General features: G+C 43.5%; 3 protein-coding genes across 3 annotated transcripts in view; 1 reads left to right on the forward strand and 2 right to left on the reverse strand.

The window, feature by feature from the left end:
- Window positions 1–13,571: 13,571 nt before the first annotated feature.
- LOC130194829 (paired box protein Pax-6-like) lies at window positions 13,572–41,924 on the reverse strand. Its single transcript, XM_056416018.1, has 11 exons — window positions 41,880–41,924; window positions 37,308–37,361; window positions 31,508–31,638; window positions 29,351–29,566; window positions 27,199–27,361; window positions 20,494–20,646; window positions 19,083–19,165; window positions 18,752–18,902; window positions 17,635–17,744; window positions 17,266–17,407; window positions 13,572–14,540 (listed from the first exon to the last, which is right to left on the reverse strand). Exons 1-11 carry the CDS (start codon window positions 41,890–41,892, stop codon window positions 14,455–14,457), a joined length of 1,302 nt encoding a protein of 433 aa, XP_056271993.1. The 5' UTR covers window positions 41,893–41,924; the 3' UTR covers window positions 13,572–14,454.
- Window positions 41,925–63,625: 21,701 nt separating this feature from the next.
- LOC130194774 (zinc finger and SCAN domain-containing protein 22-like) lies at window positions 63,626–66,467 on the forward strand. The gene is made up of 2 exons (XM_056415938.1): window positions 63,626–64,131; window positions 65,026–66,467. Exons 1-2 carry the CDS (start codon window positions 63,936–63,938, stop codon window positions 66,207–66,209), a joined length of 1,380 nt encoding a protein of 459 aa, XP_056271913.1. The 5' UTR covers window positions 63,626–63,935; the 3' UTR covers window positions 66,210–66,467.
- Window positions 66,468–67,356: 889 nt separating this feature from the next.
- LOC130194761 (zinc finger protein GLI4-like) overlaps window positions 67,357–72,089 on the reverse strand; it is a 5,474-nt gene continuing 741 nt past the window's right edge. The window contains exons 2-3 of the mRNA XM_056415924.1: window positions 70,404–70,856; window positions 67,357–69,298 (exon numbers count right to left, since the gene is read on the reverse strand). Of these exons, the coding sequence (XP_056271899.1) occupies window positions 68,226–69,298; window positions 70,404–70,856 (1,526 nt within the window). The 3' untranslated portion in view covers window positions 67,357–68,225. The remainder of the gene's footprint in view (window positions 69,299–70,403; window positions 70,857–72,089) is intronic.

Raw genomic sequence — 72,089 nt, forward strand, 5'->3', positions numbered from 1 at the left:
AAACCTATGGCAAGTTAATGTAGAATTACAATAATACAATATATAAAAATATATAACACTTTTGAGGTAATTCTGTCTACATTAACTATACCTTTACTTTGATTTACTTTTAAAATCCTTTCACTGCCGTTTCTTTCTATTAACAAAAATGTATTATTATTATTATTATTATTATTATTAATATTATTCTTATGTTATTTCTACATCATGGCACTAGTACTCTTTTTTCTGAAGTAAAGAAAGTATCTATATCCAATTCCATTCACCTTACTTTTGGAAAGGAGACAAATTAAACAAACACTTTATCTAAAAATAAGAGTTTTTTTTAGTTTGGGCTCAAATAAAAGTTCAAATGTTAAATGTATGAATTACAATAATAAAATATTTATAAAAATACATAATATTTCGTAGCTTATTCTGTTTACGTTGACTATACATTTACTTTGATTTACCTAAAATTAAACAAACACTATGTACCTTTTAATATGTTATAAAAATTAAATGAATACTCTCTAAAAAATAAGTGTTTTTTTGTAGTTTGGGGATCAAATAAATGTTTAAATATTAAATGTATGAATCACAATAATACAATATTTAAAAATATATATACTTTTGAGCTAATTCTGTCTACATTAACTACACATTTACTTTGATTTTCTTAAAATCAAACAAATACTATCTATCTTTTCATACGTTATAGAATTAAACGATTACTATCTAAACATTTTTTTTTGTTGGTAGTTTGGGGTTCAAATAAATGTTTAAATATTATATGTATGAATCACAATAATACAATATATAAAAATATATAACACTGTTGAGGTAATTCTGTCTACATTAACTTTACATTTACTTTGATTTACCTAAAAAATCCTTTCGCTGATGATGCTGCCGTTTCTCTCTATTAGTACAATTGTTTTATTATTATTCTTTTATTCCTACAGCATCGCACTATTACTCTTTTTCTGATATAAATAAAAGTATAACAATTTCCATGGAGTGGTCAAATTCCAATCAACTCAGTTTTTGAAAGGAGGCAGAAATCTCAGAGACAAATTAAACAAACACTACATCTAAAAACAAGTGTTATTTTTGTAGTTTTGGTGACTTATACCTTCTAATATGTTCCACTATTATTCCACTCCATAATATTCCCACTTGCTACCTGTGGTCCAATGTGTGCCTCACAGACCCCTCTGATTCCCGGGGCTGGCGAGACCAGGAACCGGCCTCAGTAATTATCAACCAATCACTGGAGGTCACCGGGTGACACCGGCCCTGTGTGTGACGGCTTCATTGAGACACTTGCTCCAAGCCTTTTGTCGTAGGTCAGTCTTTTAAGTATCCAGGGTGGGCTGGACGTCTTCATCACCTCTCTGTATCTAGCCGTCTATTGTCCCGGGGTCTTGTATTTAGTGAAAGCCTCTTACAGGACCCCCCCCCCTCACTTCAGCCGGTTCAGGTTGGTCACAATCGGCCCGGCGGTTGCGTCGGGCTCTCCGGGCTCTCTCCGGTTGTTTATTGTGTGGCCTCCATACAGCCAAAGCCTCTTACGCTGCCAAAGAGCGCCAGCACCTCTGGGTGAGCCGCCTCTCTTCATCAGTAAAGCCTCTTATTGGAGCTCCTCTTCAGCGGCTACTCAAGACTAGCCGGTAATTGATGCTTCGACTCTCGACGAGCTGCTCATTTGACGACGAGGTTGTTCCTCCTTCTCCGCCTGGTTGTGACGGTATGGCCGGCCTTCGCTTCTGAAGCCGAACAAGAGATTTAACGTGGTGTGTTTCCTTCACGGAAAGTTACAATTATTACTCCGTTTATTTCATTCATCGTTGCATTTTAATGGAGAAGCCAACTGACTCACGACACTGGTGAGGAAGGCCGGATCCACAGGACCGGGCCGCGCTATGCCCCGCCTACTGCCGCGGAGCAGGAGAACATTCCAGACACAGGAGAACATTCAAGAAACAGGAGAACATTCCAGATACAGGAGAACATTCCAGACACAGGAGAACATTCCTGACACAGGAGAACATTCCAGAAACAGGAGAGCATTCCAGACACAGGAGAACATTCCTGACACAGGAGAACATTCCAGACACAGGAGAACATTCCAGATACAGGAGAACATTCCAGATACAGGAGAACATTCCTGAAGAACGTTCCAGATACAGGAGAACATTCCAGATACAGGAGAACATTCCAGAAACAGGAGAACATTCCAGAAACAGGAGAACATTCCAGATACAGGAGAACATTCCTGAAGAATGTTCCAGAAACAGAAGAACATTCCAGACACAGGAGAACATTCTTGATACAGGAGAACATTCCAGACACAGGAGAACATTCCAGATACAGGAGAACATTCCAGAAACAGGAGAACATTCCTGATATAGGAGAACATTCCAGAAACAGGAGAACATTCCAGACACAGGAGAACATTCCAGATACAGGAGAACATTCCAGAAACAGGAGAACATTCCAGATACAGGAGAACATTCCAGACACAGGAGAACATTCAAGAAACAGGAGAACATTCAAGAAACAGGAGAACATTCCTGATACAGGAGATCATTCCAGACACAGGAGAACATTCCTGATACAGGAGAACATTCCAGACACAGGAGAACATTCCTGATGTCCCCCTTAGGATGAATAAAGTGTATTTATTATTAAGTTTTTAATATAAACTCAAGCAGAAGGACTATCATTCTACTCTTCATCCGCCTGGATGTCCACAGTCTTCAGGTATGATTCAGTGCTTGTGTTATTGTTTGGGAAGGATGAGGTCCATGAATTCATAATAAAGCATACGCAGTGTCTTATGACATGGGACGTGAATCTGGGCTTATGTAACTCCACCTCTGAGCCTTCAGCACACCCGCATATCAGAATAGAGTTTCCTCGTGTTCGTCACATTCCTGACTTAACGTCTGTATTATGCAACACTTTCAACAGGGTGACATGTCATTTGTCCAATAAATCAAAACAAACATGAATCAAAGGGTTTGTGAAAGCATTGTCCAAACAAGCAAACAAACAAAAGAACAAAGGCCCTCCTAATGCTGGCCTACCCAGGTGCATGCTGGTCCAGTACCTGCCTACTCCTACTTATAACCACAGGTGCCCACAGCGTTAACCAATTAGCGAACAAATGAATTATCAAAAGACTAAATATATCCAAACAACAACAACAACAATGAATTAAACTAAACAAAAAACGATCACAATAAAAAGCTATTCTAAAATATAAAAACAACCTAAATAGCAAACAACCTGAATGATTAAATAATACTATTTGTCAAAAAATAACTAAATACTAATAACAAATAAATAGCTCCAACTGTTTTTTTTTGTCTAAGATGAAGTAATTTTAATGGAACGGATATAAAATGGTTTTTTTTAAAATGTATTACGAATGTTCATATAGAGCTAAATGATGCCCGGCCTGGAGATTCATGAGGAAAGTTTATCACATTATATCAAATATCTAACACGTCGTCCCAAAACCGGGATTTGGTGTTTTCTATTCTTTATTGCACCTCCTCTCCCTCTAAATAAATCCCCTCCATTTTGTTTATGAAGTCCCCATCACAGTAATGACACCTTTAGTGTAATTGTGACACATCTGTATGTGTGTGTGTGTGTGTGTGTGTGAGTGTGTGCGTGTCTTGTTCTTGCTACATCACGAGGACCAACACTGTTGGATGGTCCTCACTTCTTTAACGGGGAGTCTGAGACGTTCAATAGGATGGCCTTAAGGTTCAGATATGAAGGAGGTTTAGGTTTGGGTAAGGGTCTAGCATTTAGTCAAGAGGTTACGGTCAATGTAAGGGGCTCGGGAACGCATTATAGAGTCCTCACAAAAGTGTGTGTGTGTGTGTGTGTGTCTATCTGGGTGAGATAGTGAATTGTCGCATTAAAGTCGCTGCGTCCTTGTTTCCCTCTTTCTGTACTTCATTTAACCCAGGAAGTGTTGACCTTTACATGTGAGTAAGTAAGTTAGAAATTAAGTTAGTTGGTAAGTCAGTAAGTAAGTAAGTAAGCATGTAAGTAAGTAATTAAGTTAGTTAGTAAGTAAGTTAGTTAGTAAGTAAGTTATTAAGTAAGTAAGTCAGTTATTAAGTAAGTAAGTTAGGAAGTAAGTACGTAAGTAAGTCAGTTATTAAGTAAGTCAGTTATTAAGTAAGTTATTAAGTAAGTAAGTCAGTTAGTAAGAATGTAAGTCAGTTAGGAAGTAAGTAAGTTATGAAGTAAGTATGTTAGTATTTAATTAATTAAGTAACTAAGTAAGTAAGTATGTAAGTAAGTAAGTAAGTCGGTTATTAAGTAAATAAGTTATTTAGTAAGTACTGTATGTAAATTGGTAATTAATTAAGGATGTAAGAAAGTAAGTAAGTATGTAAGTAAGGTGTATTTATTTTGCACTTATCACAGACAAAGTGTCGTACACTTGTCAACTAAAACAATTTGTCAATAACAGAGTCCAAAACATCTCAACAGTTAAAACAGCAAAGTACAATACACTGTAAAAGATGGTGCAGTAAAATAAAGAGAAAGAGAAGATAAAAGGCCACAGAGTATTTAAATCAACCAAATGATGGCGATGGGGTTTAAATGATACGAAGGATCTGACTGTCCTCAGAGTCTCAGGCTGAGAGGTCATCTGGGCCCTGAGACCCGAGGGCGGAGAAAGTGCTGCTCTTGCATTTATGTCGACATTCATTCCATCAAACGTTGAGCGCCGGCCGTTGGCGATGCAACTGCCGTATGTTAAGAATATAAAAATACATACATAGTACCCCATGTCCCATCTATATTATCCAATCACGCTTGCTCTTAAAGATTATAAAGAGTCACGTTCTCCTTGAGAACTTTAGTCTGTTATCGAACGATGCTTTTAGCTGACCTCATCCAGGCCCGTGCTGCACGTTAAATATTGTGTTGTCTTCGGACTTTTTGTTGAACCACACTTGAATAAATCCACTTTGCTTTGATTTTTACTTTGCCGTCCCGTTCATCTTTTCCCAACCTTCGACACGTACGCCATTCCATTCACTGGTTTTTCAGATAAAAACATTGAAAATCTTCTGTAAACACACCACTCTGAGCAGGGTGTGCTGTGGGAGATCATTTAGTTCAGAGTGTTGACTCAGATGGTTAAAAAGCAAGCCACTCGTCCTTTAAGTGAGTCCCACCTGATCGTGACGAGCTTACTCAAAAGTGTTTATTCTTCCATTCAGAGCTCAGGAGAGGACAGTAAACACTGGCACCACATTATTTGGGGTAAATGTTGATCCAAGGCGACGTTAGCCATTCTTACGAGGTCCAACATATTCCAGTTAGCGGTGCTGACACCCATTCAGTTTGTTAAGTCGGCGTTAAGCTCCCGTCGTTATGAGTCAAGCTGAACTCTTGACTGAGCGTCCCCGACTGGAATTCTCTCCATTCTGTCACTCATTCATTCCACGGCGGAAAACAAACGGAGGCCGGTGCCCGGCGAGGGGCTCCAGGTAGAGAATCCGAGCTCCTGAATGGCCTTCAGAGACCGGCTCTGAGGACGCATTTAGATGTGCTGAGGCGTGCTAAGACGCCCGGGACGGAGTATTGAAGCGGCATTGAGAAGCACTGAGGTTGAATTGAGATGTTTTGAGCCATATTTAAATTCCCTGCCGAAGCCGAATTGGAGCTGTATTGAGATGTATCAGAGCACAGCTAATTGAAGCTGAGCAGCAGAGAATGTTGTGCTTTGTAGCCGGACGGGATTGTCCATGCTGCGGCAGCACGGCATTGTGGTCTAAAGGGATCCTCCATGCTATTGTGGCGTAAGGAGATTGTCCACAGTGGAAGGTAAGAAAAGGAGAGGGAAAAAGCCGTGAAGGGAAGGAGCACTCGAGCTGCCAGAGGTGATGTAAGTCCGCCGGGCCGTGCGTTGTCCGTCTGAGCTCCTCCGTCCCAATGGGAGAGCTCAGGGTCTCAGATTAAATGTGTCCAGTGTGTGGCCTCGCCGTGTGATGTGTGGCCCGAGCCAGCCCCTCCATTTAATACGTGGATCAGTTTGACCTCCGCATTTGATGTGCAGAGCAGCCTTACCCTTCTTTTGTTGCCGAAGAAAAAAGCCCCTAATACCGAGAGCAAAGAGCTTTACAAGGCCTCCGCTCAGGAGTTAGTGTGACACAGCAGAAACTCTGGCCGACGCTCACGCCGAATGGCCATTTGGTGATCACTCCATTAGGCGGTCGGACATTTCAATCAGTCCGGCCTTTGAAACCGTTGACGGCAGCACAACACACTGTCGACAACAACTCACCAGAACCTCTTTCTGGAGTTTAGGGATAGTCGTTTCACGACACAAGGCGCCAACAAGCTTTTTTCAGAGCTGTCTTCATTCCACTACCGTTGGGATCACGAGGCCTTTGAGCATCCACTCCTACGTGACTACAAAATAAACGAGGCAGAACACTGGTATAGTGCTAGGACGGAGGGCAGCTGTGGATCCAATCAGATCGACCAATAATCTGCTTCCTGGTGTACATCTGAATGGCATAGATGAGCTGTCTTTTTCCCACGATGTAAAAAAGTCTGCAGTCAAGTGAGCGAGAATTCTCAGTCGAGCCATTGGCAGACGGACAGACATACGCATCATGCATCATAACCTCCTGGTGAAGGTAAAAGAAGATAAGACGACGCCCTCTTACAGATGTTAAAATCAGAATGACTGTTAGTTGGGAAAGTACCTCAGAGTCAACGAGAACTCCAGAAAAAGGTTTAAGGAATAGCAGTTTAACGATACAATGAGTGAACAAGCTTTTTTCAGAGCTGTCTTCATCCGTCCTTAAAGCACTACTGATGGAATACATTCACTCATACGTGACTACAAAATACATGAGGCAGAAAGCAAGATTATCCGTGGACAGACACACACACATCACGCACACGCGCATCGATGCATAATATCCTGGCGAAGGTAAAAGAAGATGAGACGACACGCTGCTTACAGATGTTAATTTATATATATATATATACATATAATAATTCACTTTACTCACTTTACTATTCATTGGAGGGAATTATAACTACACGTGCGTTATTGTAAGGTTGTCCAATGTGTCTAAATACAGTCTCCTGAAATTGGGAATCTCGAGGCGCCTCACGATGTGATTATTAAACCTTTATCGATTCTTCTTGATGCATCATCAGTTTTCTGATAGATGATACATTTTTTTGTGCTATTTTTTTTAAATACTGCATATTTGTAATGATTTATAATAATGAAAAGACAGATGAATGTACTTTTATTAATTTAATATTAGATACAAAAAGAAGGAGTGTTATATTCCCAAAAAGAACCAACAGAAAAAATGTATAAATTGGACACATAGCAGCATCCTCGTAATAAAATCCCAGAATCCAGTATGTTCTGAATCATGTGACATAACAAGCAAGAATAAATAATATAGACTTCTCTTCATTGACACTGAGCATGTAGCTGGTGTACAAAAATACTGCTTTCTGAAAAATGCAGTGAAACCATACAGAGAGTGATGAAGTGCACGGTTACTCCACAGAATTATTACAGGCGTTTAAAATGTCTGAATATATAATCCATCTCGAGAAAATGTTTTTTTTAACTTTCTGGCTATGACTTGTTGACACGTCGTCATCATTGCTCATCTAAATAACCAATGCTGTTATGATTTTTGGAGCCTCTTAAAAAATAACCCTCAAATTGCAACTTTTAAATGTACAATTTGTGTTATGATTTTCTAGCAGTGTGGCATTTAATTTTTGCTTCTACAGCAAGCAAAATAAAGGTCATTCTTTATTCACTTAATTTGGCCACCGAGGAGGAAAAACATATTCGATTAACAAACGGAATAATTTAACACCAAGTCATCTTCTTTTCCTAAATGTTGCACTTTTTGTTGCCTTCGTATAATTTCAGTAAAAAAAATTTTTTTGGGACTTTAATTTTGAAAAGACACAACGACCTTCAGCTGAACCTGCCGCCCCCGAAGGTCGGGTAATTGAGGAGGCTGGCATTAGAGCGTATTGTTTTTACACGTGCATAAATATGGTGATGTGGAAGAAAGAAAATCATTGAAATCATGAGAATACTCCGCCTTGAATGGCATCAGCTCAGTGGAATGATTTTTATTTATTTCACGGTGAAGGGAGATTGAATGAGTGAATAATTGCTTTGATAGGATTCCTCCATTGAGGACATAATTCTCCATTGACAGGTGACAAGCAGCCATTGTGCTCTTGTATTTGGTTATCAGAGAGCTGCAGGACAGCCGCTCTCATCACAACAAGAGTTGTATTTATTACAGGCCTGTGTGTACAGTGGTCTCTGAGGAGATACCCCCCCCCCCCTCTGATTGAAATAAAGATGTCAAAGTGAACCAGACAATGAGCCGATGCCCATCTGCCTCCATCTCTGGCTGTCTGTCCGTCTGTCTGTGGACGGGCAGCAAGCCTCCGTGTCACAACACGCTGTCATTACCATGCTAATGTCTTTCATCGTTTTAATTAGAATGTAAATGATGATGATTTGTGTGAAGATATCAGCAGCTGAGTGGAGAGAACTGTGACAGCCAGCTGTTGGCTCTGACTGACTGACTGACTGGATTACTGACTGACTGACTGGATGACGACTGACTGACTGGTTGGCTGGCTGACGACTGACTGACTGACTGTCTCAGCTAGTCGGACTCACTAATGTCTCTGCGTCTGCGGTGTCTGAATGTAACATGACAGTAAGTCACTGGATAACAAGTGCCAATGGCGCACGTCGCTCCCATTCAGCGTCGCCCCACAGTCACACTCTGCCAGTCAGGTGGTTTCTGGTGGAAGCTACCTTAGCCTCCTCTCCTTAGCGTGGAGCTGGAGCAGTTTGTGATGAACAGGGTAGGTCAGGGCATCTGGACGGTCATCGGCGCCATAGCCCGCTGCCGTGTCTCCGCGGCGAAGCTGACCATCTGCGCCTCGTGCTGCTGGATCCTCGATCCTCTCAGACTGCTGCAGGAGGGGGTACTGGGTCCATGACTGGACAGATCGTGATGTCACGGGGCAATAACCAGGGCCTAACGACTCACGAGACAGAGGTAACACATAAGAATCCTTTACTGGAGTACCGGCAGAACTTGTCTTGCGTCGGAAAAATCTGACAGAGGACAAGTGCAAGTGAGGGTTCCAGAGTACTTGTCATGGTGGGGTTAGGGTGGACCCAAATCCACGACTCAGGAGACAGACAATTCAAATAAAGAGTCTTTACTGAGCGTCTTCAGGAACGGAACAGACAGAATAATCAAACTGTAGAACGCTCGAGGGCTCGGTCAGAAAACACAAGACAACCTGGCAGAGGACAAGTGAGGGAACCTAAGTAGATGGGGACTAATTAGGGAATGGGCAACAGGTGAGACGGGCATGAAGACCAGGTGAAGGTAATGAGGGACTAACGAGGGGGTGACCAGAGGCAGCTGAAGGGAGCTGGACTGACGAGATGGGAAGCAGGATCTGGAATGACGTGATAGTTAGTGAGACAGGATGAAAACAACTAATACAAGAAGGAAGGTGTGGAGATAAACTGTTACAGTACTGATGGACTAATGAGGGAACGGGCTGCCGATGAGACGGGCATGAGGACCAGGTGAATGAGGCACGAGATTTAGTAAAACAGGCAGGATGAAAACAACTAGTGAGAGAAGGAGGTCTGGAGCTGAACTGTGACACATTTAGTCGGGTGGAATTTTTTCCTTGAATACCAATTTATGTTGAGTTCAAATCCTACTCTGTCTCGCTCAAATATGAAGAAGAAGAAAGAAATGTACACTTTCATTGATCTCCATGTGTAAATTCCTCTCTGCATTGTGACCCATCCTTAGGTATTAAGGAGCAGTGGGCTGCAGTGAAGCACCTGGGGAGCAACTGGGGGTTCAGTGCCTTGCTCAAGGGCACTTTAACGTGAACGATGGGGAGAGTGGGGATCGAACCGGGTACCTTGTGGATACGGGACGACCGCTCTCCCCCATGAGCTACAACCGAACCCATCAATGCAGAAGTGAGCTGATAGAGAAGCTTTGGAACCCTTTCTCTCTGCATGGTGTGGTGCATCACCTTGCACACACACACACACACACACACACACGCACAATCATATTCCCGTTATGACCAGAGTAACCCGATGATCTCGCCACCAGTCTGGTGTCGGCGGTGGAAGGGAGGAAGCCATCATTGATCACTCTCCGAATGCTCCTTGATGATTAGACTTCCTATTATGCCGTTTCCTGCGGACAGTAATTGATAGGTGCCGACATGACGTGGATTGTGTGAGATGTAACGGAATGAAACTTTGCAGAGCGGAGCTGCAGGTCATCTGTCTTGGATGCCCTCTCTCTTTCTCTCCCTGACAGCCGTCAGCTCCTCTTTCTCTCTCTTCTCCTCCAGCCCTTTGTTAGGTAAATGAGGAGAGGTTGACCCCATTCTCATTTTGCAGCCACCCGCTGGCCGACGGAAGACAGGAAGAAATGACGGGCTGGATGAATGAAACAGAGGGATGGAGCCAGTGAATAGTCTTTTTCTTTCTTTCTATTCAACAGCGCCTCACTTCTGAATTTGCAGTGTATGAAATGTGTGTGTGTGTGTGTTTTAATAATATTGCTGTACTCTGAATCCCATTTGCCAATTGATCACAAGCCCACTGCAGACCGACCAGAACCTCACACAATGCCTGTCATTTTTAGGCATGATGGACTATGACTGAAAGTTGGCGCTAAATAAACTGAAAGAGCCAAATTCAAATATGTATTTGCATTTACATGTTGAACTTTAATCTCCTTTGTATGTTACGAGGACACGGTTGTTGTGTGTTGCTGTCAGAAACACACGAAGTGACGGACTGCCGTCACTCTGATGACACTTTGGAACAATTGATTTCCCAATGTCGCCGACTGGATTATGTTCAGAGGCAATATTCGTTTGAGTAAATAAGTCACGTTATTCGTCAAATGCATTTTATCAACCTCATTGGATTGTACATGAAAAATAACGTAAAGAAAGTTCAATCGAATAACGCCTCGCCGATATTTATTGTCGGTTTTCAAATTTAACTCGATGAATTATAAATGATAAATATATTGAAAAATGTTTCTCTTAAAATAATAATTAACTTATTTGTCTTGAAGCTTTAAATTCAGTTCATTCAGGTGTTGAGGTGATGTCACACAAAAAGGCCCACGATATATCATTCTCATTGTGGCAGCTAGGGGGCGGGGTCTCTAATTGGCCTCGGCTGCTGGCTGATTGGTAATCAGCCAGCTGCTCTGGCAGGTAGAGAGGAGGAGTGGGCGGGGCATCAGCAGCGCCATGGCATAGTTGGGCCCACACGCTACCTCGCATCCAGACCTCCATCATCCATCAGATGGAGGTAGAGAGGAGGAGTGGGCGGGGCATCAGCAGGGCCATGACATCAGACCCAGCCAGGTCCAATGGACCCTATGAGACGTGAAGTCACAAGGACTCTGGAGAGAAAGCAGTCAGTAATGTGCAAAAGAGAGATACATATTCATCCATAAGGAGAGAGGAGAGGAGAGAGGTGCTCAGTGTATCCTAAGCGTCCATAAGGAGAGAGGAGAGGAGAGAGGAGCTCAGTGTATCCTAAGCGTCCATAAGGAGAGAGGAGAGAGGAGCTCAGTGTATCCTAAGCGTCCATAAGGAGAGAGGAGAGGAGAGGAGCTCAGTGTATCCTAAACGTCCATAAGGAGAGAGGAGAGGAGAGAGGAGCTCAGTGTATCCTAAGCATCCATAAGGAGAGGAGAGGAGAGAGGAGCTCAGTGTATCCTAAGCGTCCATAAGGAGAGAGGAGAGGAGAGGAGCTCAGTGTATCCTAAACGTCCATAAGGAGAGAGGAGAGGAGAGAGGAGCTCAGTGTATCCTAAGCGTCCATAAGGAGAGAGGAGAGGAGAGAGGTGCTCAGTGTATCCTAAGTCCATAAGGAGAGAGGAGAGAGGTGCTCAGTGTATCCTAAGTGTCCATAAGGAGAGAGGAAAGGAGAGAGGAGCTCAGTGTATCCTAAACGTCCATAAGGAGAGAGGAGAGAGAGGTGCTCAGTGTATCCTAAGCGTCCATAAGGAGAGAGGAGAGGAGAGAGGAGCTCAGTGTATCCTAAGCGTCCATAAGGAGAGAGGAGAGGAGAGAGGAGCTCAGTGTATCCTAAACGTCCATAAGGAGAGAGGAGAGGAGAGGAGCTCAGTGTATCCTAAGTGTCCATAAGGAGAGAGGAGAGAGGAGCTCAGTGTATCCTAAGCGTCCATAAGGAGAGAGGAGAGGAGAGAGGAGCTCAGTGTATCCTAAGCGTCCATAAGGAGAGAGAGAGGAGAGGAGCTCAGTGTATCCTAAGCGTCCATAAGGAGAGAGGAGAGGAGAGAGTAGCTCAGTGTATCCTAGGCGTCCATAAGGAGAGAGGAGAGGAGAGAGGAGCTCAGTGTATCCTAAGCGTCCATAAGGAGAGAGGAGAGAGGAGCTCAGTGTATCCTCTCGTCCCCCTCAGCCTCTCAGCCTCTAGCAGCATCTCTAGGTCTGGACCAGGTGAAGCTGGTTCAGGTCTCACTATCAGACCATCAAGAGGAAAGTCTTCAGTCTCCATGAGGGGGCGGAGTCTGTCTCCAGGACTGAAGGTAAAGCTGGTTCCATAAAGAGGAGGAGCTTGATAACTAAAGGCTCTGGCTCCATCCTACTTTTTAAGACTCTAGCAACCACAAGCAGCCCCGCATTCAGTGAGCGCAGCTCTCTAGTGGGGCAATATGGTACTACAAGCTCCTTAAGATATGATGGAGCATCAACAATCAAGGCTTTGTAGTAGAGGAGAAGAATTTTAAATGTGATTCTTGATTTTACGAGAAGCCAGTGCAGAGCAGCTAATACAGGAGTCATGTGATCAGTGGCTTTACATTTCAAACGCCGATGCTCTAGGTACCTGGCTAGTGTCCAGCATGTCAGCTGGTTACATTTATAGTATATTTTTCACTTATTTTTCATGTTTACTGCAGAAAAGAAGGACTTGAATATGATTTAAGCAACACAACTAGGTGTTAAGGCTTCTGAAAAGCTTGTGGTTTGGGTTAAACTAAGTATGTTTGTCACATAACTGACATTATTACTGAAGTATGTATGTTTTGTAACAAAACTATCGTAAAATAAGTCATCTTGGTATTAGACGGAACACTTAGAGCGTTGTCCTTGGTTTAAGTCCAGTGTTAGGGTATTTGACATTCACCCATACACACACACTTTCACACTCCTCATACCTCGTGGGGTTCAATAGCTTGCTCAAGGGTACGTCTGGCCTGGAGGAGACTGGGAATCGAACCGCAGTTCTTCCATTGAGTGGGTCTCCTGACCCGTTCTGTGATCGTGTGTGTTCATTCGTAAGGTGTTCCCTCGCGAGCCTCCAGACAGCTTCGGTGCGTCTTGTCACAGATTCACAAGGAAGGTTCAACAAATTAAAAAATAACAATGCTATGAATAAATCCGTCACGATTACATTCACTGTAATAAGTCATATAATTGAAATAACTTTATTGTGGAAACCCTCCCAGATCACTGGAGAAGACAAATACTTTACACTTTAAAATCTGAAACAGATTTACATCCCAGGCACGTTCTAATTTTCACTTGTTATGAATTAGCAGAGTGTTCGCTCCGCCTCCAGCCTTGAATAGTTTCTGTAGAGTGTATGGATATAAGAGCTTTGGAATTAAAACAAACTGAGATCATTTTATAAATTCAAAATCAGAGTCCATGCCTGTTTACCAGATTACATCCAGATCTTTTTTTTTTTACAATACCAAACACATATCACCAGAATGCACATTCTGAAATTCTATACACATTCCAGGCCGGAGCTCCTCCCTTCAGTCAACGTCTTTTTGTTTTAGTTTTTTTGTGTTGCTACAAATACACCAATGTGATATAAATTAGGAACATAAAGCGGAGGTAATATGTCTTCCCACAGAATTTTCCAAATGGACACGGAGCAGTTTATTCCTGTTTGGAGTTTAGCGTGAACGAAGGATGGGCGCCTTCCTGAGCGCCCTGAGTGCAGCTCGGGCTGGAGCTCTTCGTCCTGTGTCCTCAACAACCGAACTGTGAATGGCAGCTGGGGAATACGTGGCGACCGATCTCCCCGAGAAACGTGGATCCGGTCGTACAGTCGCTTGAACTTGCACCGGCTTTGTAGGTTTTTTTTAATTCCTTCATTTGGAAGAGTACTTCTGTCCTGCTTGTCTCCAGAATTTGGTTTGAAAATGTTCTCGCAAACATCAATGAGAGTAATTCCTTCATGTTCTGCTTGAGGTCCTTCTTCACATTCGAGCTGTAGAGTCGGGTAGGTCATGCTCTGATGTCCAGACAGTCTTGTTGCAGCAGTCACCCAACCATTGCCGAGGGGAAATGACATCACTGCAGGCGTGGCCAGTACTGTGACATGTCCGCTTCATTTCCTGGAACTTGGACCGGAACTGAGACACCAGGGGAAATCAGACCTGGTGAAAGGAGAACAAAGAAGAGCTTTAGAGTTGAGAGCCGTGACACAACACAGTTTAAAGGTTTGTTTTCTCCCAATGCAAAGCAAGTTGCACGGTTGGAAATTAAGTGCAGATGTAAGTCTTTCTAAACCTATTTCTGAATCTGACTTTGGTCAGAAATATCTGGAGGACAGCTCGGCAATGTCCAAGCCCACATGAATGTGTTGAAGATATGAGATCCTGAAGACCCCAAACATGCTGAAGATGATGGATGAAGGTTTGGGAAACGTGTTTCAAAGATTTGTATTTCAAGATCCATTTACTTATATATACTTCCCCCACATGACCATGTGTATTTATATCAGCTACTCTCCACATGTTACATCCTGTGTCTTATCCTCTTGATGGTCTGATAGTGAGACCTGAACCAGGTTCACCTGGTCCAGACCTAGAGATGCTGCTAGAGGCTGAGAGGCTGAGGGGGACGTTAGGATACACTGAGCTCCTCTCTCCTCTCCTCTCTCCTTATGGACGTTTAGGATACACTGAGCTCCTCTCTCCTCTCTCCTTATGGACGCTTAGGATACACTGAGCTCCTCTCTCCTCTCCTCTCTCCTTATGGACGCTTAGGATACACTGAGCACCTCTCTCCTCTCCTCTCTCCTTATGGACGCTTAGGATACACTGAGCTCCTCTCTCCTCTCCTCTCTCCTTATGGACGCTTAGGATACACTGAGCTCCTCTCTCTCTCCTCTCTCCTTATGGACGCTTAGGATACACTGAGCTCCTCTCTCCTCTCCTCTCTCCTTATGGACGCTTAGGATACACTGAGCTCCCCTCTCCTCTCCTCTCTCCTTATGGACGATTAGGATACACTGAGCTCCTCTCCTCTCCTCTCTACTTATGGATGCTTAGGATACACTGAGCCCCTCTCTCCTTATGGATGCTTAGGATACACTGAGCTCCTCTCTCTCTCTCCTTATGGACGCTTAGGATACACTGAGCTCCTCTCTCCTCTCTCCTTATGGACGCTTAGGATACACTGAGCTCCTCTCTCCTCTCTCCTTATGGATGCTTAGGAGACACTGAGCTCCTCTCTCCTCTCTCCTTATGGACGCTTAGGATACACTGAGCTCCTCTCTCCTCTCTCCTTATGGACGCTTAGGATACACTGAGCTCCTCTCTCCTCTCCTCTCTCCTTATGGACGCTTAGGATACACTGAGCTCCTCTCTCCTCTCCTCTCTCCTTATGGACGCTTAGGATACACTGAGCTCCTCTCTCCTCTCCTCTCTCCTTATGGACGCTTAGGATACACTGAGCTCCTCTCTCCTCCTCTCTCCTTATGGACGCTTAGGATACACTGAGCTCCTCTCTCCTCTCCTCTCTCCTTATGGACGCTTAGGATACACTGAGCTCCTCTCTCCTCTCCTCTCTCCTTATGGATGCTTAGGATACACTGAGCTCCTCTCTCCTCTCTCCTTATGGACGCTTAGGATACACTGAGCACCTCTCTCCTCTCCTCTCCTTATGGACGCTTAGGATACACCCCTCTCCTCTCCTCTCTCCTTAAGGACGCTTAGGATACACTGAGCTCCTCTCTCCTCTCCTCTCTCCTTATGGATGCTTAGGATACACTGAGCTCCTCTCTCCTCTCCTCTCTCCTTATGGACGCTTAGGATACACTGAGCTCCTCTCTCCTCCTCTCTCCTTATGGACGCTTAGGATACACTGAGCACCTCTCTCCTCTCCTCTCTCCTAATGGACGCTTAGGATACACTGAGCACCTCTCTCCTCCTCTCTCCTCTCCTCTCTCCTCTCCTCTATCCTTATGGACGCTTAGGATACACTGAGCACCTCTCTCCTCTCCTCTCTCCTTATGGACGCTTAGGATACACTGAGCACCTCTCTCCTCCTCTCTCCTTATGGACGCTTAGGATACACTGAGCTCCTCTCTCCTCTCCTCTCTCTCCTTATGGATGAGTTTACATCTCTCCATCACACATTATTAACTCTGCTTCCTCTCTGGAGTCCTTGTGACTTCACGTCTCATAGGGTCCATTGGACCTGGCTGGGTCTCCTGCCATGGCCCTGCTGATGCGCCCCTCCCCCACCTTTCTGGATCATGGTCCATGCCTTCTACAAACTATTGATACACTGTGGCATGTGTTTGTATAACTCTTTAACTCTGTTCATCTGGTCACATGACATCTATTCTTCTGTCCATCCTGGAGAGGGATCCTCCTCTGTTGCTCTCCTTAAGGTTTCTTCCGTTTTTTCCCCATGAACGTGTTTTTCTCTATTTCTTGGCAGTTTTTCCTGATCTGATGTGAGGTCAAAGGTCAGAGATGTCGTATGTGTACAGATTGTAAAGCCTTCTGAGGCAAATTCCTAATTTGTAATATGGGGCTATATAAAATAAACTGACTTGAATTGAATCCTAGAATTCAAGGTAACAGGGTGGAGTCACTGAGTCACTGTACAGTAGGTGAATGTTCAGAATCATCAACTGTTCAGAGTTTAACCTTTAATAACCTTTACTGTTCTTAATGATTCTCCGCATTTTTAAATAGTTTCAAGCTGGATAGCTTTTAAGATTTGTTACAATTCCAAACATTATTCATCAGATCATCATTCTTTCATTCTGAAGTAATCAAACCCAACATGTTTTAATGCGTATATCATTGATCATCATCAGTATTCATGTCTCAATCCTACAACAGCTGTCAGTTTGTGTTTTCCTACCTGTTGACGACGTTGCAGAGGACGTCATCGATTGGCTGTTGATGTGTGGCTGCATGTGTGGAGGAGTGTATGTTTCATAACTTCTTCCATTTACAGCGGGGCTGGTGGGCAGCATGCAGGAATAAGAGGCCTGGCTGGATGCCTGGAAACATCAATGAATATTATATACCTTTTTCCCCCAAAACAAAGGTCAATGAGTCAAATCAGGTTGAAGAGGCATTTCGATTCAACTTAGATTAACAAGTTATTCAATTGACAACTACTTGTTCACTGCTAGCAAACATGTCCACAAAGATGTTTTAAGGAAGTGTTGAAACCATCCTGAAACACATGAAGAAGATATCTCTACGTCTTGGGAACTAATCTTACTTGCATAGGCAGGCTGGCAGCCATACTGAAGCTTGGCATGGCTGGTAGGCTGTAGCTGTTGGACAGAACTGGATCGGACCTTCCCAACATGGATCCTGATGAGAAGGACACTAGAGGGAGATAAGGAAGGGAAAATGATGAGAACAGTATCGGAGGCAATATCACTAAACATTCAAGATGGTACAATACGTCCATGACATTGGTGGACGCAGGGAAGATGGTTGGTCTATGAAATAGTCAAAACTCTACCAACTGAGGGTAAGTAGCAGACCCCATTCATTGGAGGGTCATTGGTTTGATGTCCACGGATGGTAACGCCCTCTGAGGCTAATTTGTACTTGGTGATTTTGGGCTACACGAAATATATCCAATCAATTCTTGATACGGCCAAAAGGTTATGGCGTTGTGTGAGGTCACGATGACCTTTGATGGAGGTCTGGACCGTGGTCCATGCCTACTACCAACTATTCATACACTCTGTCATATTCATTGCATGTGTTGATGTAACTCTGTAACTTGGTTCATCTGGTCACATGACATCTACTGTTCTGTCCATCCTGGAGAGGGATCCTCCTCTGTTGCTCTCCTCAAGGGTTCGTCCCCTTTTTCCCCGTAATAGGGTTGTTTGGGAGTTGTTCCTGATCCGATGTGAGGTCAAAGGTCAGGGATGTCTATGTGTACAGATTGTAAAGCCCTCTGAGGCAAACATTTTATTTTTGAGAATGGGCTATACAAAATAAACTGAATTAATTTGAATTGAACACAATCTAATCACTTCATCCTTGAATCTAGGAGGATTTTTGTACTAAATGTAAAACTTTGCTCAAGGCAGTTTGCGAGAATGGACGGTCAATCAACCCAATAGCATGTAACATCTGGCCACAGGGACCACAGTTGCAATTTAGCCTTAGCTAACGTTGACACATTTACCCCTGGGTTGATTAATGGGTCAATCCCTGTACAAATAAATGAATGAAATGAAAAAAAGCATCATAAAGGCATGCACAATTAACTTTTAGTACAATGACAAATGAAACATTATCCATTTGTTCTTATCCTCATAATGAGGTGCCAGTCCAATAGGACGTGGACTCCGAGTCCACGTCCTCGTCAGTACCTGGTGTGGTGGGTTGCGGTATTGGCTGGTAAACACTGGTGTTGAAGCTGCTGCTGATGGGAATGTGGTTGGAGGAGTTGGACACTTGACGCCGTTGGTTTCTGAGCTTCTCCTCTCTTCTCCACTTTGCTCGTCGGTTGGAAAACCAAACCTGCACTTTCCAGAAGAGAAGACATTGTCATGACGTTGAAGGAGAGGTTTGCATGTGTGCCCAAGTCTGGTAAAACCATACATCCATATGATTCATTAATGCTATTTAATGAAACTGTATTACAACACAGAACACACACACACACACACACCTACAGTGAGGATATATCACACAGCCTACCTGTATTCTTGCCTCTGGGAGGTCTATTTTGTTGGCAAGGCGTTCTCTGGCAAACACGTCCGGATAGTGAGTCCTTTCAAATTCTGGGACAAAAGCGCTTTGTGTCATTCCGTGATAACTTGAGTTGTGCCATTTGTAATTGTTTTACATCAGCAGAGTACATTTTACAGCAACACAATAACAATGACGTTCCACAGAAGTTTCAATGGATCACTTCTCATATGCAGCACTGCCAGAGATGTTCTGTCAATAAAAGTAAGTAAAGTGTATATTCAACTTATGACTTCATCCTTCAAATGTTGCTACAGATTGGGGATCTATTTTACATGATACAACTACAACGTGAAGTAAAAATTAGACATATATAGCTGACATAATTACAAATGATGGGCTCATGTGTATTTAGCGATATGCAGATGACTACCTCTCGTATCAGACCATCGATGGAGAATCAAGTCAGCCCAGACTAATCAGACAATGTTTTTATGTGATGGCTTTGAAGAGGACTAACTTTTTTGCTAAATATCCAGAACTTTATTCACAATTGGATAATTTAGGAGACTTTTGACATGTTCAAAACAATGCGCATGTTTTCCAGGACATCGTGAACATAAATTCCTGGACAGTCCAACATACTGTATCATATTAGGAGATGTGTTGGGTGACAGGAGACATGACAGTTCTCCTCTTCAGCATGGAATATCCCTGATTGAATACATTCAAATGTTGCTTCGCTGTCATTGGTCTTTCTTAATATTAGTGTGGAAGAACATGGCACTTTGTCATGGAGATATTTTAAAAGGTCTCTTGACAACACAGGTGAACCAGATGAAAGTTGTAACTCATCACCATGGAACTTCGCCCACTTGACGACTTACATGGAAGTAATATCACATTTATGTTGTATTGCAAGCGTTCTGAAAAATGTAAATATGTAATTCCGCATTATCTTATTAGATATGTGCACATTTTTGTACGTTTCCAGAACATCAATTTGAACATTGGATGGAAACAGGTAAACAGTTTAATAAATGTAAAATGTATTGTGTTGATTCAAGACCGAGTTTCTGTGGAAGCGAAGTGTGAATCTGATCTAGGTATAGACTTGACAGTATTGATGAAGCATAAGAGGTAACGGTTTATGGGGATAAATGCTTGAATTTCTGGTTCGTTTGTTTTGTTTTTGTTTTATATATAAGGTTCTTTGGAATACGTTTTTTTAAGCAATCATAGGTTAAGGCACTTATAAGCTAGATAGCTTCAGCCTTAACCCTTTCGGTCAGCCACAGGTATCGTTCTTCTTTCGTTTATTACTGATGGTTGTATATTTTGCTATTCCAAATAAATATACTCATACTCACACTTATAGGTATGTGGGTGTACTATGTACTGATAAACAACTCTCAGTCACCTTTCTCCAGCGCTTCTATCTGGTCCTGAGTGAATGACGTCCTGTTCCTCTGTAGCTTCCTCTTCAGCTGAAGCCTCATCTGAGTCTCCTCTGAGTCTTCACCGGTGGAACCGACTGAGATGGTGTTCTCCCTGGCCTCGGCCTGCGGACACTCTGCAGAGGAGAGGAGGAAGGAAGGAAGTTGGTCAGATACTGCCATCAAAATGAGAAAAAAGAGGAAAGCTGAATTTTGAAATATATGCTTTTTCAGAAAATTTACTTAAGTATTACAGATATGAGTGGTTTAATTTTCAATAATGATTTTTTGTTCTTCTGTTTTATAAGTGAAATCTTTTTTAGGCCTCTGCTCCGAAAAGTGCATACCCAAACTAAAAAGGCTGTATCTCTGCAACCACTAGGGCTATTTTAATATTTTTTAAATGTTTACCTTTTTAAACATTGTTTCCTTTTGTTCAGATGTGTACATATCAGTCTATATGTTACTGGGTAAGAGTAAATAAAGATGGCACACAGAAAAAATATAAAGATTTCAAGTCCGAATTGAAAAAAAGCACTGGATCACAGGATGATTATATCTTTGGAACGGTTTAAAACTCTCACAAATCATATTAAAAGATGTTTACATCCTCACTGCAAAGTTTGACTTTGAAAAAGTGAAGCAGAACAAAGTTAGAGAGGTTTTAGTCCAGAAAATGTAGGCGAGGTCTCCAAAACGGCCATTCTGGCAAATTTCTATTTGAATTTTCTCATAAACCAAACCTTTTAATTTCACTTGTATGTTACTCATAGTGTTCAATATATCCAAATACAGCATTTTACAAATGTTGAAGGAAAAAACATATATATATATATATATATATAAGGTGTGAATATATACAGGACTGTCTCAGAAAATTAGAATATTGTGATGAAGTTCTTTATTTTCTGTAATGCAATTCAAAAAACAAAAATGTCATGCATTCTGGATTCATTACAAATCAACTGAAATATTGCAAGCCTTTTATTCTTTTAATATTGCTGATTATGGCTTACAGCTTAAGAAAACTCAAATATCCTATCTCTAAATATTAGAATATCATGAAAAAGTATACTAGTAGGGTATTAAACAAATCACTTGAATTGTCAATTAACTCAGGAAACACCTGCAGGTGTTTCTGAGCCTTGACAAACACTCAGCTGTTATAAATCTTTTTTTTACTTGGTCTGAGGAAATATTAAAATATTTAGAGATAGGATATTTGAGTTTTCTTAAGCTGTAAGCCATAATCAGCAATAAATCAGAATAAAAGGCTTGCAATATTTCAGTTGATTTGTAATGAATCCAGAATGCATGACATTTTTGTTTTTTTAATTGCATTACAGAAAATAAAGAACTTTATCACAATATTCTAATTTTCTGAGACAGTCCTGTATATAAATATATAAAGTGAGTCCAGCTATCAAATACATGTAGTGGAGTAGAAACAGCAATAAACCACTTCGACCTATAGCAGTTAAACAATAAGGAGATGCCAAGTTCCTCAAAGTGAGTCGATGTATTTTTTACAACAAGACGATATTAATAGAAATATTGTCAAAGAAAACCAAATCCTATAGCACTTAAACAGCTGTCAGTGGGTAGTGAGACATTTGATTGAATCCAATAATGTGGCAGACCAACAGGTGGCAGGAGATTTTATTCGGGTCGCAAATTTAATTTGGAGAATGTTTTTATCTGCTGTACACCTTTGAGCCGCAGGCCCCAATTTGCATAATGTTCTGATAATTGTAGCCTGTTTTTGACCCAGATTCTAACGTGAACGGCCAGAATAGATTCTGTTTGTTTTACCAACCGCCTCCTCGGTGCATTTATTGGGTCTCACTGACTTTTGAATTTGATCTCTACTTTTTTTGTGCATTTTTTGTTGTCGTTTTTTTAAAGTCCAAGTTAAACATTGCTCCAGCCGGTATATTAACAATTCCAACTCAATCAACGGCTGCGGCCCGTCACTCAAACCCGGGCCTCGATCCGCGTAGACAACACAAAATGACATATTCAGATCCACGGGGGAAAAGAAGTGCCGGGCACTTCATAGCGGAGAGCTATCCGACGTGAGATCCCCGAGCAGACGGGAGCTCGACTCCGGCTCCCTGTGGAACTCGTGTTATTTGTGGTGCTAGCCTAATTATTCATTATCCCCAGCAGACGGAGACTGCAAAACAGAATGAAGCCATTGCTCATTGTCACAGTCAGTCAGGCAGAAAGAGACACAAATGAGAGCAGACGCCCCATTCTCCCTCCCCTACACACACACACACACACACACACACACACAGGCACAAACAGTGTAGACGGATGGGGAGGCAGCAGCCGTGGTAGTATAGCATGACTTTGTTTCCCTGTTGTAATCCCAGAGCGCTGGAGGAGGAGGAGCAGCAGCATATGAGCCTCCTCCATACGGCAAATGGGGCCACTCACTCTACAGGAAGCTGCTTATGTTAACTATACGATGAGCCCTCTGTCCCGGATGATAATGTACTTTTTTTTAAATAATTGAAGGCATGGCACAGTGGAGCAAATCTGACTGAAGAAGGTAGTCGTCACAGTCAGGAATACTGACACTAAAGCATCCAGTGGTGGGCCGTCAGGGCCAGCAAGGCCTTCTCTGCTGGCCTAAACATCATTAGAATATAATTTTTTTTAAAATAAATGTTCCCACAAATATGTATTAAATTATTCCCCAGAGTAAGAGTTATACTCTTCATTTCATAGCTTTCCTCTTGGTTGCACTGCTTCCAGCCCCAGGTTGAGATTTGGAGGGCTGATATTTATGTTAGATCTTTTATCCAATCATATTCAGCCATCGTGTGTTGCCAGGGGGCTAACATCTGCCCTTAGGCCTTCAGAATCAACATTGCGGGCGCTGGTAGCTCAAAGTGAATGGGAATGAACATTTAGTGTCAACCAATCAGCTTTAGAGTTGGCTCCTGAAGGCCTTCTAGCTGGCCCCGGAACCGGCACAGGAGCCAGCAAGCAGGCGTAGTGCTGCACGTCTTTTTACCAATATTGAGAGGCGGGGTCTATGGACAGGTATATGCAGAACCTCAGAACTAGGAAACTGAATGTGATAAACGAATTAATTTGCGTACTACTAAGCTTTTCAACCCACAATGGCGGAAGGAGGAGAAGATATCGATTTGGTCGAGGATATAATTATAACGCCATTCTCAAGACGAACTTTAAGACCGACGGCGACGCTACAAAGCCCGTCACAGGCGGAACAGGGGCTCGCTCGCCACTTTCAAAGTTCCAACTACGAGCGCTACCAATGGCTCAGACTCCGAAGCTCTGCACACCGGACTGCTGGGAATGCCTGTTGCAAGTGATCGATTTGGTGTTTGGAGCCACACTGGCTTTGCAAACTTGAGTTGTCTAACCAAGGCAGCAACGAGACACCAAAGTACGGCTCGGCACTTACAAGCAATGGTGCTTTGAAAACTTCTGGGGACACGGAGCGGATCTACAGATCAACGAACAAGCGACAACGGAGCTGCACAATGAAAAGGTGAAGAACAAGAGGGACATATTGAAAAGACTCATTAATTGTGTCATGTGTTTGGGTAAACAGGAACTTTCATCTTCATCATCACGGTGAAACTGCTCTGGGTGAGAATGCGCTGTTTCGTGAACACACTGTAAAAAAAAAGTTGGACTTAAAGCTCAAAGTTTGTGGACCAGAAATGGATAGAAGAAGAATATTAATATAACTCTGTTGCACTCGATTATGTTCTTGCCTATTAGTTGAACTGGACTGTATTGTACTCTTCCCCTGCAATTCTCCGAATAAAAATGTCAATTTCAAGGTGACGCAACGCCTGGTTATACTGCGTCTCTGTCTAACTGTATCATGTCTAGAGCCATGGCATCATTATGATAGTAATACGAGGTGGATTAATTCGGGTTTGACTGTGTAGGACCTCACTGAAGGCCCAGGCCCCAGGCCCACGGCACACCACTGAAAGCATCGAATGTGTGTGATAAGACAGGAAGGGGAACACCGTATTGGTATCAAAGATGACAGGAACCTCAAATTGATTTTCAATGAGGGAAGTTAGCTGACGCTTTTATCCAGAGCATGTCACATTCACACACCGTAGACACAGCTACAGGGGGCAATACAGGGTCAAGGGTCTTGCTCAAGGACACTTGACTGAGGACTGTGAGATGCATTAAAAAGATCCAGGAAAAGCAAGTAAGTCCTGATTTAGCTTTGAGGCAACAACAAAAAAAAGCTTATGGTGCAAAATTAGCTTTCAAACTCAGAAATACAATCACTTTAATGATATTTCTTAGATATCAGCTAAGATCTGTGTCATGTGCGACCTTAAACTTGCATTCTTTATTTCTTGTCAAAAGGTTAGTCACACCCACTCGTGCTGGAGATAAAGGTTCTCAACCAGGATCCCTGTTCACCAGCAATCCCCATCTCTCGTATTTCAACCCGAGCTCTCAACGTGTGTTCATGCAACGGCCCATATGTTACCCAGTTTGTTATATGCAGACAGTCTTAAAAAATAAAAAAAGTGGTTTAGTCAATAAAACTACTTGGAGAACACAACATATTGAGCTAGGTTAGGCGACACGTTGAACAAAGAACATGGTTTGGTTTAAAATAATGAAGTGTTACACATTGGGAAGCTCGCTTTTGTTTGATTTATCCACCATTTATCTCACTGAATGCGGGGCTACTTGTGGTTCCTAGAGTCTTAAGAAGTAGGAGGAGCCAGAGCCTTCAGGTATTAAGCTCCTCCTCTTTATGGAACCAGCTCCACCTTCAGTCCTGGAGGCAGACTCCGCCCCCTCATGGAGACTGAAGACTTTCCTCTTGATGGTCTGATAGTGAGACCTGAACCAGCTTCACCTGGTCCAGACCTAGAGATGCTGCTAGAGGCTGAGAGGCTGAGGGGGACGAGAGGATACACTGAGCTCCTCTCTCCTCTCCTCTCTCCTTATGGACGCTTAGGATACACTGAGCTCCTCTCTCCTCTCCTCTCTCCTTATGGACGTTTAGGATACACTGAGCTCCTCTCTCCTCTCCTCTCTCCTTTTGGACCTTTAGGATACACTGAGCTCCTCTCTCCTCTCCTCTCTCCTTATGGACGCTTAGGATACACTGAGCTCCTCTCTCCTCTCTCCTCTCCTTATGGACGTTTAGGATACACTGAGCTCCTCTCTCCTCTCCTCTCTCCTTATGGACGTTTAGGATACACTGAGCACCTCTCTCCTCTCTCCTTATGGATGAGTTTACATCTCTCCATCACACATTATTAAGTCTGCTTCCTTTCCAGAGTCCTTGTGACTTCACGTCTCATAGGGTCCATTGGACCTAGCTGGGTCTGATGCCTCCTGCCATTGCCCTGCTGATGCGCCCCGCCCATTAAATTTAACCTGAACTTTTCTAGGTGTTGCTACGAAAGCTGTTTGAGAACCGCCGCAGCTCGTCTTTCATCTGGTGCCAGATGGTTGTCTCCACTATATTTGGATACTGGTGAGCTCTGCCCTCTCATCTCTAATCAGCCCACACTCTCACTCGGCCCATCAGTACTGTAGTAGTAGTAGTAGTAGTAGTAGTAGTAGTAGTAGTAGTAGTGGTAGTAGTAGTAGTAGTGGTAGTAGTAGTAGTAGTAGTGGTAGTAGTAGTAGTAGTGGTAGTAGTAGTGGTAGTGGTAGTAGTAGTGGTGGGAGTGGTAGTGCTGGTGGTCGTGGTCATGGTAGGGATTGGTGGTGGTATGGTAATGGGCTGGTAGGACGGGAATTAGTGGTAGTGATTAGTTGAATTGAGATTGGTGGTAGTGGTAGTGGTAGTGGTGGTTGTGGTGGGATGGTGGTGGTGGTAGTGGTGGTAGTGGTGGTGGTGAGATTGGGAGTGGTGGTGATGGTCGTGGTCATAGTGGGGATGGTGGTATGGTAATGGGCTGGTGGGATGGTTGGTGGTGGTGGTAGTGGTAGTGGTGGTAGGATTAGTGGTGGTAGTGGTGGTGGTGAGATTGGGGTGGTGGTGGTGGTGGTGGTGGGATGGTGGTGGTGGTGGTGGTGGGATTAAGGTGGTGGTGGTGGTAGTGGTGGTGGTGGGATTGGTGGTGGTGGTGGTGGTGGTGGGATTGGTGGTGGTGGTGGTGATGGTGGTGGGGATGGTGGTGGTGGTGGTGGGGTTGGTGGTGGTGGTGGTGGTGATGGTGGGATGGTGGTGGTGGTGGTGGTGGTGGTGGTCGTGGGATTGGGATTGGTGGTAGAGTGGTCGTGGTCATGGTGGGGTTGGTGGTGGTATAATGGGCTGGTGGGATGGTGGTGGTGGTGGTCGCAGGAGGATTAGAGTGGTGGTGGTAGTGGTGGTGGGGTGGGTGGTAGTGGTGGTGGTGGTGGTAGTAGTGATTGGGAGTGGTGGTGGTGGTGGGGTTGGTAGTAGTGGTGGTAGTGGTGGTATAGAGTGATGGTAGTGTATAGGTGGTGGTAGTAGTGGTCATGGTGGTGAGTATGGTAATGGGCTGGTGGTGAGTATAGGAGTAGTAGTAGTAGTACTCATAGTAATAGTAGGGTAGTAGTAGTATAGTAATTTTAGTAGGTAGGAGTAGGAGTGGTAGTAGTAGTAGTCGTAGTAATAGTAGGGGTAGTAGTAGTATAGTAATAGGCTAGTAGGAGTAGGAGTAGTGGGCTTAGGGTCTTACCAGTGGTGGGGAGTGTCGTCCCAGCGTACCACCCTGAGCGCCCCCCCCAGGTGGTTTGTCCATTGAGCATCTTGAGCTTGTCAAACATCCCCTCGGCTCCCACGGTGCCCATTTGCTGCTTATCGCTGACGAGGTTCCGGAGCACTCGATTTATTGATGAGACCTGGTGATGAACACAACGACAAGGTTACATAAGAGCAAACCAGGCTGTTGCATATGTCAGGCCTAGGTTATCAGAAATGTAGTCATGGAAGTATCTTTGAGACATTATGAATATTTAAATTACAAGTTGTAATTTTGTACCGACCTTCATTTTAAAAGGCTCACATGTCTAGTTGGATTCTTTTTTTTTTTACTTTCCATCCGCCCATATCTATATATAAATGTAACTAACGTGGTGAGGCTAACTGTTCCACGTACTGAACCTTAAACCTGTGTGCAAAGATAAGACATTGTGTGATTTTAACTGGTAAAAGTATAACAATAAAAACAAATTATCGTTGTATTTCCTCATTCGCTTGATTTTGATTTTAGTGAAAAGCATTTTTGTATTCACTTTTGATATGCAATTTAAAGTTAAATACAATTTTTAAAATGCCGTTCTAACCCCTTTTTGGTCATATTTCACAATATATGCAAAACATATATTTCTTCATTTTTTTACTTTTCAAATCCAATCATCATTGTTCCTGTCAAATCAAACATGACGTGTGCTTACAAAAACCAAGGCCAACTAATTGTATCCAACAATATCGTGACCTCGATCCATCAATCAAGCCCGCCCACATTTTAGCTTTGAAATCAGATGCGATTTGATAATCTGTCTCATTGGTAAAAACCCAAACACACTCTGACTTCTGTTTTAAAAATGTAATTTAAATTTTATTATAAGACAAAAGACAATGCATAGACATAACACCTATAGGATGACGAAACAGTGGACAAAACATCATAAAGTCAGAGTATTGAGAAAAAGAAAAACATTTTAAAAATAAATAAATGAATAAAAATGCATGTTATTTAGAAAAAGAAAACAATTATAAAGATAAATAAATATAAATGCATGATATGTGTGTGTGTGCGTGTGAGAGTTTTTTGAATTTATTTTTAATTTAAAGAAATAAAATAAATATATGAAGGCAGATGTATATGTATGAGCGTATGCATGTACGTGGAATTGAATTGGTTCCCAGGCAAAGGGAAATAAAAAAATTAATGAATTAAGATGAGGTGGGTGGTGACATGTTTGTAAAAATATAGTAAACAATGACCAGATGTCGTGGTGTTCTGTTGTGTTGTAAATGATAGATTAGGTGAGTATTTCCATTGAAATATATTCTGACATTAAATTTTTCCAGTGTGTGATATGCGTGTTATTCCTTGATTTCCATTTCATGAGTATTATTTAGACACTCTAACTTCTGTTTCAGTGGGAGTTTAAATAAGGTTTTCTCAGACAGCATCTGCCCACTGCAACAAACTATGAGTACCAACCCAACCGGCACGCCTGCTGTAATAGTGTACGATAACAAACACATCAGCTGTTGGCACAAGGTGTTGCTATCGTCTAGCTGTCCTGGCACAACCCTGACAGACGGAGAGAAGGGTCTTACAATGTGAAACCTGGTTTCTAGAGACATGCAAGAAGTCCCACCAACTCCCCTATGTGTTGTGTCTCTTTATAATTGATTTGTGTGTCTTTGTAGTCGTTGTGTGTCCCTTTGTTGTTCTTTAGTGTGTATTTGTCGTCGTTTTGTGTCCCTTTGTAGCTGTGTCTCTTTGTAGTTCTTTCGTGCATATTTGTAGTTGTTTGGTCTGCCTTTGTAGTTGCGGTGTGCCTCTTTGTAGTGGTTTGGTGTGTCTCTGTAGTCGTTTTGTGTCTCTTTCTATTTATGTCTCTTTGTAGTTCTTTAATGTGTCTTTGTAGTCTTCGTGTGTCCCTTTGTAGCTATGTCTTGTTGTATTTATTTAGTGTGTATTTGTAGTTGTGGTGTGTCTCTTTGTAGTTGTGGTGTGTCTCTTTGTAGTTGTGTTGCGTCCTTTTGTAGTTGTGGTGTGTCTTTTTGCAGTTGTTTGGTGTGTCTTTGTAGTTATTTGTATGTCTTTGTATTCGTTTCGGCACAACCCTGACAGACGGACAGAAGGGTCTTACACTGGGGATGTTGTCGTTGGTGCAGACTCCCTCTGCCAGCAGTCGGTCTCTGATCTCCCAGGCGAAAATGGACGGACACTCCCTCTTGTACTGAGCGATCTTCCCCACCACCTCCGACGTGGCCACCCTGGGTTTACTCCCTCCTATGGCCCGGGGACGGATCGAACCCGTCTCGTAATACCGGCCCAGGATCTTACTGACACAGCCGTTCGACACCTGGACATAAAAAAACAGCACACATCGCACACGTTATTCATCATTGGGGCAAGAAAAAATATTGGCATCCAAGAAGTTTCTGTTTTGGTAGACGATCCGAGGAACGATCAAGGCAATGGTTAAAGGAGAGCCAATGTCACACCTGAACATGTGTGAACAGGTTGCATCAGATCTTTAGCGTCCCTAGGGAGCAGTGCAAAACCTGGTAAATCGCCTCAAGTGATGTTACTCGAGCAGCGGTGTTAGAGGCTATATTCAAAGAAATCTGGGGTTGTGGAGTGAGGAAGACATCGGCTGACCAGACCTCCGGAGCCTGCTGAGACGGCGTCATCCGCTACTAGCATCCCAGATTCCTAACGTGATCATGAAGCCCGTTGCATTTATTGGCAAGACGCGTAGCTGGTTGAGGCACACACAGAAAAATAATGGTTCTTAAATGGTTCTCTAAAAGGCTTTGTGGTTCTACGAAGAACCATCACCTACTAAAGAACCATTTTTTTTTCGTTTGAGGCACCGTAATATGTTCTTTGAAGAACTCTTTAAAGAAATGCTTCTTTAAAGAACCTTGGTTTGAAAGGTTCTCTGTCGAACCAGAAATGGTGCCTTAAAAGACCATTTTGTAAAGGTTTTTTGAGACACCTTTAAAGGTTCTTTGAAGAACTCTTTACAGACATGGTTCTTTAGAGAACCCTGGTTTGAAAGGCTCTTTGTGGAACCAGAAATGGTGCCTCCATGAATCATTTTTGAAGGTTCTTTGAGACACCTTTATAGGTTCTTTGAAGAACTCTTTCAGGAAATGGTTCTTTAAAGAACCCAGTTTTAAAAGGTTCTTTGTGAAACCAGAAATGGTTCTTCCATGGCATCACTCTGAAGAACCATTTTCAGTTCCAGATGGAACCTTCATGGTTCTGTGTGCAGAGGCAATGGGTTAGGCATTGATCCTGACTAGTTAGAGCCTGATAGCCCATTGATCAGGGCTGATAGCCCATTGATCAGGGCATTGGACCTGAACAATGCAGATTACCGGTACCTTGGTAATTCAAGCACTTAAAAGCTACCTGGGTTTTACCAAGAGAAGTAGTGGAATTCAGAATAATGTTTGAATTCCCTGGAGAACCGTTGATTCTGAGCCAGGTTTTAACAAGAAAGATGAATGTGTTGAATAAAGCAAAGATCCTCTCTCTTGTTCTGCTGCCTTGACTCTGCTACAGGTCTGATGTTATTGGATTGCAATACTAAATCCGGGAACATGACCCATTGGTGGATCGTATTGAAAAGGGGTCTCAAACTCATGTTCACCGTGGGCCAAATCAGCATCATGGCCGCCCTCTTAAAGGGCCGGAAACAATTTATAAACTCCTCGAACATAGTGTTAAATGACTCTCTTTGCATTTGATCATTGTTTATTTGAGTGTAGAAATATCATACATAAGAATATTTCTCTAATATGACAACATAAATCCATTTACTTCTCAACCTTCAAAATAAAAGCACGGGATATATTTCTTCAATTTCTTTAAGAAAAGGTGATCACGTGTCTTTAAAGCCGCCAGGGGCCACATAAAACAATGCGACGGGCCTGAATCGGCCTGCGGGCCTCGTGTTTGACACCTGTGGTATAGAACCAAGGAAATGAGCAATGGTCTCCAATGTCCAAGTTGAATGCTTTGTCAAGTCAATCATCCAACCTAACCCCCTCTTTGCACCACGTCACGCCATTCCTTGTCTGTTCCTCATTGGTTACGTCCGTGGTCATTATTCTCATGTCGCCATTTCAGGAAATAACTGACGCTGTCATTTTTCCTGGGAGGACATTGACATACAACGTACACGTGGATGCTAAACCCCTAACTTCTAACGCATTGAAACATGACCCCTCCGTAGGGGCGGTGTCTGTACTACCACTGTGGGTGGCACCTCCGAGAGTATAAACGAGATTACCTGCAGTATTCTGGATATGTCACAAGGTCGAGCTCCACTGTGTGCCAGCTCCACTATCTTCTGCCTGGTAGAATCAGGTAAAGGTCTCCCGTTCACAAACACGCCTCCCAGCTGGTTTATTCCACTGTGACCTACACAGTAGAAGAAAAAACTTTTCAGAAATGTGTTTACTGCTCTGTGGAGATTAAAATAATGATTCAAGTAGATCTACAATGAACCGAAGCCACATTGATCAGGCACATACGAGGGAAGAGGGATCTCCACTTTCCTATGAGTTCTTATCAAGATGTTGTCTTGCATGCTATATTTTAGCATTTAGAAATGTTAAACCTGGTTTCTAGAGACATGCAAAAAGTCCCACCAACTCTCATATGTGTTGTGTCTTTGTAGTTCTTTAGTTTGTCTTTGTAGTCGTTGTGTGTCCCTTTGTAGTTCTTTAGTGTGTATTTGTAGTTGTTTGGTTTGTCTTTGTAGTCGTTTTGTGTCCCTTTCTAGTGGTGTCTCTTTGTAGTTCTTTCGTGTGTCTTTGTAGTTGTTGTATGTCCCTTTGTAGCTGTGTCTCTTTGTTGTTCTTTAGTGCAGCGGTCGCCAACCTTTTTTGAGCCACGGACCGGTTCAGTGTCAGAAATTATTTTCACGGACCGGCAATATAAATCACGTAATAAATATGACGTCATACAATTATACGAAGGGCATGAAGTGCCAAAACTACAACTCATCATTATGCCGAATGAGTGTGAGCCGTGCGCTTGTTGACCTGCAACGAGCCGCTGATGGAGACGGCGACACAGACGTGTGTTTGGTCCGCTGCTCCTAACCGAGTTCTGGTCGCTGTCATTAGAACAGGCAGAGTTGTTGTGTGAAATGTCCCTTCAGGCCACCGTCATTTGCATCTCCAACACATGTTCTTCTAGCTCGGACGGGCTCCATTCACCGGGTGGGTTTGTTTACAAATGGGTTGCAGGTCTATTCTTTTGCAGTCGGGTCTTTTGTGGTTGGAGTACCGCTCAAACTCTTTTAAAAGCCGCTTCCACCCGGTCAACGTCTGAAACATGTAGAATGTTCCGCTGTTCACTCGCCCACACAGCAGCGACTTTATCGGCCAACTTGAAAACAGTTGTCATTTCCCTGAAGTGACAGAATTCATTGAGCAGGTTGAATATGTTTGAAGATTCTTTGTCACTGAAATGTGCCGCCAGCAGAGGGTTCGGCGCGTGAGACTCGCCTGCAGCGATAAACCCGAACTTTAAGGCTCCTGAATGCGGCTCAGACGTACACACGGGTGTATCCGGTCCTTTTTCAAAATAATAGATTTTTCCGACTGATTTTTTTTACAAAAATTACAACTTTTTTTATTCACTTTTTTTCCGCGGCCCGGTTCCAACCAAGCTGTGAACCGGTACCGGCCCGGGGGTTGGGGACCCCTGCTTTAGTGCATATGTGTAGTTATTTGGTCTGCCTTTGTAGTTGCGGTGTGCCTCTTTGTAGTGGTTTGGTGTGTCTCTGTAGTCGTTTTGTGTCTCTTTCTATTTATGCCTCTTTGTAGTTCTTTAATGTGTCTTTGTAGTCTTTATGTGTCCCTTTGTAGCTATGTCTTGTTGTAGTTATTTAGTGTGTATTTGTAGTTGTGTTGTGTCCTTTTGTAGTTGTGGTGTGTCTCTTTGTAGTTGTGGTGTGTCTCTTTGTAGTTGTGGTGTGTCTCTTTGTAGTTGTGGTTTGTCTCTTTGTAGTTGTGGTGCGTCTCTTTGTAGTTGTGGTGTATCTCTTTGTAGTTGTGGTGCGTCTCTTTGTAGTTGTGGTGTGTCTCTTTGCGGTTGTTTGGTGTGTCTTTGTAGTTATTTGTATGGCTATCTATATGAGAGAGAATTACATACTGTACATATCTTTTCTCTTTTCCAGAAATGCAGATGATGTTTTGATTCATCATTCATCAAATGTGAATCTGCTACACGTTATACTTCTTGGAGATGGACGAATTATAAAATACTTTTTAGTGTATAACTCCAATTAAATAGTTGTTTTAAGGAACTGTCAGACCCCAAAAAGTCACACACCAACAGCACTGTCTTTAGCTTTAGCCCTGCAGCCACATGACAGCTCCATCACAGAGGAAGACCAGCACTGTGTGAGTGACAGGAGGTTTGTGGGAGGAGCTTAGAACTGATCAACATGTTGCCGTCTGACAGCAGCTCACCGCCTGTGACACGGGGCAGGTTAAGTAGGGATTTACACTGAATCAATTGTCTATTGTCTGTTAATGGCTCTGTGGGGGAAAGCATATTGCGGATTTATAAACCTCTCAATGGGATATTAATAAATCACACACACACACACACAGAGTGAGAGCAGTGAAGAGGGCCCGCTGTAAATCGAGAGATCAAACAAGGTTTCACGATCAACGCTCAGTTCAGTCGTCATTAGAAAGATGACGACCACATTTATGTTTGTTTTTTAAGTATAATAAATAAGCAGGATGGGAAACACGCTGTAAAATACCCTCATGTTCATCAAGACATTTCTGTCCTCAAAACATTATTTTCTCGGGGAACGATATTTTATCTTGTAAAATTAATAAGGTCATCAAGACATAACATGGTGCAACATTAAGTTGTCCCCTTTAGTTTCTTTGACACTGTCCTCCCGTGAAGGCTGACAGCTTCACTTCCTGTTCAAAGGCCTACATGAGACCCGTGAGGTGTGTTTATGTTTTCCTGACCTCTGTGACCTCTAGAGACCATGTGACACATAACGGGTTAGTGAGGGGCAAGGTGTGATGTCGTCGCCCCGCAGAACAGAGGAGACGAGCTGTCAACAAGACCGCCATGTTCCCGAACCAGAACCAAACTAAACCCGAAACCCTGAACCTTGAACCCGAAACCCTGAACCCTTAAACCCTGAACGCTAAGCCCTGAATCCTAAACCTTAAACCCGAAACCCTGAACCCTGAAGCCTAATCCCTAAACCCTAAACCCTGAACCGTGAACCCTGAACCCTAAACCCTGAAACCTCAACCCTGAACCCTAAACCCTGAATCCTAAACCCTAAGCCCTGAGCCCTGAATCCTAAACCCTAAGCCCTGAACCCTGAACCCTGAACCCTAAGCCCTAAGCCCTGAGCCCTGAATCCTAAACCCTAAGCCCTGAACCCTGAACCCTGAACCCTAAACCCTCAACCCTAAACCATGAACCCTAAACCCTAAGCCCTGAACCCTGAACCCTAAACCCTCAACCCTAAACCATGAACCCTAAACCCTAAACCCTGAACCCTGAACCCTAAACCATGAACCCTAAACCCTAAGCCCTGAACCCTAAACCCTGAACCCTAAACCATGAACCCTAAACCCTGAACCCTAAACCATGAACCCTGAACCCTGAGCCCTAAATCCTGAACCCTAAACCATGAACCCTAAACCCTGAACCCTAAACCATGAACTCTGAACCCTAAACCCTGAACCTTAAACCCTGAACCCTGAGCCCTAAACCCTGAACCCTAAACCATGAACCCTAAACCCTAAACCCTAAACCCTGAGCCCTGAGCCCTGAGCCCAAGGGGAGGCAGAAGCAACCCCGTGGCCAGTGAGGGTTCAGTCTGGGCGGGTGGAGGTCATGCTCCTGTGCTTCTGTCTTTCCACAGCTAGTCTTACGGACCGCTGGACCGGCCTCATATTCATTGTGCTCATTTATGAACAAACGCTCAAGGCCTTCTCCTATAGTCTGGGCGATGTAGGCGTTTGGTCAAAGCGTTCTTTATTAACAACAGACGCCGTTAGCCGCAGCAGCTCATCGCCATGTAATCTGTTACGTTAGCTTACATCTTACATGCGTAGAGGACAGAGCCGCACACCGTCACGGCTTTGGACTTCTCTTCTGGCTAATTAAATTAGAAGGAAGAGTCGTGGCCCCGCTGTTGACTTTGTGACGTGATGATTTCACCCTCTAACTCTGCCCCCCCCCCCCCCCCCTCACGTGGCATTCGCACGATGCGTTCAGGGGTCGCCCGCTTCGCCGTAGAAATGTTAATCACGGTGTCATTTCCCAAGAGGAACACACACACCGGGTTTCTCCTCTGCTGACACACAATTAATAGACAGACATATGGAGTCAATTTGGCTGCGATCCCTCTGTGACACACACACACCACACACACACACACACACACACACACACACAGTGAGCAGGAGGGCCTCTGGGAGCAGCTCAGCAGCTTTCACTTTAAATCACCTCATTCACATGAACCTGACTTCAATTAACTTTCTCTTTAACCGTGTACCGTTGTTTTCTCTACGTCGAGCAGCATAATAATATTCATAATAATAATAATATTAATAATAATAATAATAATATTCATAATAATAATAATATTCATAATAATAATAATAATAATATTCATAATAATAATAATAATATTCATAAGAGTATTATTAATGTTCATAATAATATTAATAACAATAATAGCAATAATTATAATATTCATAATAATAATAATATTTATAATATTATTATAAATTTCCTAATAATGTTAATAATAATAATAATAATTGTTTTGAATGACATCATTTTGTTAAAAGAAACTGCCGCACATGCAAATATCGAGAAATTAACCGGACTGGGAATAATTCACTCAGCTGGTCTTGTTACAGCAACCGGTCTACAGGCTCTCTCGTACATGTATACACACACACACGCACGCACACACACACACACATGTACACACACACACATGCACGGATCGCCGAGAGTTCGATGCCCACTTTCATTCCAATCAATGTGCTTCACGCTGATGATCTTAGCGGATGGATATTGGTGTCGACCTCAGTGACCTCAGTGGCTCCGTTCTCACGATCTGATATTTTAATTGATTAGAAGTTAAAAGCCGACGATGGTGATAATGATGATGATGATGATGATGATGTAAGCGCTCAACATCTAAACCTAAGGAACGCAACCGGGTCAGAACTCGCCAAGCAGCGCCATCAACAGAGAGGAAGTACAGTGTGGAGGGGCACGCACACACACACACACACATACACAGAGACACACAGACACACAAACATGCACACACACACAGGAACACGGTCACACACAAACACACACACGCACACACACCGAGAGAAGTAGTACACACACCTTCACTGCAGACAGCATGGACCTCTTGTCCCGCAGTGAGAAAGAAGAGATGAGTTCAAGTTCACGATCAGTTATCACAACGACATTCAAGTTACCACGAGGAACTCTCATTGGCTGAGGGCCTTTGGAGGACTCTGGGTCTGTGCAGCTGGGTCTGTCCAGGTGGGTCTGGGTCTGTCCAGGTGGGTCTATCCAGCTGGGTCTGTCCAGCTGGGTCTGTCCAGGTGGGTCTGGGTCTGTCCAGGTGGGTCTGTCCAGGTGGGTCTGGGTCTGTCCAGATGGGTCTGTCCAGGTCTGGGTCTGTCCAGCTGGGTCTGTCCAGGTTGGTCTGGGTCTGTCCAGGTGGGTCTATCCAGCTGGGTCTGTCCAGCTGGGTCTAGGTCTCTATAATTTGAGATGGCTTTATAACCAATTAAAAAGTTCCTTGCAGTAACTTTAGGACACGCCCACTTATCAGAGTGATTGGTGGAAGTGCTGCGTCGGTTTTACACCAATCAATGAAGGATGAATCCAGGTTGCGACAAACCGGCCTTTAAGACGCGAGATGGGACGAACCAAGGGAACAGAGATGAATAGTAAGTCTGCATACATGCTGAGAGAATAAATGTAAAATTAAAAAACATCTATCGATACACGAACAGGAAACATGAAGAACAGATGCAGGTGAAACTCACTGTTTTGCATCATGGAGGCCACACCAGTCTCCCAGCTTGTTTGGCTCCGGAAATCTGCAGAGAGAGAGAGAGAGAGAGAGAGAGAGAGAGAGAGAGAGAGAGAGAGAGAGAGAGAACCCATGGTGAAGGTGTTACGGAATACGGAGGAGGAGGAGGAGAGGGAGCATCCTCTTCCTCCTCCACAGGTGGATTCTAGAAACACACCAAAAGGCGCCGAGCCGCTCTGTCATTGGTCCATATGAATATATGAGCCAATAGCTCTACTGGATGTGTCTTATTGTCTGATTTCTTTAAGATATATTGTTTATCTTTTGGTTACAACACTGACTGGATATCCTCACAACCCCGTTTCCGAATAAATTACATATTTATTAGCCCAGTTTAGGGTGTGTGGTTTCAAACTGTTTGACATGTGTGTGATGCTGTCAATTGAAATAAAATAAAACAGCAACAAAATGTAATGTGTGGCCCCTCCCCTTTGAGGCCATCCACAGACTGCTTTGACATATTAGTGATAAACGACAAACTCAAAGGTAATACACAACGAAAGACTGTAGATTGGACTTTCAACGCGGATGACAATATATATGATTTTTGGTGTTGTCCTCTATAGAAGAAATGATGGGAGCGTGTTTTGAAAAATCATTCTGAGATTATGTTTGAGGGCGAAAGTCAAAACATTTTGAGCTAATAGAAATCCAGATCACTCCTGCTTCTGACTTTTAGAACAGACGGACTCAATCTCTAGAATCCCACGGCCCGAAATGCACCAGAAATACACAAGATAATTATGAATTATTGGGGAATGCTATATTTCATCCTATTTCATCCAACTGTCTGGTTTCTCTTGTTTACTTCACTTTATAATTACTCACTGTGACAAACATTAACTAATAATACATAATCAATGTTTCAAGACGAATGACAAGAGCATTGTTTATTTTACTAATTGTCTCCATATGTGTTCATATTATTGGTGAATTAACATTAACATATTACGTAGTTGCTTTCATTCTGAACAATTGGAAAACATAAATAAAATAAAAACACATTTGCCAGACATAAAAAAGAAGGACATCAGAGTCACTACTACCTGAGATTGAAATTGAATAATAACCTAATAATAATAATAATAATAATAATAATGATAATAATAATAATAGTAAAATGAACCTAATAATGAAAATAATAATAATTGTAATAATAATAATAATAATAATAACAATAATAATATTGTGTGCATTACTCTGAATGATTTCAGATGATAACCGTTTGTGACGTTGGGGCAAAGTCCCTGCTCCATACTCGCGCGCACGCGCACGCGGAGGCCGTGTGAAGACGACCACGCTGACCAGTTGAAAACTACCTCGTCGCCATTCTCGCTCGCGCAGAGAGCAGCACGTGACGTTCACGCTCCGAACCCAAAGAAAAGCCTCGAAGGTTCGGCTTAAGAAGAAGAAAAGCTCCCGGACAAGAGCTTCAAAGCGGGCCGACTCCTCTGGAGCTCCCGTCATTAACAACCTGCATAATGAACGCGCACACACACGCACACACACGCGCGCGCGAGCACGCGCAGGCCGGCTATATAGGCACCTCGTCCCCGCCTGTAACTCGGCGCCTTTTTCTCCCCGTGAAAGGAGACAAAGAGCCGGGGGAGCGGAGCCGCGGCCCGGCTCGGTGGAGACCCGGGCCGCCTTTGTGTCGCCGCCGCTGGCGGGTTTCTGGTTGTTTTTTTGTGATTTTTTTTTTTTGGTGTCGCTGCCTCGTTAGTTGCAGCTCGTTAAAAAAAAAAAATCACAAAACCGCCGCGGGGAGCCCAATTTGAGCAGCACAGCGAACATAAAGGAGTTTCTGTCGGACGCGACGGGACCAGATAAAAGTTTCATTCAGCCGCATTGAGCGGCGCGAGGGGCCGCACAGAGCCGGCGGAGGCGCGAGGGGCCGCGGCCAGCACCGCGCCGAGGGCCCGGGAGTTATCACACCACACGCTCACAATAACTACACACAACAAATAATAATAATGATAAATATAATGATATTGTATTCCAACTTTGTGTAAGTGTATCTCTGATAATAGGCCAAAAGGCCTGCGTGTACAAATACACTCCAGATTATTTAACTGGAATTTGTAAAACATTTATTTTGTAATATTCAATAAAACTGTATTTCTTCCGATCAAAAGGAAAAAAAAGTGTTTGACATCTAAAGTCAGTCTTATAAAATAAAACAATACCATTTTTCCTGGACAAATAAAGTCCTATTTAACTGAATATAAATCTCTTTTATGTGTTTGTGTTTGGTATATTTCAGAATGTTTACATGTTTGCGTCAATAAGAGATGCACCACATTAAGTTCCTGACAACTTGTGTTGCGACTTCATGAACTTTATTTTCATAAAAATTTTAAATGAAAAATACAATTAAAAACGAGCTGACAGCTGCTCGTGAATTAGATTCACTTCAGAAAATGGACAATTTCGAAAGATGATTTCTATAAAGAGTCTGCGTTCAGATAACATGGCATATTGGTCACGTGATCACAACCCCCCCTGTGTAATTACGTATTTCATATCATGTATCACGTCAGTGCCCGTGGTGAAATGTATTCTGTAATCGGACTTTAAAAAAACTCAAAGAGCCTGAATATCTTTTTATAATAATTAAAAAAAGAAAGCCAACACATTTTTTTGTATATGCGCGTGATGACACGTGCACGCGCTCGTGGCGGAGGCCGCTGCGCTGACTGCAACTCCGGGGCTCAGGTGCACCATCGGCACATACATGGAGGCAGCGCGCTCCCGTCCCACGCACGCACACACACACGCGCACACACTCACGCACACACACACACATGTTCCAGATTCACATGTTGGATTAATTCACTTCCGACCTAATTAATCATGCAGTTAATTGAATTCGATTTCATTAAGACGTTAATTAACCGCTGACTTAATTAGATCATCAATTAAAATGCACTTTATCGTCTTGTATTTGGGATTTTTTTTAAAGCTCCCCCATCTCCAAACAGCATGTACTGTGGGCATATTACACGGTTATTCATATTTATACTGGTACTAAGGAATTTAGAACGTGATTCCAACTCGTAGCTCCATGTTTTCCGTCTTTCCTCCGTGAGAGTCGGGTGTAAACATTGCGGCCCTCGAGCCTCCATGAAGTCACTCAAATCAAAAGGAGGTTTGGATGTCTGAGACTATGTGAGCTGATACAGTCTGTTTGTAAAGTATTCATTTAAACAATATTTTGTATACGCCTTTTTTTTTTAGGTTACAACCAAAATTACAAAAGATTCGATGATCGTTACAAGCTACAAATAAATGAATGAGTTGCACTTTGACCCTTTGGTGTTCGGGTCAGATAGAGCTACACACGTGAGAGTAGAACAGAGTCGAGTTTAACAAGACTGTTTATCAACTGATTTCATGGCAAAATAGGAAAAAAATTATTTTTTATTATATTTATTTATTTACCAATGGCATTGCCTGTTAATCCCCATTTCAGTGAGCTCAATGTAAAGTTCGCTCGAGAGCAGGTTATTACAATGTAGTGACCTAATATTATCAACACAGCTCCACAGCACACTGTGCAAATAAAATACATCAATACATTACAAAGGGATCCGATTTGTAAAAACTTTTGGTTTGATTTCGGAAAAAAAATCTATTTAGTTTATGTCAAATCATTGTACATATGTGTATAATAAACGAGAGCTGATGTAAATTAGATGACATGACATCTTCGAGGCCTCTATGAAGAAAAGGTGAACTAAATTTCGTAAAACAGGAGATCTATGGGATGCAAATGCAATAACATATAGAAATGCGCAATATCCCAACAGTGTATTGCCAACTTGCTCGACACTGATGTCTGGAGTAATGCACGCCGTGTTGGAAATAAACGACGACTTCAAACGGCTCACGTGGACACGCACGCGCCCGCACTTTCCTCCTCTTTCTCACCCCGTCGTCCCGCCGTCAGCCGGTCTGCTGTCATCACGCGACCTGACGCTCCGATCAGTCCACACGCGGGACTGTGTTTGTTTGTTTGTTTGTTTGTTTGTTAAGAACCCGAACCGGAAGCAGCCGGACTCCCGGTGTCTCTCCGGGGCTGCCGGACCCCGCGAGCCAGACGGCACGAGGCAATACAGATGTGGTCTTGATAGTCAACGCTCCAGCTGTTAGACGTCGTTAACCGTCACTCCTGTCTCTCTCTCGGTGCTCATCTGAATATCTGAATGGTTGGTTCACCAAAGAGCCGGAGGACACCATCAAGCCCCTGAAACACTCGTCTCCTCTTTTCCTGCTCATCGTTGTAATATTTACATTTCTAAACCGTTTTCTCTTTTTTCTTTTTCTTTTTTACTTCTTTCATTTTTTCGTCCTCAACGTCGAGACAACACACATCCACCGCTTTGCTTTCTTTCTCATCTTCATCTCGTTCTCATCCGCTAAATAAACTTTGTAAAAAAGTCCATCCTCAAGACTGATGGAGAGAGAGAGAGGAGAGAGAGGGGGGGGGGGGGAGAGAGAGAGAATAGAGAGAGAGAGAGCTTACCTTTCTGTGGCATGCTGTAGAGAAGTAAAGTTTTTGCTCGTTTAGTTTTCCAACAGCTCCTTTCTTCTATTCTTTCCTCCAATTAGTTTCTCCTTGACTGAGGAGACAAGTGCAGAGAGAGACAGAGCTGCTCCTCTGAGGAGGAGGAGGGAGGAGAGAGGGAGGAGAGAGGGAGGGAGGGCGGGCGAGTGGGAGGGCCGAGAGGCTGCCTGAGCGAAAGAGGATGAGGAGAGAGAGAGAGAGAGAGAGGGAGAGAGAGAAGGGGAGGGGATGAAGGGTTTGAGCCAGTGTGCTGAGCGCTGAGAGTTTGTTCATGAGAGAGAGAGAGGTGTGTGTGTGTGTGTGTGTGTGATCACTCTCCCACACTTGATCCCTCGCTCTGCTTCAGTTCACCGTACTTTACTGGGATGATGTTAACTCTCAGGTAACACAATACATAACATCATGAAAGATAAAGCTGTGGCAACTTTTGGCGAAATCACTTATAGTGAAATGTGGTCAAACTTTATCCTGGTGGAGGAACCGAGAGAACAGAGAACATGTCGGGACACAGGAGCAGGTCGCTCGGCCCCGTTTTGGTTCTCCTGAATGCTTTTACAAGAGTCCACCTCCGAAGGAAAACAACCAATCAAACTGCAAGTGATACAAAACGAGTACAAAGAGACACAGGGCAGCTTCAAATGGACTCAAAGTGACTACAAACAGATTCAAAACGACTACAAAGAGATTCAAAACGACAACAAAGAAACTCAAAACGACTACAATGAGATTCAAAATGACTACAAGAGATTCAAAACGACAATAATGAGATTTAAAACGACTACAAAGAGGTTCAAAAAGACTACAATGAAACTCAACTATTACAAATAGACTCAAAATGATCATAAAGAGACCAAAAAAATACTATTAATTAAAACTTTATTACATTCCAGTTGCAACAACTAGCTACTCAGTCCATTTGCTGTAAACATTTTAAGCTGCAGTCACTATAGAGACTCTAAATGACGACAATAAGACACAAAACAACTACAAAGAGACTCTAAACAACAACAATAAGACACAAAACAACTACAAAGAGACTCTAAATGACGACAATAAGACACAAAACAACTACAAAGAGACTCTAAACAACAACAATAAGACACAAAACAACTACAAAGAGACTCTAAACAACAACAATAAGACACAAAACAACTACAAAGAGACTCTAAATGACGACAATAAGACACAAAACAACTACAAAGAGACTCTAAACAATGACAATAAGACACAAAACGACTACAAAGAGAATATAATTGACCACACAGACTGATCAGCTGTGTAGTCGTGCACAATATAAAAGTACAACACAACTTTACGGTTATTTAGTAGAATTCTAACCGCTCCTCAGCGACAACACAACGTCTTAATATTCACACACAGCTCTCAAAAGAGACATTATTCCTCCTTGGTGTTTGTTTTTAAAATGTACTAAAACAATTACAATGAAAAATACTTATAACTACCTGATTTGGAAACTATGCCAATAAGAATCACATACAATTAATAAACTACGAAAGAATAAAATGTAATAATAAAAAAAATGTAATAAAGACATATCCTTGTTATTTTCACACAGAGGAAACATTACAGAACAATAATTACGTTAAAAAACTACGAAAATAAAAATGGCAATACACATTCTCAAAGCACTAAACTGTGATATACAGGTATATATACATATATATAGATATATAGATATATATATGAATAGATATACATGTATATATATGTAGATGTATAGATATGTAATCACAATCTTTTACTCTTTGTCGTTTTGTTGCCTGAACCAAACTAAATATTTTAGGATAAACATCTTCAGGTTTATTTCTGAAAGGCTGTGTGTGTGTGTGTGTGTGTGTGTACGTGTGTGTGTGTGTGTGTGTGTGTGTGTGTGTGTGTGTGTGTGTGTGTGTGTGTGTGTGTGTGTGTGTGTGTGTGTGTGTGTGTGTGTGCGTCCGTGCTGACGCTTTGAAGAGTTCTTGAAGAGGCCTTGAAGCAGCGGTTCGAGTCCGGCCCTCTCCTCTCTCCTCTCTCCTCTCTCCTCTCTCCTCTCTCCTCTCTCCTCTCTCCCCTCTCCCCTCTCCTCTCTCCTCTCCTCTCTCTCTCCCCTCTCCTCTTCCCTCTCTCCTCTCTCTCCTCCTCTCCTCTCTCATCTCTCCTCCTCTCCTCCTCTCCTCTATGGTCTCTTTCCGTCAAATGCCCAAAATAAGAAATTATGAATACAATTTAATCATTATTTATTGATGGGTACTTTGTTTTTGTTTTGTACAATCCAAGATATTTATTAGCAATAAAAAGATGAATCACACCATTGTGTTAAAAAAAATGGAATGAGCGCCAAAAAAGGTTTAGGTTTAGGGATATAACTAAATAGAACAAATGTATTGTCAGAGTGTTTATGCTCGTAAAGCAATGTTACAATGAGAATTTTATGAAAATCCCACAATATCAATCTTTTGGATTAATCGACTAAAGAAGTTGTCGAAACGCTCCACTTTTAACTTCACATCAGAATAATTTACTCCACATTTAACTAACTTTCAAAAATAAAAGGTTTCCCTGTCTTCTCTATGAAGCTGACAGATTAATAATACCTGCTGCCTGTTCACGCTCATACTAATCACATATTTCACCTTGATGTTTCATGACAACACAGTGAGCCCTAGAAATAGACTTCATGTGATGTTTTTATATAGCATGAGTACACGCACAAGCCTTTGCTCTCATTTAAATAACGGGATTCAAACTTACTTTTTGTCACGTTGTAGGATAAGCTCTCTAACGTTCCACCACATAATGCATGATTTATTTATTTATTTGTTATTTGTTATTTATTCATGATTAATGATGAATGACAAATGAATTATTATTTATTATTTATTATTAAAATTCATTATTTAATTTTTTTATTTATTATTTATTATTATTTTCAGTTCATTCATCTATTTATTAATTATTTATTATGCATTATTTATTCTATTCTATTCATTATTTATTATTTATTATTTTCAGTTTATTCATCTATTTCTTTATTTTTTATTTTCAGTTCATTCATTCAATTCAATTCAGTTTATTTGTATAGCCCAATTTCACAAATTACAAATTTGTCTCGGAGTGCTTTACAATCTGTACACATAGACATCCCTGCCCCAAAACCTCACATCGGACCAGGAAAAACTCCCAAATAACCCTTCAGGGGGAAAAAAAGGGAAGAAACCTTCAGGAGAGAACAGAGGAGGATCCCTCTCCAGGATGGACAGATGCAATAGATGTAATGTGTACAGAAGGACAGATCTATTCATCATCTATTTATTAATTATGTATTATGCATTATTTATTCTATTCTATTTATTATTTATTATTTTCAGTTTATTCATCTATTTCTTTATTTTTTATTTTCAGTTTATTCATCTATTTATTTATTATTTATTATGTATTATAAACTATTTATTATTTATTAATTTCAGTGTATTCATCTATTTATTTATTATTTATTTATGTATTTATTTATTTATTATTTATGTATTTATTTATTTATTCATTTATTATTGTTATTTATTGTATATTAATCATTTCTGATCATACATAAAACAATTATTACAATAATACACCACTAGCTGTGTTTTAATTCACAACGTTGTGTTTAAATCTGCGGCTGTGCGTCCGTATGTGAGTTGGGAATTCGAACGGCGTAGAGACCAATCAAAGCTCTTCAACTCGACTCGTCATCATTCACTCATTCACACAATGATGGGAGGAGCTACCCTGCAAGGTGCCGCCTGCCCATCAAGACTCTAATTATGTGACAATAGATGGCTTAAGTTTGATTTTGGTATCAAAATATAATTTTGCTCCCGCATGACTTACCGGCGGCTACCACTAGAGGGCTTTGTCGTGTTGCTGCACTTGCTGAAGCGACTTGATTCCTTCTGTCATTCGTCTCCACGCTCCTTAATTTCACATCTCATTTGCATATGCCACGGGGTCGGCCCTGCAGTTTAATTCAACCCGGAGCGGCGGCGTTGGAAGCATTAATATAATTGGACGTTGTGAGCGTGTTCATATTTTAGCCGGTTCACATTTCAGACGTGGTCGCCTGTCTCCGGGCGGAGAAGGAGGATGAAGGGGTGGAGGATAATGTATGATCAGATGCCGCTGACCTGCGCATTAAACTCCTGTCCTGTGTCTTCTATTAGCCTTATTAATGTTTTTAAATTCACGTCTGTAACCGGGTGATATCTCCTCCATCCCCTCCTCCACTCTTCCTCCATCATTCCTCCCCTCTGTCCATCCATCTTGGCTCTGGACCGGTCCTCTCATCCGGGTCTGTAACGCAGGGACATCTTGCTATCCCGTATTCCTGCTTCAAAGCACAAATACTGCACAGTACATTAAAAACAGGTTTTAAAAAAGCCAACGATTGAATAAATAAAAGTCTTCTTTGTTGTGGTTTTCTTGTTTAAATGTGTTCCTTTGTTTGTTATTCTATTTGTCTTCTGGGTCTTTATTGAGCATATATTATAACAAGAAAAGAAAGGGACGCGAGGGAAGACGTTACATTAATATTCAATAAAAGTGGATATTGTAATAATAAGCCTGTAATGCAATAAACTTAACAAAATACAAATAAAAAGACACATAAAAGAGAGTTAAAGCACACCTGAAATGGCATTAACCAATGAATGTGCAGCGTTGCTCAGTCACACTGTGTGACTACAGGACAGTGATAAGTTATCACGTTGCATCATCAATCACAAGTCTGTACGCCAACGCTTATTTAGAAAGCACTTCTTTGTAATACCACACTTCTTTTATGAAAGGTCATTTAAATGCACTTCAAAGCTGTCAAGAGAATAGAAAATAAAAAAGAGTAAACAGTAAAAGTGTTGACATTAAGTCTGAGTCTTGACCTCTTGACCTCTTGACCTCTGGTTCTGTGGTTCTTAACGTCACTGCCTGAAGCTGAGCTCGGACAACACAGAACCACGGCCTCAGTGTTGTTGTTTATTCCACTGGAGAACATTCCGGTCCATCTCGTCGTTGATTGGTTCAATCCGATAACTCATGACGGATGAGTTGGACCGAGAGGAACCTTCAGGTCCTCAGAGGGCTTTACAGTCTGAACACGGACCACATCCCTGACCTTTGACCTCACATCGGATCAGGGAACTTTACCACAAAAAACAGAATAGAAAACCCTTTCTGGGGGAAACGGGTGAAGAACCCGTCAGGAGGAGCAATGCACCACGTTGATGATGATATGGCTCCACACGCACCAACGGCGTCATCGAGGGCCCGTGCCACCTGACGTGTGTCTCGTGGGGGGGGGGGGTCATCGGTAGAGGTCCTCTTCATCTCTGCAGACGAAGAGGAGATTAATTCACTTTGTGACGGGCGGCGGCGGCTTGACTCCGGCTCACGGCGACGCTCTGCTCCCTGTGGCCCCGCCCCCCTGCTCATCCCATCACTTCCTCTCCTCTTTGTCCTCCTCCCTATGTCCTCCCCCCCCCCCCCCCCACCTTCCTCCACCTCCGCGTGCTCCCCGTCCTCCTCCTCGTGTCTCAGGAGCTGACAGCTCGCGGTAATTACAGGTAATCATCTAAATGGAGAGTAATTACCTGGAGGGGGGGAGGGGCCTAAGTTTGTCTTTACAATATTGTGAGTCGGAGCCCTTGACTTGCTTTTGTAAGTCCTTAACCCAGCAGCACACACACACACACACCTACACACATACACACACACACATACACGCACACACACACACCTACACACATACACACACACCTACACACATACACACACACACGCACAAACACCAAACACACACACCTACACACATACACGCACACACCTACACACACACAAACTACACACACACACCTACACAAACACACACACACACACACACAGACACCTACACTAACAGACACACAAACACATGCACATTCCCACACAGACACCTTCACAAACACATTTACACTCACACTCACACACCTACACACACAACTACACAAACACACACACACCCCTACACACACACACTCGATTGTGTCACTCCAGGAACACAACCTTTCCCTTTCGTTGATTCACTGATTATTGTGCAATACCCTGGAAGGTAGTTATAATTATAAATAAGATATCCAGATGAGAGACGGGGTCACTCAATGAGATACCTGCTCCTTTCTCCAAACTCCTGGCCAATGACCTTTGACCTGGTCAAATGGAGACTGAAGACTTTCCTCTTGATGGTCTGATCGTGAGACCTGAACCAGCTTCACCTGGTCCAGGCCTAGAGATGCTGAGAGGCTGAGAGGCTGAGGGGGACGCTAGGATACACTGAGCTCCTCTCTCCTCTCCTCTCTCCTTATGGACGCTTAGGATACACTGAGCTCCTCTCTCCTCTCCTCTCTCCTTATGGACGCTTAGGATACACTGAGCCCTCTCTCTCCTCTCTCCTTATGGACGCTTAGGATACACTGAGCACCTCTCTCCTCTCCTCTCTCCTTATGGACGCTTAGGATACACTGAGCACCTCTCTCCTCTCCTCTCTCCTTATGGACGCTTAGGATACACTGAGCACCTCTCCTCTCCTCTCTCCTTATGGACGCTTAGGATACACTGAGCACCTCTCTCCTCTCCTCTCTCCTTATGGACGCTTAGGATACACTGAGCTCCTCTCACCTCTCCTCTCTCCTTATGGACGCTTAGGATACACTGAGCTCCTCTCTCCTCTCCTCTCTCCTTATGGACATTTAGGATACACTGAGCACCTCTCTCCTCTCTCCTTATGGACGCTTAGGATACACTGAGCTCCTCTCTCCTTATGGACGTTTAGGATACACTGAGCTCCTCTCTCCTCTCCTCTCTCCTTATGGACGCTTAGGATACACTGAGCACCTCTCTCCTCTCCTCTCTCCTTATGGACGTTTAGGATACACTGAGCACCTCTCTCCTTATGGACGCTTAGGATACACTGAGCTCCTCTCTCCTCTCCTCTCTCCTTATGGACGCTTAGGATACACTGAGCTCCTCTCTCCTTATGGACGTTTAGGATACACTGAGCTCCTCTCTCCTCTCCTCTCTCCTTATGGACGCTTAGGATACACTGAGCACCTCTCTCCTCTCCTCTCTCCTTATGGACGTTTAGGATACACTGAGCACCTCTCGCCTTATGGACGCTTAGGATACACTGAGCTCCTCTCTCCTCTCCTCTCTCCTTATGGACGTTTAGGATACACTGAGCACCTCTCTCTTCTCTCTCCTTATGGATGAATTTTCATCTCTCCATCACACATTACTAACTCAGCTTCCTCTCCAGAATCTTTGTGAATTTCAATATGTATAGCTGTCACCCAGCCCCACATGTGATATATATGTAGTAGTGCTTCATGCTGTGCTGTCCAGGGTTCATGTCTTACAGTCTGAAGAATATATTGTCATATTAACAATCATTCATATGAAATATAAGCCTCATCCAATCAGACTGACCCAGAAAAGTAATTTGATTATTGGTGGCCCATCTTTAAAAAAATATAGACAGGCATGCAATCACCCAGTAAATTCCTAATATAATTAATGTGATAATAGTGCCATATGAACTCTGACATTTTGGGGGGAATGACTTTAGATGAGTGGTTAGCCAATATGATCCTTCAGGTGTGACATCATGACTTTAGATGAGTGGTTAGCCAATAGGATCCTTCAGGTGACCTCATGACTTTAGGTGAGATGTTAGCCAATCGGATCCTTCAGGTGGACGTCATGCTACCAAAGATCAGAAAGAAAGTAAGACCTATGAAGTGTTGCGCAACGTAAAAAACACTGTCAGACAAACAAAGTGGGCAATGAACTGCTTCACCAACTGGTGAAGAAAAACCAGTAGACCTGAAGACCAGAACCAGAGAAGATATGAATGAAATACTGTGGTGATTGCACTGTGCGCAATATAAAGGGTGACCACTCTGGGTCAGCAGCTGCAATGTAAAGGGTGCCCACTAGGGGTCAGCAGTTGCAATGTAAAGGGTGCCCACTAGGGGCAGCAGTTGCAATATAAAGGGTGCCCACTAGGGGTCAGCAGCTGCAATGTAAAGGGTGCCCACTAGGGGTCAGCAGTTGCAATGTAAAGGGTGCCCACTAGGGGGTCAGCAGTACGTCTGCACTTTGAGTCGGGGCTGGTGTTTGATGAAGCGCGTTCACGTCCGCAAATAATGTTTTTGTTGGCGTTGTAAAACCCGTAGACGTCCGGGACACGACAAAACAAAATTTCGGTAAAATTGGAAAGATACTCACAGCTTCGGACTTCCCGTGTGTTTGTCTGTTTACTATTTTTTTCTCTCGGCTCCTGAAACGCATTACACAACATTTGGTGGTGACAACTATATTGTGCAGAAGGGCAGCTTACTATTTACTTATTATTCATAATGTCGCACGCAACCGTATTATAAGTGTAACAAGGTACTGGAGGCAGTACTGTATCGTATGCAGGGGTTTGCCCAACAACACCCTTGAAGCGGACATTATTGACGATACAGTCCTGCCTCTCGTACCTTATTGCTTAAATATTATGCAACAAATAAAGAACATATATTTTGATATAAAAAGTATACTCGGTTGGTATCTGCTGCTTCTCTGCAGATGAGCCAATGGGTGCAGAGCATTCATTTGGCTATTTGCTGTGCTGCCATCTTCATCCATTTGGTGCTTTTGACGCCGAGAGAGACATCGTTCGTCTCCGGAGCTGTGACATCGCCTGTCTCGGCGTGATGGGTGATCTCTCTCCTCGCTCTAATGACTATTATCTTTAATTCGCAGAGTCTCAATTAACGGCTTACTGCAGGTCAGTGATTAACAATTAGCTGATAAAGACCCTGACACGCTAACAGGACCGCAGGAAGGGGGCCGAGGGCCCACATCACGGGAAATGTTCAAATTGGTGTGTTTTTCCTTCCTTTTTAAATGCAATTGTTTAAAAAAAAGCTTTTGATGAGCATTTGAAGTAATATTTGTATAGTTTGTCAAAGTTTACATAGTACCATGATGAAGGTGCCAAATCCTCCAACAAACACATTCATAGTTTGTGAATATTCAATTCAATTCAGTTTATTTGTATAGCCCAATTTCACAAATTACAAATTTGTCTCAGAGTGCTTTACAATCTGTACACATAGACATCCCTGCCCCAAAACCTCACATCGGACCAGGAAAAACTCCCAAATAACCCTTCAGGGGGAAAAAAAGGGAAGAAACCTGCAGGAGAGCAACAGAGGAGGATCCCTCTCCAGGATGGACAGATGCAATAGATGTAATGTGTACAGAAGGACAGATTTAGAGTTTAAATACATTCAATGAATATGACAGAGTGTATGAATAGTTCATAGTAGGCATATTCCACGATGGAGACCTCCACGATCCATCAGGCAGATGGCGGTAGAGAGGCGGAGTGGGCGGAGTGGGCGGAGTCTCAACAGTGGGCGGAGTCTCAACAGGACAGTGGTGTCGTCGGTAGCAGGAATTCCACGACCCAGACCTCGATGATCCATCAGCAGATAGGATCTATGCCGTCTCATAGGGTCCGATGACCCCATGAGACGTGAAGTCACAAGGACTCCGGGGAGAAAGCAGAGATAGTAACGTGTGATTGAGAGATGAAAATTCATCCTTAAGGAGAGAAAAAAGAGGAGATAGGTACTCAGTGCATCCTAAAACGTCCCCCGGCAGCTATAAGCCTATAGCAGCATATCAAGGGGCTGGACCAGGTGAACCTGATTCAGCCCTAACTATAAGCTCTGTCAAAGAGGAAGGTCTTAAGTCTACTCTTAAACGAGGTGACTGTGTCTGCCTCCCGGACTGAAGGTGGAAGCTGGTTCCATAAAAGAGGAGCTTGATAACTAAAGGCTCTGGCTCCCATTCTACTTTTTAAAACTCTAGGAACTACAAGTAGTCCCGCATTTAGTGAGCGTAGCTCTCTAGTGGGGCAATATGGTACTACAAGCTCCTTAAGATATGATGGTGCATCACCAATCAAGGCTTTGTACGTTAAGAGAAGAATTTTTAAAGTGATTCTTGATTTTATGGGTAGCCAGTGCAGAGCAGCTAGTGCAGGAGTGATGTGATCTCTTTTCTTAGTTTTAGTGAGAACACGAGCTGCAGCATTCTGGATCAACTGGAGGGACCTAAGAGACTTATTAGAGCAGCCTGATAATAAGGAGTTGCAGTAATCCAGTCTCGAATTAACGAACGCGTGAACCAATTTTTCTGCATCTTTTTGAGACAAGATGTGTCTGATTTTTGAAATATTACGTAGATGAAAGAATGCAGTCCTTGAGATTTGCTTTACGTGGGAGTTAAAGGACAAGTCCCGATCAAAGATAACGCCAAGATTCTTTACAGTGGTGTTGGATGCCAGGGCAATGCCGTCTACAGAAACCACATCACCAGATAATTGATCTCTGAGGTGCTCAGGGCCGATTAAAATTACTTCGGTTTTGTCTGAGTTTAACATCAAGAAGTTGCAGGTCATCCATGTTTTCATGTCTTTAAGACATGCTTGAATTTTACCGAGTTGGTTGCTCTCCTTTGGTTTAATCGATAGATATAGTTGAGTATCATCTGCATAACAATGAAAGTTTATGGAGTGTTTCCTGATAATATTGCCCAAAGGAAGCATGTTTAAGGTAAATAAAATTGGTCCAAGCACAGAACCTTGTGGAACTCCATGATTAACGTTGGTGGTTATCGAGGCGTCATCGTTTACAAATACAAACTGAGATCGATCTGATAAATAGGATTTAAACCAAATTAGTGCCGTGCCTGAAATGCCAATCGACTGCTCCAGTCTCTGTAACAGGATGTCATGGTCAATGGTGTCGAATGCAGCACTAAGGTCTAACAAGACCAGTACAGAGATGAGTCCTTTATCAGCACTAAGGTCTAACAAGACCAGTACAGAGAGGAGTCCTCTATCAGCACTAAGGTCTAACAAGACCAGTACAGAGATGAGTCCTCTATCAGCACTAAGGTCTAACAAGACCAGTACAGAGATGAGTCCTCTATCAGCACTAAGGTCTAACAAGACCAGTACAGAGATGAGTCCTTTATCAGCACTAAGGTCTAACAAGACCAGTACAGAGATGAGTCCTCTATCAGCACTAAGGTCTAACAGGACCAGGACAGAGAGGAGTCCTTTATCTGGTGCCATTAAGAGGTCATTTGTAATTTTCACCAGTGCTGTCTCGGTGCTGTGGTGTTTTCTAAATCCTGACTGAAACTCCTCAAATAAACTATTATGATGTAGAAAGTCGCACAACTGATTTGCGACCACTTTCTCAAGGATATGAACCCCTGGAGGCCGGCGTCTACCTCTAGTGGTGATGGTTCCTCACACATCCACCCGACTGTGACCGATTGAGCTCCACTTTACTAAAACTTCATTTTTTCCCCCTTTGTTCCTGAACTTTGAATCATTTCTTCCTGCTCTCATTAATTACTGCTGAGCGAAGGGACAGGTACTCGTTACCTGAGTTAAGTGTGCATCCTACAAATAATCTGAATGAAAGAAATCCTCTACAACAATAAATGTCGGCCTGTGAACTTAATAGCATTTGGAGAATTGAAAGACACACACACACACACACATACACACAAACACTCACACATAGCACAAAAAGGCCCCGCCTTCTCCCTACTCCACCCCCTCTCTGTCACTACACACACACACACACACACACAGACCAAATACACAGTTAATAGCTGCTAAGAAATCACATTTGGTAAATTGCATTGTGCCACTAACCTTTTCTCTAGTAATTTAATGAGTGAAGAGAGGAGGCCTGCCTTAATGAAGTCAGCAATTTACACACAGACACACACACACACACACACACACACATCTATATGTACCAACAGAGTCGGTTGGGGTCCATCAGCTCATGAGGGTTTTTAAAACAGGATGTTTTAATCTCTTGATAATATAATGTTCATGTTGTTTCTTGCTACCAACAAACCAAAAGACCTTTTAGCTTTGGACTAACTTCAGTGTGAAGCTGTGTGCATGAGATGCTCAGAGCAACGGACAGAATGAGTTCAATAAGGATGGGGGGGGTGGTGCAATGGACAAACAGGACTGTTACTCAGGAGACCGGCTTTTGTGTCCTGTGTGAAAACAAAAGAAGAGTTATTATTACTGATGACATCATGTCACATGACGTTGTGTCCTCGGCTTTACGACCAAGGACTTTTGTTATGGAAGTCTAATGTTTCACAAAGTTTACCGCGTGTTACAACGATGAACCCAGAATTTGCCGTAGGGTTGGCGTATACAATCAAGCGTAGCATGAGGACGCAGCTGGAGGACGTAGCTGGAGGACGTAGATGAGGACGTAGCTTGAGGGCGCAGCTTGAGGGCGCAGCTGGAGGACGTAGCTTGAGGACGTAGCTGGAGGACGTATCTTGAGGATGTAGCTTGAGAGACCCTAGCTTGAGGACGCAGCTGGAGGACGTAGATGAGGACGTAGATGAGGATGTAGCTTGAGAGACACAGGCTGTGTCTACTACCAGACACTTTACGAAGTACACTGCAATACAGAGCCCTGACATCTGTAGTGCACTGACATCTGTAGTGCACTGACATCTGTAGTTCACTGACATCTGTAGTTCACTGACATCTGTAGTGCACTGACATCTGTAGTTCACTGACATCTGTAGTTCACTGACATCTTAGTGCCCTGCGTGGCTGATGAGTCTGTCTCAAATGGAACACTCACGTTCACCACTTGGCGGACGTGACGGACGCAAATCTGCTTGCGAAACTTAAAGTGACCAAATGAATGCACTTCTTGCCCTCTTTGTGTCCCTTGTTTACCCCTTTCTCCACCCCATGTGGAATTTACGGTCCACCCCATGTACGGTCTGTAGCTTCGTGGTCGACCGCTTGTGCTACCGTAGCCATCTCGTCCGCCATTGTTTTAGAAATAAAATGAAAAGCTGGCGAAAGGGCTCCTCCTCTTCCGCTACGTCGCCAAGATGGCGGCCGTTTAGGGCCAGTAGTGTCCATCGTTTTCTACTGCATGTTTTGCCCGTTTGCAGTGCGCCATCCGGGTACTTTCAGTGCACTGAATTCTGCTGGTTTTGTCAGTGTGGCGCCCGAAGCACTGAAAGTCAGTGCTCCACGTGCTCAAGTGTCCGGTAGTAGACACAGCCAGAGCTTGAGGACGTAGCTGGAGGATGCAGCTTGAGGACGTAGCTGGAGGACGCAGCTTGAGGACGTAGCTGGAGGACGTCTAAGGCGATAACAAAGTACCACTAGAACATGGAGATGGGCCTCTACACACCTCTGTAGAGACTTCATTAAACACCAGAGAATAGTCATCTACACATTAACTATGTAGAGTTTATGATTCATTTAATGTCATCTTCATTGAAGGAAACAGAGCTTTACTTTGAAAAATAAGGACATTTCTACGTGACCCCAAACTTTTGAACGGGAGTGTAAAGGACAAACCTCAGAGGAAGTTTAGGCGCAGAAAGTTCAATGAGATAAAGACCGATTGTAAGTACAGATTATACACGCCCCCTTTTCAATATATGCGCTGTCGGGGGGGGGGGGGGGGGGGGTTCCTGTCTGTGGGTCACTGGGCCTCCAGCTGCTCCTGCAGTCCTTCTGTTCAGGGGTGTGTGTGTGTGTGTGTGTGTGTGTGTGTGTGTGTGTGTGTGTGTGTGTGTGTGTGTGTGTGTGTGTAGGTGTGGGTACTGTATTGTGGGGGAATGGACGGCATGCTTCAGTGGAAGTGTAACCGCTCAGCAGCTCGTCTGCTGTCAGCAGGAACAACTCTCCTTCCTCTCATCTCAGGATGGACCAAAGCGCCACAACCTCGAACACGTATTGTTTTAAAGAGAATGTAGGTGTTCGACATTAGAGACAATAATACAACGTGTGTATATATATATAGATATATCTATATATGCAAGTTCATCCGTTGATGAGTCCATGTTTCAAACACAATAGTGTGATACAGATGGGAGCCAGAGCCTTCAGGTATCAAGCTCCTCCTCTTTTATGGAACCAGCTCCACCTTCAGTCCTGGAGACTCCGCCCCCTCATGGAGACTGAAGACTTTCCTCTTGATGGTCTGATAGTGAGACCTGAACCAGGTTCACCTGGAGAGACCTAGAGATGCTGCTAGAGGCTGAGAGGCTGAGGGGGACGAGAGGATACACTGAGCTCCTCTCTCCTCTCCTCTCTCCTTATGGACGCTTAGGATACACTGAGCTCCTCTCTCCTCTCTCCTTATGGACACTTAGGATACACTGAGCTCCTCTCTCCTCTCCTCTCTCCTTATGGACGCTTAGGATACACTGAGCTCCTCTCTCCTCTCCTCTCTCCTTGTGGACGCTTAGGATACACTGAGCACCTCTCTCCTCTCCTCTCTCCTTGTGGATGCTTAGGATACACTGAGCACCTCTCTCCTCTCCTCTCTCCTTATGGACGCTTAGGATACAATGAGCACCTCTCTCCTCTCCTCTCTCCTTATGGACGCTTAGGATACACTGAGCACCTCTCTCCTCTCTCCTTATGGATGCCTAGGATACACTGAGCACCTCTCTCCTCTCCTCTCTCCTTATGGATGCTTAGGATACACTGAGCTCCTCTCTCCTCTCTCCTTATGGACGCTTAGGATACACTGAGCTCCTCTCCTCTCCTCTCTCCTTATGGACGCTAGGATACACTGAGCTCCTCTCTCCTCTCCTCTCTCCTTATGGATGCTTAGGATACACTGAGCTCCTCTCTCCTCTCTCCTTATGGACACTTAGGATACACTGAGCTCCTCTCTCCTCTCCTTATGGACGTTTAGGATACACTGAGCTCTCTCCTCTCCTCTCTCCTTATGGACGCTTAGGATACACTGAGCTCCTCTCTCCTCCTCTCTCCTTGTGGACGCTTAGGATACACTGAGCACCTCTCTCCTCTCCTCTCTCCTTGTGGACGCTTAGGATACACTGAGCACCTCTCCTCTCCTCTCTCCTTATGGACGCTTAGGATACAATGAGCACCTCTCCTCTCCTCTCTCCTTATGGACGCTTAGGATACACTGAGCACCTCTCTCCTCTCTCCTTATGGATGTCCTAGGATACACTGAGCACCTCTCTCCTCTCTCCTTATGGACGCTTAGGATACACTGAGCTCCTCTCCTCTCTCCTTATGGATGCTTAGGATACACTGAGCCCTCCTCTCCTCTCTCCTTATGGATGCCTAGGATACACTGAGCACCTCTCTCCTCTCCTCTCTCCTTTTGGACGCTTAGGATACACTGAGCTCCTCTCTCCTCTCCTCTCTCCTTAAGGATGCTTAGGATACACTGAGCTCCTCTCCTCTCCTCTCTCCTTATGGACGTTTAGGATACACTGAGCTCCTCTCCTCTCCTCTCTCCTTATGGACGCCTAGGATACACTGAGCTCCTCTCTCCTCTCCTCTCTCCTTATGGACGCTTAGGATACACTGAGCTGCTCTCTCCTCTCTCCTTATGGATGCTAAGGATACACTGAGCACCTCTCTCCTCTCCTCTCTCCTTATGGACCTTTAGGATACACTGAGCTCCTCTCTCCTCTCCTCTCTCCTTATGGACGCTTAGGATACACTGAGCCACACTCTACTCTGTTCTCTCCTTATGGACGCTTAGGATACACTGAGCTCCTCTCCTCTCCTCTCTCCTTATGGACGTTTAGGATACACTGAGCTCCTCTCTCCTCTCCTCTCTCCTTATGGACGCTTAGGATACACTGAGCACCTCTCTCCTCTCCTCTCTCTCCTTATGGACGTTTAGGATACACTGAGCACCTCTCTCCTCCTCTCTCCTTATGGACGCTTAGGATACACTGAGCCCTCTCCTCTCCTCTCTCCTTATGGACGCTTAGGATACACTGAGCTCTCTCCTCTCCTCTCTCCTTATGGACGCTTAGGATACACTGAGCTCCTCTCTCCTCTCCTCTCTCCTTATGGACGCTTAGGATACACTGAGCACCTCTCTCCTCTCCTCTCTCCTTATGGACGTTTAGGATACACTGAGCACCTCTCTTCTCTTCTCTCTCTCCTTATGGATGAATTTCCATCTCTCCATCACACATTACTAACTCTGCTTCCTCCCCGGAGTCTTAGTGACTTCACGTCTCATGGGGACGGGGGGAAAAGTGTCAAAGCTTTAAATCGGCAGTCCATAAACCAACGGGTGATGTCACCACATACTGTCAAGTCAAACATGATATAGATTTGATAGAAGATATAAAAACTCATAACAAATATATACAAATATTTGTAAATGAATACACATGGAGAATTAATCGCAAATTAACAACAAAGCAACGCAATTGGTAAGATACTTAGTACTAACTATCCGACATGGGAAACGGGGCGGAGCCAAAAAGCCACAGGAAGTAACAGCTTATTGTAATCTTTCATATTAAGCCCTGAGAGTTTTAACGTTGGTAGAGCATCACAACGCTGGCTCCCCAACATGTTGTTGTGTAGCCCGGCACGGAATACAATTAATAATCTGTAGTTGTCCAGCCAAAACCTGAACTTCTCACCTCCGTTGGCTCTCAACGAACAGAACAGAACGTTTCTTGTGGAAGGAACACGCGTGTTCCCCTTCTGCTGCTCCTCCGTTACAGCATGCGCAGTGACTCGGCAGGAGGCGGCGGTCCTGCCGCCTCTCTAATGGCTGACCAGCCAACAGAAGCAGTAAATTTCACTAATGACTTTCCAATGGTCTTTAATTCTCCATTTAGGAGGAGAGGAAATGTCAGGGCCGATGGAAAGGTTAATGTGACTTTCACCCACTAATAAACATGCCTTGATCAAAGAACAACGCAATTAAAAGCTCTCTTTTATTCAATGGACACACGCTCACACACACACACACACACACACACGCACACGCACAGATATTACAGCGGTTTCCCAATTAGATTTTCAATTTTGGAACCAAATGGATACAGCTAATGAAACGGTCTTTTGGGAACAGACTGCTGCTCGGAGCACGCTCAGAAGAACGAGGGTGATGAATTTTGCAGAGAGGGATTTCCTTTTTTTCCGATTTGTCGGTTAAACGTTATATATTTGATTACGAGAATGTAAGTGCTGCTATTGAAGAGAAAGAATGATCGCAACAAGACCAACGCACACCGACGATGGGGCCAGCGGTGATGCCGGGATGATGTCGTCTCTGCGTCTTATTTTTCGCCATCCGTGTAAATATTCCAGAAAATCCAACGGAAAAGTGGGATTGGGCTTCCTCAAGCCCCGTTTCCTTTCCCTTGAGGCTGGAGAGCGACTGAGCGCTGGTGATGTACGATGTGTATCAAAGGACATGCGTCCATTTCCCTCACATGTACGCCCACGCACCGCCTCGGCACGCGCCATTGGAGGTTCCCGATGGATTAGAATATGTCACCGACACGTTCTCACTCCCATCTCGCCGAAAACATCCCGCTTGGTCGGTGGCCCTCGGCGGCTGATAGCGACACACCCTTCAGCATCTGTTTGGGCCGCACCGGCTTTCAACCGACTCCAAGGCAAATCACCATCAGGATGAGAGTCCATACAGGGACAAACTGGGACATACTGGGACATACTGGGAGGGACAAACACAGGACTTCAACCAGGAGACCATTTCACTTTGTTCAACCCACGATGTCATCTGAAACCTGACCAAGACGACATCTTACATCTTAAACCTGGATACACTGAGCTCCTCTCTCCTCTCCTCTCTCCTTATGGACGCTTAGGATACACTGAGCTCCTCTCTCCTCTCCTCTCTCCTTATGGACGCTTAGGATACACTGAGCTCCTCTCCTCTCCTCTCTCCTTATGGACGCTTAGGATACACTGAGCTCCTCTCCTCTCTCTCCTTATGGACGCTTAGGATACACTGAGCTCCTCTCCTCTCTCTCCTTATGGACGTTTAGGATACACTGAGCTCCTCTCCTCTCTCTCCTTATGGACGTTTAGGATACACTGAGCTCCTCTCCTCTCTCCTCTCCTCCTCTCTCTCCTTATGGAGGTTTAGGATACACTGAGCCCTCCTCTCCTCTCTCCTTATGGACACTTAGGATACACTGAGCTCCTCTCTCCTCTCTCCTTATGGACGCTTAGGATACACTGAGCTCCTCTCCTCTCCTCTCTCCTTATGGACGCTTAGGATACACTGAGCTCCTCTCTCCTCTCTCCTTATGGACGCTTAGGATACACTGAGCTCCTCTCTCCTCTCCTCTCCTTATGGACGTTTAGGATACACTGAGCTCCTCTCTCCTCTCTCTCCTTATGGACGCTTAGGATACACTGAGCTCCTCTCTCCTCTCTCCTCTCTCCTTATGGACGTTTAGGATACACTGAGCACCTCTCTCCTCTCCTCTCTCCTTATGGACGTTTAGGATACACTGAGCTCCTCTCTCCTCTCTCCTCTCTCCTTATGGACGTTTAGGATACACTGAGCTCCTCTCTCCTCTCTCTCCTTATGGATGCTTAGGATACACTGAGCTCCTCTCTCCTCTCCTCTCTCCTTATGGACGCTTAGGATACACTGAGCTCCTCTCTCCTCTCCTCTCTCCTTATGGACTCTTAGGATACACTGAGAACCTCTCTCCTCTCCTCTCTCCTAATGGACGTTTAGGATACACTGAGCTCCTCCCTCCTCTCCTCTCTCCTTATGGACGCTTAGGATACACTGAGCTCCTCTCTCCTCTCCTCTCTCCTTATGGACGCTTAGGATACACTGAGCTCCTCTCTCCTCTCCTCTCCTTATGGACGCTTAGGATACACTGAGCTCCTCTCTCCTCTCTCCTTATGGACGCTTAGGATACACTGAGCCCTCCTCTCTCCTCTCTCCTAATGGACGTTTAGGATACACTGAGCTCCTCTCTCCTCCTCTCTCCTTATTGACGCTTAGGATACACTCAGCACCTCTCTCCTCTCCTCTCTCCTTATGGACGCTTAGGATACACTGAGCTTCTCTCTCCTTATAGACGCTTAGGATACACTGAGCTCCTCTCTCCTCCTCTCTCCTTATGGACGTTTAGGTTACACTGAGCCCTCTCCTCTCTCTCTCCTTATGGACGCTTAGGATACACTGAGCTCCTCTCCTCTCCTCTCTCCTTATGGACGCTTAGGATACACTGAGCTCCTCTCTCTCCTCTCTCCTTATGGACGCTTAGGATACACTGAGCTCCTCTCTCCTCCTCTCTCCTAATGGACGTTTAGGATACACTGAGCTCCTCTCTCCTCTCCTCTCTCCTTATGGACGCTTAGGATACACTGAGCTCCTCTCCTCTCCTCTCTCCTTATGGACGTTTAGGATACACTGAGCTCCTCTCTCCTCTCCTCTCCTTATGGACGTTTAGGATACACTGAGCTCCTCTCTCCTCTCCTCTCTCCTTATGGACGTTTAGGATACACTGAATTCCTCTCTCCTCTCCTCTCTCCTTATGGACGCTTAGGATACACTGAGCTCCTCTCTCCTCTCCTCTCTCCTTATGGACGCTTAGGATACAATTACCTCCTCTCTCCTCTCCTCTCTCCTTATGGACGTTAGGATACACTGAGCTCCTCTCTCCTCTCTCCTTATGGACGCTTAGGATACACTGAGCCCTCTCTCTCTCCTCTCTCCTTATGGACGTTTAGGATACACTGAGCACCTCTCTCCTCTCCTCTCTCCTTATGGACGTTTAGGATACACTGAGCACCTCTCTCCTCTCCTCCCTCCTTATGGACGCTTAGGATACACTGAGCTCCTCTCTTCTCTCCTCTCTCCTTATGGACGTTTAGGATACACTGAGCACCTCTCTCCTCTCCTCTCTCCTTATGGACGCTTAGGATACACTGAGCTCCTCTCTCCTCTCCTCTCTCCTTATGGACGTTTAGGATACACTGAGCTCCTCTCTCCTCTCTCCTTATGGACGTTTAGGATACACTGAGCTCCTCTCACCTCTCCTCTCTCCTTATGGACGTTTATGATACACTGAGCTCCTCTCTCCTCTCCTCTCTCCGTTTAATAGCCTTTACGTATACAAACAATTCACTATGGGATGTAACATTGTGATTCCAGATACGGCGGTAGAGCTACAACACTAAGTCATAAAGACGTGCTGAACATGCATGAGGGGGAACTCGTATGTAATGTCTACCACATTTAGAAAAAGTGCTGATTATGTCATGTTCATCAGGAAAAGGTCTTTCCACCACAGCTTTGATTGGATGGAACCGTCTTGAGTGGAATATGAATACTACCAACTACGCCATGGCCTGCTGAGACTCCGCCCACTGCTGAGACTCCGCCCACTCCTCCTCTCTACCTCCATCTGATGGATGGTGGAGGTCTGGATGGTGGAATATGCCGACTACCAACTATTCATCCACTCTGTCATATTCATTGTGTTGTTACTGTTTTAATTAGTGTGTAATGATTCCTTCTGGTCACATGACATCTATTGTTCTGTCCATCCTGGAGAGGGATCCTCCTCTGTTCTCTCCTCAAGGTTTCTTACCTTTTTTCCCCTGAAGGGTTGTTTGGGAGTTGTTCCTGATCCGATGTGAGGTCAAAGGTCAGGGATGTCTATGTGTACAGATTGTAAAGCACTCTGAGACACATTTATAATTTATGAAAATGGGCTATACAAATAAACTGAATTGAATTGAAATTGAAATTGAGGAGGTGCGGCGTCCCGATTGGACGCTCTGACTTCCTGATGATAAGAGACTTTATGGTCTCTGGGGCCTTTGGACTCCTTCCTCGCGCAACGACACCATAAACCACGAAGACATTAGAATCCACGTTGGACTCCATGTTCGTTGTTTGGCGAGAGATGTCGGACAACACACACACACACACACACGTTTAGACTAAGACATTATTAGACATGATGGTAGAATAGCGGATGTCTTTGGAATACAAGTGGCTCAGTAGTTAGCAGGTCCGTCTTTCAATCAGGGGGTTGCCGGTTCAATCCCCCGCCCTCGTCCATGTGTCCTTGAGCAAGACGCTTCACCCTGAGTTGCCAGTCGGTTCAGAGAGAAAACCAGAAACACCAGAAACACACCTGAGGGCGAGAGGACACCGACGGGGAGGAGGGAGGAGGGAGGAGGGAGAGGGGGAGGGAGCAGGGAGAGGGGGAGGAGGGACACATTATGAATAAGTATGAGTGTACAAGACGATGTCGCTCTGTCTTTTCTAAACCAGATCTCCTCCCCGTGGTTCTCCTGTCATTCAACTGAATTATTACAAGTTTCTGTTTCATGAACTCTTGTTTTCAGAGTCCTTCCTTTGTGACGTCTGGACGAACATCTAGATATGATGACTCAACCCACAACACAAACCTAAAACACCATCAGATAAAAGCACATTTTAATAAATAAAGGATACGTTAATTATGTGTTGGGTAATGTGACTGTTATAGTTTTCAAAAAGGAGGAATAAAAGAAAAACAAAAGAGAATAAAAACACAACAACACAGACTTCCGAATTTAAATACAATAGTTTGAGCAATAAAATAAATAAACAAAATAGCTCCCGTGAGACTGGGTCATAACTTAATGAACAACTTTATTAATCCTTTATTAAACTCATTTGCCACCAACAATTCACACAGACAACAATAGACACAGAGCACAACAGAGGAGAAACAAACACAACCAGAAGATGCCCCATATAACATGACCATCAAATAGGAGATACATCTAAATCTAAATAAAACCTAAAGGTGTTATAACAAAAGAAAACTGCTGCTAATCAGTAACTTATGAAATCATTGGCAGGAATCTGCATTTCACCACTGATACGTATTAAATTAATGATTAAAAAAATATCTGAATAATAAATGTTCTTAAAAAGTTCAGTGTCTGTTAACGTCAACGAGGATGTAGTTTTATTCTGAAAGACTCTGGCCGGAAGTGTCGCCGCGGAGTTACCGCTCTCAAAACACGGAAGTATTTTTTAGAGCGTTTGTAGTTCGAGCTGCGTCGCGCGCAACATGTCGGCCACCGCGGACATGTTGAGAGCGGCGGTGACCGAGAGTCTCACCGCGGCCGCCGGCCACATCTTCGGGGTGATGGAAGGAGCCCTCGCGGTGTACGAGGCGGAGCTGGCCCGGTGCCGGCGGGACAACGAGAGGCAACGCAGGCTGCTGGACGCGGTGCTGAAACCAGAAGTTCGGCTACACAGAGCAGGTGAGTGAGCGCGCGTCTCTCCTGTTTGGACGTTAAACAAGCGACTTGTCGCGCGACACGCGGAAGCACCTCGCGACCTTTCCTCGTGGTTAAGGTAAACGACTTTGGGGTCCAGAGTCCAAAGGACGGGATGACCCACCTGACTTGATGACGTCACCACCTCACCTGTTCTTGCTCAGGAGTTTTTACTCCAGTTATTCACTGGAAAGTATTTTTACAGTCAAACAAAAATTTGACAACCCTGTTTTTTAAATAATTCTTTAAATAATATTTCATTTTGAATTGTGTGTGGCTAAAAACAATATATATATATAGATTGTATAAATATATAGTTTAAATATATATATAATATTATATATATGTTATATTATAGTTTGTATAAAAATATAGTTTACATATATAAATATAGAATATTATATATAATAAATATTTATGTTATATATTTATTTGTGTGTGTACATATATTTATATTGTGTGTGTGTGGCATATATATATAGATATATAAAATATACCACACACACACAAAATATATGTACACACGCAAATCAATATATATAACATATATATTTACTATATCGACAAGTCGAAGGTCAAAAGATACCGCTAACTGTGAATAAATAATAAACTCTTTGTGCTCGTTAGAAACTATACCTCATGTGTAATCGTTCCGGAGACATCCGAGCTGAGAGGCTCGTCGGAGCTTCTCCTTCGACAGGTTCCACCGGTCTGACTTTAACAAAAGTTGTCAAACAAGAAATGGCTGACATTCAACTCTCTGTGCACACCTGGATACCAAACGTGCGGCGCATATTAATAACACATTCCAGCAAAACTGTTTTAAAAGTATAAATACATATATATAGATATGTATATTGTTTTGTTTTGTTATCTCAGTGTTGTCTGCAGGTGTTCAGCAGGACACGAAGCCCCCGAACATCAAAGAGGAGCCGGAGGGAGAGCCGCTTCCAGGACGTGCACCGGTGAAGACTGAAGATGACGAAGCTCAGTCGTCACAGCTTCATCAGACGCAGGAAGAGCACGTGGGGGCGGAGCCTCCAGCCGGCAGCTCAGCTCAACAGGTGGAGGGTGGTGGAGAGGACCGGGGGGGATCGGATCCAGATGGTCTCTTACAACCGGCTAACGCCGAGGAGACGCCGGGCTCCTCCTCCGACCGAGCGGACACGGTGAGATCGAAGCGGACTCGGAAAGGCGTGTCCGTCAGTCAACCGGCTCGAGACGACGGGACTTCGGTCTCCAGTAAGTCTGAGTCCGATGATAGTGACAGTGACTGGGAGGAGACCAGGAAACCTCAGTCAGATTTAAGAAAGCTGACAAAATATGGCGTTGCCAGGGGTGTTAAAGAACGTAACGCCACCGGCAAGAAGTCCTGTCGCTGCTCCAAGTGTGGTAAACCATTTAAAGCCAACGGGGGGAAAAGCTCTCCGGGAATCGAGCCCTGGGTTTGCTCAGTTTGTGTTCGGGGGTCCACACACAGTGCCTCGGAGTGTTTAATCACAAAGAAGACGACGCGTTCAGGGGAAACCGCCTTCGCGTGTTCAGTTTGCAAAAGGCAGTTCGCCTGCAAAGGAGACGCCGTGAAACACCGCCGGATTCACACCGGGGAGAAACCCTTCGGCTGCTCGGCGTGCGGCAAGAGATTCACGCAGAGCACAAGCCTGAGCTCCCACATGCGGACCCACACGGGAGAGAAACCGCACGGCTGCACACTCTGTCCCAGGCGGTTCATCCGCAGTGGAGTTCTGGACCGACACATGAGGGTCCACACGGGGGAGAGGCCGTACGTCTGCGCCGAGTGCAACGCCAGCTTCAGTCTGAGTCACACCCTGATGAAACACCTGAGGATCCACACCGGGGAGAAACCCTTCAGCTGCGCCGTTTGCGACAAGAAATTCACCCAGAAGGGACATCTGACGCAACACGCGACGCTCCACACGGGGGAGAAGTCCTTCGGTTGCCGCGTCTGTGGGAGGAAGTTCACCAGGCGGTCAAACATGAACAACCACAAGTGTGTAAAGAGTAAAGTAAAATTAAACCGGAACCGGCAGGAGAAACTTTGAATGTCTCACTCTCCGCCCTAATTATGGGGAAGTGGCATGAATGTATTTGCAATATTTATGCGATTGGGCTGCTTCGACTTCTTCTTTTTAAAGATCAAAATGTAAATAAATCAAACACTTCCTTTATTGATTACAATATTTGTTGGCAATATTCAGCATAATTCAGATATTGGGAATTTGTATTCTTTTCAAAAAATTGCATTTACAGAATATATATACAGAATATATATATATATGACGATACGTTAAATTAACTAAATATCGTATGTCATAAAAGATTGTTATTTTTACACTTAATATAGTATGCCATGAAACATTTATAATACATTGTCTCTTAAATAATGTATATTGTCATGTAATAGAAAGTCTTAAAAATTCATTTTTTAGTATGCAATCAAACATTATTATATAATATGCCATACAAATAATCTAGTATATTGTAAAGATTCTGCATAAAAAATTCCTCTGCAACTCTAAATAAAAGCAAATCACTCTGTATCATAGTTTGTTGAACTGTTTAAAATCTGTTGTGTAAAAAGACTGGACCTTCCTGAAACAGCCGGGTTCAGAACCTTTCACACCAGGATGATATCGCATATAATTATATAAATATATTTATTCATATAAATAATTATAATATATATATGTATATAATAATTTATATATAAATGTACCTAAATATATATTTATATATATTTATAACATTCATAAATAAAAATATGTATAAATATAATTATGTATATAAGTATATGTATAAACATATTTATAAATGTATATATATAAATGTATATATTTATAAATATATATTTACGTAGAAATGTGTATATAAATATATGTTCATATTTATATCTAAATATATATTTTTCTTATTTTTCCGGCACACACTAAGAGACAGGAACCCATAATAAAACATAATTTAATCAGCCATCTAATTAGTAATGGACCCAATTCAAACATATGTCTTTACCACAGACATATTTATGTTGTTTGGTTTGTACAGTGCTACCTGTAACATTAAATAAACAAGACTAATTAATGGCCTAATTAAAATGTAATAACATCATCGTACAAATGTATTAGTGTAAAACATTTAGCTGTTTGAGACACATTTCTGTTTCAAATCCCAAATGCTGCGAACACAAACATGAAAGAAAGAAGGTATATATATTCTTAGTTATGACAGACATGTGAGGAGTCAGAGAAAGGGACAGCCAGGGAATACAGCGTGAGACAACAGGAGTGAGTTTGCTTTTACTTAAACACTTAAATGTAACACACCTTTTGGTGGTGTGGCTCATTCACTGCAACATGTAACCTGCTCCTCATGTGTTACCGCTGACATGGTTCTGTGCTCCAAACATTTTAAAATGTTCATATCGGGATCAGGGAAATCTCATTTTGTGGCGCGGCATGCGTCAGAACCCCCGATACGTTCAGTTTTTGTACTTCGATATTTCTAAATAAAAAGTATTCTAACTAGCAGCCCCCACTGATCAAGGACAGGTTCAGACTAGTGAGTTAGTAATGATTCCTTCTGGTCACATGACATCTATTCTTCTGTCCATCCTGGAGAGGGATCCTCCTCTGTTGCTCTTCTGAAGGATTCTTCCTTTTTTTCCCCTGTGAAAGGTTTTTTTCTTTTTCTTGGGAGTTCTTTCATTGAATTAAATTGAAAAGTTAGGAGTCAGTCAATGGCAGTATAAAACAGGCAATACAAGTCAATGTAATATACAATTTAATGCATATTATGCATTACATATGCAAACAATAACCAAATATGATGAGGAATTAATTGATTAAATGAACAATGAAATATAATATATATAGTTCTCCATTGTCACGAAATAAAGTGTGTATTTTAAGCCACATTTTCACAAAATATATCATCATTTAAATGCTCCTGAAATCAGAATGTCTGCAGTAGATGTACGAGAGAGCCGACAAGCCCAGCTGAGACGGTGAGTGAATGAAGGAATAATCATTTTGATGATATCATAACTGACTGGTATTTATGAATCAACACACGCTGTGAGCAGAGTTCGGATGCGGCTGCATCCCGGTTCCCCCTCCTGAATGATGTGCTCCACTGCTCTCGCCAGAGCACCTGTGGCTCTTCACCTGAGACGGATAATTGAATCTCCTCCCACAAACGCCACAACCGAGTGGTTTCTCTGCCGCGTGGACGCTCATGTGGGTCTTCAGATTCCCCGTTTCGCTGTATCTTTTCCCACAGAGCGAACAGCCAAACGGTTTCTCTCCCGTGTGAATTCTCATGTGAACCACCAGCGCCCCCCTGTGGGTGAACGTCTTCGCGCAGACTGGACAGCCGAAGGGTTTCTCCCCCGTGTGAATCCTCTCGTGTCGCCGCAGATTTTCATTCTGGCTAAATATTTTGCCGCACACTGAGCAGCTGAATGGTTTCTCTCCCGTGTGGACTCGGACGTGCCTAGTCAGATCTGTCTTTTCGCTGAACCCTTTCCCGCAGATGGGACAACCGAAGGGTTTCTCCCCTGTGTGCACTCTCATGTGTCTCTTTAAATCTGCCTTTTCAGTGAAGTGCTTCCCGCAGAAGACACAACTGAACGGTCTCTCCCCGCTGTGAAATCTTACGTGTCTCTTCAAATCGGATTTTTGACTGAAACCTTTTGCACAAATAGAGCACCTGAATGGTTTCCCTCCTGGATCAGACCCGTCAGAGCTCACAGAGACCTCATTGTGGGTCAGCGGAACCAACGCTGACGGAGGTGGACTCATCTCTTGTGAATAATCAGCAATGTTTCCATAGTCCTGACTAGAAAAAAGTGTCTTTTCGTTACTTTCTTGCTGTGAATCAGAAGCTGGACCAAAGATCCTGGCTGGTTCTGGTCGTCCACCCTCCTCAAAGGCTTCCCTGGTCATCTGTCTTCCATGAAGGTGTGAGGACGAAGCGTCCTCCAGTCCTAGATGCTGCTCTCCTTCACGAATGCTCCAGAGTTCATCCCGTCCCTCTTCAATGTGTCGGGGCTCTGGATCCTCCTGGTCCAGACTGCCGCTCCACTCGTGCTGGTCAGACGATCCCTCTTCTTTCACAAGTAACAGCTGTGGATCATCTAACATGAAGGACGAGAAAAGAGTTCAGCGTTTTAGTTTGAGTCATTATCATAAACCAAAACTTAAAGACGACTGGAACATCTCCGGAAGGTTTCAAACCAACAACAATCACACGGATACGAGTTTGCCCCGAATGGAAACGCATGGCCCAGATGTTTTGATGACGCAACATTTGCATGTCAAACACTTTAAAAGTTATGTTAAGCTAAGTTAGCTTGGTTTAAACGTTGATGATGTAACACAAGTCTGGATTTAATGTGGGATAAAAGAGATGCTGTCTATATATATATATATATATATATAAATCCTTTATTATAATGAATTCCTAGTCAAACGGATGGAACCTGAAACACGTGTCATTTTGTACATTTTGATGGTTGTCATGGTTACACTTCCATTGTAAGGATACAGGGCAGAGGAGACCACCGTTTAACGGATTATTTAAACGTTTCCCATCAAGTCAGTTCACACTGCTGAGAGTGAAGATTACAAACGAGAAACTTTGAGTTCACTTGATGTATAAATACAACGATTATAGCAGAAGCAAAAGAGCTCCTGGTCAAGGGTTCGAATCCCACTTGGAGCAACGCCTGTGGTTCATTCTTAAAGATAGAGCTATTTATGAATCAAGGAAAATGATTCCCACTTTGCATTTGACTGATTACCAATGTTGTTGTCGAGATGGACGGACTTCTGTCAATCATCGATTTAAATATATTAAATAAAGAAACATCCCCGACTGAAGTGTTGGGAGACCCACCACCACGAGCTAGTGACGGCATTCGTGCATTCAGCAATGAGTTTCATCACCTCCGTGTCGGTGTACTGTCCACCAGAGGAGTCGCCCCCTGGTGGTCATTCGAGAGAATGCACGTTTAAAACACTTTCTCGGTGGTTTCGCTTCAGAACCGTCTTTAAAACCCGCAGCCGTAATCCGAGAGAAAATAAATTTCCCTTGAAACGTTTGCAAGAGCGATGTTTAGTTTGTTTGGGAACCTCAATCCATCGCCATCGGGTCACAACGGTGCGATTCAACTGAAATACGACACGCGACCATTTACAACGACATCACGCATCGACCAACTCGCAGACTTTTTGACAAACCTGACGAGTTCTCTTGCTCGTCGATCTTCACGGACCCTCCCAGCAGCTTGTGTAGTCCTTCGATCTCGCTCTCGTACTCCACTAACGTCGTCTCAAACATCCCGAATATGTCTTCGACGGCTGCGGCGAGTCGCTGCCTCACCGACGCCCTCAGCCTCCTCGCCACTCCTCCGCAGTCCTCGTCATCCGCCTCTCTTTTTATTGGTCGACCCGCCTGCGTTCGGTGAAGCCGCGAGGACCGAGCGTTCCCTTCCTCCTCATCGTCGCTCTTCGCAGTGAACGGGAAGTTGTTGACGTCATCTTCCTCCAGTCCATGAAGACGCTCTTCTTCGTGAGCGCACCTGAGCTCCTCCTGTTCCTCTTTGATGTGTGGGGGGTGTGGGGGGTCCGGGTCCTCCTGGTCCAGGGTGGTCCTCTGCAGAACCGGTTCACCAACAATCAGCTGATGGACTTCTGGAGAGAGAATAAAAAGGCCCGAGAGGGAAAGAAATTAGATAATTTATGTCAACAAACAGTAGCAATAGTTCGCATCACTCATGAACCTCACAAAGATGTTTACATAGATGTATAAACTTTGCAGTATGAATCATAACAGCTGGTCCTTTTGTGTAAGTCAACCCGTTTGTATTTTGGCTTTGGAAAAGTGTTTGTCAATCAGATATTCTGTTTTGAGAAAAGATGCTCTTATTTTGAAGGTGGCTTGTGGAGTTAAACAGGAAGTTGCATTGGGAGAAGATTTAATGTTACGGTTACGGCAAATAAGTCTGATTTAAAGACACAAAACAAAGATGGTAAAGGTTGTAGTGCTCCCCCGAAGAGGCACACGGTTCCTTTAAATTGTAATGAATACAGTAACTGTGTATGTTCTAAGAACATTAGCGGAACTGTTGGATGTTTGTGTGTATGCTAACGCTATATTGATGCTAACGAAGAGCAAGCTAACACATAAGGATCTCTTTGTGCCTTTGTACACAGAGACTCGCCAAGTGACTCACAATAAGTTCATCAACCACAAGAACAAACGAGAACAACAAGAATCCATAAAGTACGACATCTCGTTGTGCTCGTCGTGAAAGAAGCTGCATTATTCTCATGAGCCGGTGGAACGGACAGAGGACTCTGGTCTCCATGAACGGTACAACCGTATATTCTGATGTTTATTCCTAGCAGATAAGTGGTGGAGCTAAGTTAGTCGGGGGGGGGGGGGGGTCTCAAACGGCAGGCGAGAGCGAGGCCTCTGGGATCGACTGGCGAGGAAACAAAGAGTGGTGCGGAGCAAGAGAAAAGCCCGTGGACATCAGCGGTGTCATCATTGAGCCGGGGGGGAAGACCGCTGAGCACCTCTGAGGAACAAGCTGCGGCGCGTCACGTGTTTCTGACGTGACATATTGTATGTTATGTATATTTAAATGTCAAAATAAAAGACCAAATGAAAAACATAATTAATGGAGATGAAGATTTTTCCACTAGTAAATATTGTGAAAATGTTTCTACCGAGATAGCAATCTCTGGAATAAATATGGGCAACAATAATACCTCCTAACATCTCAATAACAACAATAATACCTCCATATATCTCAATAACAACAATAATACCTCCTAACATCTCAATAACAACAATAATACCTCCATATATCTCAATAACAACAATAATACCTCCATATATCTCAATAACAACAATAGTAC

This window comes from Pseudoliparis swirei, chromosome 6 (assembly GCF_029220125.1).
Source record: "Pseudoliparis swirei isolate HS2019 ecotype Mariana Trench chromosome 6, NWPU_hadal_v1, whole genome shotgun sequence".
NCBI lineage: Eukaryota > Metazoa > Chordata > Actinopteri > Perciformes > Liparidae > Pseudoliparis > Pseudoliparis swirei.

Coding starts and splice junctions, on each gene's coding strand:
- LOC130194829 (XM_056416018.1), bottom strand. Junction 17,745..18,751: donor ACCGCAACCCACCACACCAG/GTACTGACGAGG, acceptor ATCTCCCTCTAG/TGTCCTTCTCATCAGGATCC. Junction 17,408..17,634: donor CTGCCAGCCTGCCTATGCAA/GTAAGATTAGTT, acceptor TGATGTTTCCAG/GCATCCAGCCAGGCCTCTTA.
- LOC130194774 (XM_056415938.1), top strand. CDS start 63,936: ATGTCGGCCACCGCGGACATGTTGAGAGCGGCGGTGACCGAGAGTCTC. Junction 64,132..65,025: donor AGTTCGGCTACACAGAGCAG/GTGAGTGAGCGC, acceptor TTGTTATCTCAG/TGTTGTCTGCAGGTGTTCAG.